This window comes from Sander vitreus, chromosome 24 (assembly GCF_031162955.1).
Source record: "Sander vitreus isolate 19-12246 chromosome 24, sanVit1, whole genome shotgun sequence".
NCBI lineage: Eukaryota > Metazoa > Chordata > Actinopteri > Perciformes > Percidae > Sander > Sander vitreus.
In genome coordinates, this window is record NC_135878.1 from 15,778,035 (window position 1) to 15,848,546 (window position 70,512).

A 70,512-nucleotide genomic window follows, 5' to 3' on the forward strand; every position below is an offset into this window, starting at 1 on the left:
TGACTGACACTAACAGGGGACTCAGGAAGATTCCTGAGTCCCCTGTTAGTGCTGTTGCACCTGTTAGGGCGGGACAAATGACAGCTGTATAATTCTTATTGGTAGAAAGAATTTGTGACCTAATAAGTTCCCATCAAAGCTGTGGCCCACCTTCAACCTGAGCAGAGTCTAATCAGCCAGAATAACTGAAAACACCTGTGTGGGTGTTCATAGGCTTTAAGTTACTGCTCCCCCAGAAAATAAACAGCAGGGCGCTGATTCTAGCTAGTCTTCATTTGCAAACGAAATTATTAACGACATAACTTCACTTCTTCATGCTTGTCTCCGGTTAAAATTGGTTAAAGTGGATCTGGCAAATTATGCGTTCATGAAGTATCGACTTGCTGGGAATTAATAGCGTTAGTTGATTCAATTTATTTGTAAAGCACGCTTTAAAAAACATTCTGTTTTTAATCTTTGTGTTTGGGGTGGTATCAAGTCTTTTCAAGTCAAAAGGCTCAAGCCCAAGTGAAGTCACGAGTCATTGGTGTTGAGGTCCAAGTCGAGTTGCAAGTCTTTCCTGAAATTCTCAAGTAGAGGCTAAAGTCATCAAATTTGTGACTCGAGTCTGACTCAAGTCCAAGTCATGTGACTCGAGTCCACACCTCTGATCGTTTTTACTCAGTTGACAGGTGTTTGACTATGAACTTCTAACAATCGTTTGCATATAGAGAAGGTAAGACGTGTCGAGTGTTGTAGAAACAGACTGAATGTTACCAGTAGAAGGTGTAGATTAACTGTCAGGCCGTTCATCAGCGCCACCTCTTCAGGTTTCGCTCCTGGAAGACATGTATTTATTGTTCAGCAGCATATTAAGCATCCATGTCCATGTGGGCTGTATCTATATACACACACACACAACATAACCAACTGTTCTGCCAGGCCCAAAACTTGTATTTTCTTGTTTTGAATCAATGAAGCGTTTTGTGATTACACTTCATAATGTATTGTATCCATAACATGAGGAATGGGCCAAGTCCGGATAGACTTGCCGTTTGATCCGGACTTTGAGAAGCGTTGAGATAAATGGGGATTTCTGTGTTGGTATCTGACGCTGTGAGCCACTAATCAAGCGTTAGGATATTACCAGTTGGGAGTGAGAACTGAGTCTGAGCTTTTTAGGCTGAGAGGAAAGCTAAGCGACTCAGAGAGTTTGTCTCTTACCAACAACATTGGCCATGAGTTCCTCTATGTTGTTCTCAGCCCACGCCCAGGGTCGGGAGCCTTCGGTGTGACCGTGGATGGCCCTAGAAAAAGAGTTTCTCACTTTAGTTTAGTCACTTTATTATCCCAAATGTCAGGAGTGCAAGATACAAAAACACAAGAAAACAATACAGCACTTCCTTAAAATCACCTCACCTGTGCCTCTAGAAATCTGGTTTTAAACTTCCAAACTTCTTCTTTACATACATGCATACGTACTTATCAAATCATTTTCCAGTTCAGTAAGTTTTAATGTCTTTCTATGTTTGTTATGATTGTATTTTCTGTTTTTGTCTTTGTAATTTGACTCAATGACATTGTAAATGAGGGCGATCTCTCGAGAGTAAGTAAATAAAGGTTGAATGAATGTCGAATATACGACTCGACCTACGCTTTGGCCCACTTGTCCAGCTCCTCTTCCACGTATTTCCGGGCCGTTTTGGGCTGAAGCCCCAGCGAGTTTCCCACCAGGTAGATGCATTCCTCGGCTCCGTCGACCAGCGAGAGATCAGCTGCAGAAACATCACAGGAAGTCATCCTACAACGGAGATACTCAACCCTTTAATGTTACACTCATTTTCTATTAATGGATTAGTTGTTTGGTCTCTGATTTACTGATTTATCAACGTTTTTTGATGCTTTTGACTGTTTTTGTGGCTTTTAGCTACCGATTATTTTCTGGATGAATAAACGGATTAGTTGTTTGGTCTCTAATCACACAAGTTTGACTTTTTTCATTAAAGAAAAGACTCAAACTGAGTTATTGACAAAAAAAGTTGTCTTTTTTTTAAATGTCAAAAAAGACACCAAAAAGTTGGAAAAAGTTGGCGACAATAACGTCGGAAAAAAAGGAAAGAGGGTTCAGTTTGCTGTCCCAGAGGAGAGAAGAAAGTATTCACATCACACAAGTTTACCTGTTTAACATCAAACATGTATATATAGTTAGGAGAGTTGACAACTAATCAGTTCATCTTTGCAGCTCGTCTTTCCTTCATCTTAACTTGTTGCAAAACAGTTTATCATGTGTAGACAAAGAAAGTGTCCAAAAAGTGTTTTTAAAAAAAGTGTCAAAAAAGCATTTTTGTTGGTGTTTTTTCTATGTTTTTGTCTTTTTTTTTCAGCGTTTCTGTTGCTTTCTCTTAGGGTTGCTTTCTGGATTAATAGATGGAACCATGGTGGAAGTTTAACTTTCTTTTCATAAAAAAAAGACTCAAATCAAAATAGTTGGAGATTCATTTAACACAGATGCACCTGTACTCACAGGGAGGCAGATCTTTTATTTTGGGCACCAGGAACTGGTCCCTGAGATGTCTGAGGGCGTCATGCTGGTCCAGATGTGCAGCCACCTCTGCATCGGTCGGACCGCAGCCCAGCGAAGCTGAAACTCGCTCCAAGGTTTCCCTCACCGTTGAGCCAACTAATGGGTCCATTACGGAGGGATCGGGAGGTCGAGCTGAAACTTTAAAATAAATAAAACCACAAACAGAAAAGTGTGTGTGTGTGTGTGTGTGTGTGTGCGCGTCTGTGTGACTGTGTGTGACTGTGTCTCTGTGTGTATGTGTGTGTCTGTGTGTGTGTGTGTGTCTGTGTGTGTGTGTGTCTGTGTGTGTGTGTGACTGTGTCTCTGTGTGTATGTGTGTGTCTGTCTGTGTGTGTGTGTGTCTCCGTCTAACTCCTCCCCCTCCAGTTTCTCAAATGTAAGGATTTACTTTTTTGCCCTTTTTATATTCATCACAAATCACTTCATTACAAATTGATTATTTGTTTTTTTTAGACCAAAAAGGTCGCCTTGGAACCTCCACAACACAGTACATAGTTTCCCCTTTTTTGTCATTCCCAGGAGGAATTACCTCAAATATAACGTTACCCTTTGTTTTTATATTTTGTTAAAATTAAAAAAAAAAGATAAATTACTATCCATGTATGTTATTACAACTATCAAGACATATCTCATCTCTGTTCATGCTGCACAAAATAATTATAACCAATGTTGCTTGTTTATTTTTCATAAAAACAATAATAAATATATAGTATTTAAAAACCTTTGTCCAGTATTAAGAGAGATCGCTGCAGATGGCAGCTGTGAAACAAGCTACAATGTTAGTTAATAGGACAGTTTTACCTTCGCAAAGTGTGGGGGAGGAATGCAAAGTTTCGCTTCTCTGGATCTTCATCAAGACTATAAACAATGTCCTCAAAGATATACAGGAACAAAAAAATAAGACGAAAAGAATTTAGGGGGGGAAAGGAAAAATGTAAGAAAAAAGGGAGGCAAAGAACAGAACAGAGAGGAAATATACCGCTTCATTAAAACTGTACATGTTGGGAATGTGCAGCTTTGAAACGGTGGGGAAGAAACAGACGGGAGGGGGGGGGGCAGGGACAACTTCCTCTTCACCGTTCTTCACACTTCCTCCCAACACTTCCTTGTTCCTGACTAACATGGGACTGAACTAACCAATCAGAAGCTAGGAGGACTTATAGTCTGAGGAAAATATAAATAAGAATAACTTTAAAAGAAAGTATATCTGCTCACGCTGTTAAAAAAGTAAATATCTTTAACTTTTACTTAAGTAGAATATTGTTGTACTCTTTCCACTTCTGGCTATAACACCAGTAACAGTTCAGTCATTTTACAATCCAATCCCAGTTACATCCCAGTTAAAAAGGATATATAGAATGTGCAGAGGCACATTCTATATATCCTTTTTAAACATTTTGCTTTTTGAACTTTTTCCTATTTGAACTTTGTGTGCATCCCTCTACATTTTTACGTGTGTGTGTGTGTGTGTGTGTGTGTGTGTGTGTGTGTGTGTGTGTGTGTGTGTCAAGCAAAGCAAATTCCTAGTAAGTGCATCTATTTCTATATCTTTTTCAGATTCGGATTTCAGATTACTCTCAAATGACTATAATATAATGTATAAAATGTTTGAAGTAACTTGCCCAGCACTGTGTATAAACCATAAACCATAAACCACTGAGAGATCTTTGTTCCATTAATGTGACGTTTCTATCTTGTGTAGACATGGGGTTTGTATTTATATTTCTAAAGACTGCAGTCATATTTAAACAAACAAATACACATTACATAATGTAGTTTTAGATCCTCGCAGTGTTTCCCCTCGGTTTGTGAAAGACTTAGGTGCAGAGGTCATTCCTGAATAAAATGTGATGTTTATGAATTATAATTAATAATAAAAAATGCAATTGCACATCATTTTGGAGCGTTATTATCACCATATCTGTGTCTGAAACGTTGGAAAAGCTAGAGCAGATCGTAAATACATAACACTCAAAAGGTCAAAGACTAAACTTGCTAAACTACAATCATTAGATCTGAGAAAAGACTAGTAGTTTCATTCAGCCAAGGTGCTGCCCCCATTGGCGTAATTTACAGTTACAAACCCCCCCGCCCCCCTTAATCAAAACTGGCCAGTGCAATCTACCCCAAAAAACTATTATAATGCCCTTTACATAAATAAATTCACCAGAAATTGTTGCAGAAAAATTCACAAAGAAATGCACAAAATGTTCAAAGTTTTGCCCCCATGTTGAACCCAAAGTAACACCCTAGGCTGCAGCTAAACCTTATAATGGCGGGAAAACCCGTGGATAGCTAGAACACCAACAACATTTCACTCAGTTACATTAAAAACCAACTGTATGACTCATTCTTTTAAAGAAAGAAAAGCCCCCGACTCACCGTTAGCAGAGACAGCAGTCAGACTGAGTGAACCTGGAGATGATCTTTGACCTCTCTGTGTTTAGCCTCCAGTTAATCATTGCTCTAACGAACCTGCGGTAACAGACACAAAACATGGAACTCTGGGATCAGACTAATTCCTGTTAGCAAACGTCCTTCTGTGCAACACGCGGGTTTCCCCTTTTCACAGTTTCACTTTCTCCACACAATGTGAAAAACAACACTGTCGATTTAACCCTTGTGTTGACTGTGCCTGTGTTTAACAGAGAGAAAACTCCCTAAATGAGAACTTTTCCTAGAATGAGCCAACATTACAAAAAGTGAAAGAGGTGTTCACAGGTCCTGGGGCAAGGCTGCGTCTAGTATTTGGGATGCAGAGATGCACAAGTACTATCTCTTGATAACAAATATTGTATACCACATATGCAGTACCTTAAAAAAATATATGTGGAATAAATGTCCACTTTAGTGAAGAAAAGCATTATGACAGCTGTGTTGTAATAAAAACGAGAGACACACACACACACACACACGCACGCACACACACAATCACACAGACGCACAGACACTGATGCATGCACACACACACAGACACGCACAGACACACACGCACACACATACACACACACACGCGTATCCAGATCCTTTACTTAAGTAAAAGTACTAATACCACACTGTCAAAAAGTAAAAAATTCTGCATTGAAAATGTTACTTAAAGTATATTTTAACAAAACTTCCATACGTTTACTTTAGAAAATTTTGAATGCAGGACTTTTACTACTACTGCAGTAAAAGATCTGAACTCCTTCTCCACGGCAGTTAAAGGCCTCTCTTTTAACTCTCTTTAGTTTGACACAATTGAATTAATGCTGCACAGTGGAAACGTTCCACTAGATGGCAGCAAAGCATATATAATATCCCCATATACACACGGCATATACTGGGAACATCCAGTAAAACTGATGCAGGGGTTTCCCACATTATAAGGTTTTGGGCAGCACCTAAAGACGAATGAATGAAACTAAAATACTTTCCTAATATCTAATGATTGTAGTTGGACTTCTTTAGCTTTAAGTTTAGTCTTTAAGCTTTTTCATTGTTATGTATTTATTTTCTGCTCTAGCTTTTCCAGATATGATACACAGATATGGTGATAATAACGCTCCAAAATGATGTGAAAAAGAGACGCACAACTACCACAAAGAGACGCAGAAACCCAGAGAAAAAAACCCACAAAGAGACACAAAATGTATGGCAAAAATTTCATTTTTGTTTTAAATTGAAAAATGTCACAAACCCCTCCGCCAACGCGCACCTAAGTCTTCCACAAACCGGGGGAGGACACTGCTTGTTATGTCTGAGAAGTTACGACAAGCTCATTTGCGTGATTGTCTCCAGCTCTTGTGAAAAACCAGACATTTCTAAAGTGCCACACATTTGTTTCAGGAAAAACAATCGTGACCTGAACATGATCCTCCAGCGTGTGTAAACTTAGAGGGCAAGCCGACTGGGGTCAAAGGTCAATCAGCTTGACCAAGCGGGCGCTTAAGTTTTCCTTAACGGTCATGTCTGAGAGAGATGTTGTATTTTTGAGGCTCCATTTATCACCAACATGTCTTTACATGGCAAGGCACATTATGGATGCAGGCAGCACACATAACATACCCTAATCCTAAATATGTTTTTACCCTGACTACACTCTTTAGTGAGAGTATTTATCACTTTTAATACTTTTATAACGTTGTACACAAGCTTGTGCAATGACAATAAAGTGTATTCTATTTTATTCTCTTTAAAAATAAAGTGTCATTTTAAAAGATATCTGCACGGCACATATTTCAACCACTTTCCACCACAACAGTTGTTAAGAAAACACACGAAACGTGCAGTTGAAAACACGCCATGTTTGGGAAGAAACACAAGTTGTGTGTTTTGCAAAGCTGAGCACCCAGACGTGTAAAAAATGACTCGTGGGTTTTTTAAGAGTGCAGAGGAGCCAATATGGCTGCAAGATGTTTGCATTTGCACTGTAATCACTGACATGCCTCTTGCACCTTCTTGTTTTCTTCACAGTAAAAGGAGGATGTGTGACATCTGGAAGCGCTCAGGAGGCAGGACTACAGTAACCCCCCCCCCACGCCCTCTGTCATTTCTCAGGGGCACAAACATCAAAAGGAGGGGGCAGGTAATGTTGTCTCTCCTATCTGAATGAAATCCTGAGAGTCTTGCTAGAGTCGGGACGCGCTCCCGTTATCTCAATCGTTTGGTTTCATAAAACTCAGACTACATTTACACCGCTATGTTTTGGTTTAAAAAGGAATATCTTCTGCTACGGTTTCCCCTCTCATTCCCCCTGCTCTGGTGTTTCCCCCCTTTCATTCCCCCTGCTCTGGTGTTTCCCCTCTCATTCCCCCTGCTCTGGTGTTTCCCCCCTTTCATTCCCCCTGCTCTGGTGTTTCCCCCCTCTCATTCCCCCTGCTCTGGTGTTTCCCCTCTCATTCCCCCTGCTCTGGTGTTTCCCCCTCTCATTCCCCCTGCTCTGGTGTTTCCCCCTCTCATTCCCCCTGCTCTGGTGTTTCCCCCCTCTCATTCCCCCCTGCTCTGGTGTTTCCCCCTCTCATTCCCCCTGCTCTGGTGTTTCCCCTCTCATTCCCCCTGCTCTGGTGTTCCCCCTCTCATTCCCCCTGCTCTGGTGTTTCCCCCTCTCATTCCCCCTGCTCTGGTGTTTCCCCCTCTCATTCCCCCTGCTCTGGTGTTTCCCCTCTCATTCCCCCTGCTCTGGTGTTTCCCCCTCTCATTCCCCCTGCTCTGGTGTTTCCCCCTCTCATTCCCCCTGCTCTGGTGTTTCCCCCTCTCATTCCCCCTGCTCTGGTGTTTCCCCCCTCTCATTCCCCCTGCTCTGGTGTTTCCCCCCTCTCATTCCCTCTGCTCTGGTGTTTCCCTCTCTCATTCCCCCTGCTCTGGTGTTTCCCCCTGCTATGCAAAAGGTAAACATCATGCTTTGGTTCAAACATGCAGAGTCTGAATTAACTGAAGGTCTGGGACTTTCTCACAGTTTTGAAGTGAAGTTTGAATGAGAAGGCGAGCGCAGAAACACCTGCCGCTGCTCTCAGCTCTTTTATTTAGTGGAAAGGTATGTCATTTGGTCTCTGTAGCCTCCAGCACCTGATATTTACTTCACTACACACTTGGGAGGACAACCCTCTCCGTTTACGCTCCGCTGGGTTCCCACTGAAACCAGGTCTGTGTTTACAGTCACATGAAGAGAAAACCAACCGAGTGTTTGGTGTTTAGGACATTTCCTACGTTATACACTCTAAGAAATGTGTGTGTCACCAATAAAGTGAATTAATTAAAAAGTGTTGTACTTTGGCTCGGCTACAGCTCTGTGTCTGTCCCTCTGTTTCAGTTCAGGGCTACTTACAGTGCGACTTACAATGACTTAAAAAGATACATAACTGCTTACAGGATTTACCCTATTATACTTTATCGTCAGGAATTGATAGGTCAAACAGCAAACAGCCAGCCACAAATAGTCTATAAACAAAGCATCAGGCAGTCTTTGAGATTTCACATGAACAATGGATAAAGGTACTCAGGCTACCTGTTCAATTAGGCCTAAGCGACGCACCCCAAGCTTCCATCCTGAACAAACTGCCATGTATATCGGCTCTTCCGGTCTCTCCACTGCTGGCTGTGGAGGAGCAGGAGAGGAGCAAGAGGGGTTAGGATGGTGACCGGCCTCCATCTTCAGTCAGAAGGATTAGGATGGTGACCGGCCTCTGACGAGCTGTTACCACCTCCATCTTCAGCCAGAGAGGACATTATTTCTTCAGCTTCTTCTTGCGTTGTCACCCCGGCAGGAGGTGTGCTAACAGGGCTTGCAGCAGGTGAATCGGTCATGTTATTAACGGCATCGCTACACAATGTCTTAGTAAAACCAAAATGAATTAAACTGCCTTGTTTTCTTTTTGCACTGGCTATACGATGCTAACTACAGAATGGATTTCAAGGACTTTGCGCGCTGAATAAACCAATATACTACTACTAATAATCGGTATCGGCCTTGAAAAACCAGCATCTGTCGATCCCTAGTTTTTGGACAAGACTGATTATAATATAATAATAGCTCAGAAGCAATATAAAGGGTCAACTACAGAGAATAACTTGTAATATTTGGGTTATGTATTTTGTGCAACTATTCGATCCTTAGTTGAGTTACACCGGATGGATTGTGGGTAACTTGAATATAATATAATAAAATGTATTCAAATTGAAATAAAAGCGACACAGAGTAATAATAATCCGTACATACACAGCAAATTAGATTTGTAGGTGATAAAGTAAATAAACACACCGGCGACCAGCAGGTCAGTCTGACATATGCCGATTTCATGCCGGTCAACGCTACAATTAACTGACAACATAAGTTATACGTGTTACAGTTCTCAAGGACGCACGCACACACGGACGCGACAGCACAGTCTCTTTTTCCTTTCTCTCAACTTTTCCGCCGTGTGTCGCGCGTACCCGCTCACGGTGTGAAGCGCGTGTCCGCGCTGTTCTCCCACATGTAGGAACCTCGTGAATCAACCTGCAACATGTCAGCTGTTTGGACATTCTTCAGCGTGTGTGCAGAAGATAACAAGTTTGCAATATGCAACACCTGCAAGGAGGAAGTAGGGCGTGGAGGGACGACACCAAAAACCAGAATCACATTTCTTTAGTTGATATCTGATGTGAAAAGAAGGAAATGGTTCCAACGTTGCTCTTTAGATGTGTGTGAATTTCCCCCACCACGAGTCATTTATATAGTTCTATTTTATAGTGATTCATTATCTGTTCAAAAAATGTTCTATGTTCTGTGCAAAATGTTCTATTAAAGAAAAGATAGAAAATAAATATTTGTGTGTGCTGTAAAGTGGTTAGAAAAAAATGAAATCGGAATCGGCTAAAATCAGTATCGGCTGGCCTAACTCAAAGAAAATCAGAAATCGGAATCGGCCTAGAAAATTGTAATCGGTGCATCTCTAGTAACAATATAAAAAAATAAAAATAAAGGACATCCATAGATGTACAAGTATGTAGGCTAATTAAATTATGCAATTCTAAATGTAAAAACTAATCTGCCTCCTCCTTCCCTCCCTCTCTCCCTCCCTGCCTCCTCCTTCCCTCCCTCTCTCTCCCTGCCTCCTCCTTCCCTCCCTCTCTCTCCCTGCCTCCTCCTTCCCTCCCTCTCTCCCTCCATGCCTCCTCCTTCCCTCCCTCTCTCCCTCCCTGCCTCCTCCTTCCCTCCCTCTCTCTCTCCATGCCTCCTCCCTTCCCTCCCCTCTCTCTCCCTCCCATGCCTCCCTCCTTCCCTCCCTCTCTCTCCCTCCCTGCCTCCTCCTTCCCTCCCTCTCTCCCTCCCTGCCTCCTCCTTCCCTCCCTCTCTCTCTCCATGCCTCCTCCTTCCCTCCCTCTTTCCCTCCCTGCCTCCTCCTTCCCTCCCTCTCTCTCTCCATGCCTCCTCCTTCCCTCCCTCTCTCTCTCCATGCCTCCTCCTTCCCTCCCTCTCTCCCTCCATGCCTCCTCCTTCCCTCCCTCTCTCTCTCCCTGCCTCCTCCTTCCCTCCCTCTCTCCCTCCATGCCTCCTCCTTCCCTCCCTCTCTCTCTCCCATGCCTCCTCCTTCCCTCCCTCTCTCTCTCCATGCCTCCTCCTTCCCTCCCTCTCTCTCCCTCCCTGCCTCCTCCTTCCCTCCCTCTCTCTCTCCCTCCATGCCTCCTCCTTCCCTCCCTCTCTCTCCCTCCCTGCCTCCTCCTTCCCTCCCTCTCTCTCTCCCTCCCTGCCTCCTCCTTCCCTCACTCTCTCTCTCCCAGCCTCCTCCTTTCCTTCCTCTCTCTCTCTCTCTCCCTCCCTGCCTCCTCCTTCCCTCTCTCTCTCCCTGCCTCCTCCTTCCCTTCCTCCCGCCCTCTCTCTCTCTCTCTCTCTCTCCCTCCTCTTCCTTCCTCTCTCTCTCTCCTCTCCCTCCCTCCCTCCCCCTCCCTCCTCTCCCTCCCTGCCTCCTCCTTCCCTCTCTCTCTCCCTGCCTCCTCCTTCCCTTCCTCCCGCTCTCTCTCTCTCTCTCTCTGACTCGTCCTTCCCTCCCTCTCTCTGCCAACCCTGCCTCATCCTTACCTCCCTCCCTCCATGCCTCCTCCTTCCCTCCCTCTCTCCCTATCTCCTCCTTCCCTCCCTCTCTCTCTCCCTCCATGCCTCCTCCTTCCCTCCCTCTCTCCCTGACTCCTCCTTCCCTCCCTCTCTCCCTGACTCCTCCTTCCCTCCCACTCTCTCTCCCTCCATGCCTCCTCCTTCCCTCCCTCCCTCCTTGCCTCTTCCTTCCCTCCCTCTCTCTCTCTCCCTGCCTCCTCTCTTTGGGTCATCTTTCCCTTTGCACAGGAGAAGCAGCAGTCTGCAGCGACAGAGCGCACACAGCCTCTTCTCTCTGATTATCAATCAGCTGGAAGAGGGATACGTCCAGTTTAGTTTGCACCACTTTTGCACCGTTTCTCCAAACTCTCAATGGGACCCGACGCCTGAAACCAGCAGCCTGCTCCATCTCTCTCACACCCCGGAGCCGCAGCCATGGACTGCTGCGCATTTGGATGTTTAATCATCGCGTTGCTGTGGCTCGTGCAATCAGGAGCACTCGCACAACACGGTAGGTGCAAGGCAAACATTTTATGGCAAGTTGAGACGATCCTAAATCCTTTTTGTGTCACCTATAAGCAGTGGTGGAATGCAACTAAGTACATTTACTCCAGTACTATACTTCAGTCCAAATGTTGAGGTACTTTACTTGAGTCTTTTCTTTTCATGCCACTTTCAACTTCTACTGCCTAGAAGTTCCAAATGAAGAAGATTTTACCCACAAAACGCAAAACTACTTTTTATCTTCATGATCAGGGACATACAATAAATAAAGGAGATGTCTAATGCAACACAGAGTCTCACAGGTACCGTTTAAATAATTCAATCATTATTTCTTTAAATACAATGCAGAAACAATAGGAACATCTTGCCTGTTAAAGCTGCAGAGAGTGCAGAGCTGCGTGTCTCGGCCTGTGAGGCCGCATTCCTATCACTCAGCAGAGTCCAGAGGTTAGATGGACCTTTAGAGACAGACGGGAGATCACAGACAAGAACATTACACAGATACATGAAACTCACGGTTAAAGGGTAGCTTCGGGTTTTTTTCCAACCTGGACCCTATTTTCCCATGTTTTTGTGTCTAAGTGTCTGATGGGAACAACAATCTTTTAACTGGTCCAGTGAACCGGGCTACAGGACTAATGTTCAGCAGTTAGCATCCACCAAAAGTTCTGTTTTTGCCGCTGACAGACTCAGATTATTATTCTAAGTGTCTGAAAACATTATGGGATGGATCCCTACAGAGATAGACCTTTTAGTTAAAGAGTAAGATCCTTTAGTTTAACATGAAACAGCCCCGAAATCCCCATCACCAAACCCACCAGACTCCATGTAAATAATCAGGACTTTTAGCGTGTATAGAGCCAGCATATCTCCACCAGACTCCATGTAAATAATCAGGACTTTTAGCGTGTATAGAGCCAGCATATTTCCACATGTAAATGGGTGAATTAAGGGTTTATTTCAACCAAACCAGAGTGGTGATTGTTGGAACAGTGGAAAGATGAACCAAGACGGCTTTTGGTAGTTTTGATTTTGTCTCTTTAACAAAAAGGTTGACCTCCTTAGAAATCCTTTCCATAATGTTGTCAGACACTTAGAATAATAATCTGAGTCTGTCAGCAGCAAAACGAGCACTTTTGTGGACGTAAATTGAAGGTGCGCAATTGCCAAATAATTTACATTGTAGCTTGTTTCTCCACTGCTGACTGCAGCGATCTCTCTTAATACTGGACCAATGTCAAAGATTGTTGTTCCCATCAGTCACTTAGACACAAAAACATAGATAAATGGGGTCCAGGTTGAATAAAACCCTAAGTTACCCTTTAAAATCTCTCACCGAGAGAATGTCTACTTTTGATCCAAATGCATTTTAACTTTTATAAAAGTTCATCAACAGATGCAGCAGTTATTATCTGCTATTATTAGCTTTTAGAGCTGATTTGCTAATTATCACTTTGACAGAGGAAGTCACTTCACTGAAATATTCTTCACACACTGAAAACAAAAAAACAACCAGGAATCACTGAAGAAAAAGTGCCATAAAAAAACAAAGAGAAATCAAAAACAGACTTATAATCAGGAGAGCAGTGCTCATGAACATGCAGCGGTAATTGGAACAAGATTACAAAACTGTAATGACTAATTATTACACAACATAATACACTTGTTGCTCAATATGATCCAGTAAACTGCATTGTCTTCCAGCATGCCTTTCTCTTTCGGATATAGACTCTTATTTGACATTTATTTTAACAAAACCATAGGCGTAGATTTTCGGGGGGGATGCAGCGGATATCCCCCCCAATATTTAGAAGAGGAAGATATGTCCGCCTTAAAAAAATATGAAAAACAACCCACTCTCAGGGGGCTGAAAATATGTACGGAAAACAATGACTGTGTCTACTTTGCTACATCTGGAGGTTAAAGACGCATAGTGTTTGGCGCTCAAAATTTTACAAAGGACGACCCCCTGGATATAATGTTGAAACAAAACCTCCGCCCCTGGACAAAGCTGCTGTCTCTGTCCCCTCGTCCTCCATCTCGCTCATATCTTTGTCTCCGGGGCGTCCGACAACACATCAATGCCTGCAGTCGTAAACTTTGAGGCAGGCCGTCGTAAAAATCAAACGCTGTGGGTCCTCGCAAAGCTTGTCGACATGAATACCAGGCACTTCTGTGTGCCAAAACAAAGTCTCATGCAAATCAGACAGTATTGGTTTAACTTGTTACATTATCCGCAATCCGCAAATTGTGCAACTATAACAGCTGACCAAGTATCCGTATTTTACGAATGTGGAGTGAGAACGTGTTGTAATAATTAGTGATAGTGAGTCTTGTATCATTGAAGCAGATCTCATCCAGACTTGTGACTGTGTGATTTGTTTTTCCTGGTGCGTGGCGGGTCCTCTGGGAACAAGACCCCTAGCCTCAGTTGTGTTAACACCACGCTCCCCCAAATTAATCTGCTTTCCTGAGAAAACTGGAGAATTCCCTGCATAGTCCTTGCACATCTGGGCTGCTAAGGGCCTCCCTCCCAGTGGGATCTCCTCCCCCTGGGGGTGGGGGGCCGCTTCATTAACTCACCACCCCCCTACACTCCTAAACTCCCCTCTGGTTATGTAAACTCATTAAGCCACCTATTGAAACAGTTTAGCCAGCAGCCAAAAGTCTCCCCCGATTGTCTTTCTTTGCCTGAAAACCCTGCTTGTTTGAACAACCTGTGACCTCAACTCTTGTTGTTTAGCTTCCAGACGAGGCGTACACGCAGACAGGCGGCCATGTAAACAAGAGCATTTGCTTTCAAGAGGCTGTCAACATGAAGACCAGCCTGTAAGGTTGTGTTTAGGCTTTGGGATCAGCCTCCGTGTCCATTCAAGGCTCTATCGTCCTCAGGACATCCTAAATATCCTGAGTTTGTTTTCCCTGACGTGGCTTTACTCGGCCGCCCCAATCAAACTCAAACATGGGTAAAAGGGAACAAGTAGTAAGCACAGCCTGATCTTTTTGTTCAGGCTTTGTTAAGAAAAGCCTCAGTTGACGACTTTGACCTATTTCACTGACAGTTGTAGACAAACAGCAGGACTCAGTCAAAGATAAAGACGCGACTCCTGGGTAAACCTGCTCATCTGATCGCAGCCACAGATTGTTCGGTTTTCATTTCCTCTTCATTAAGTTGACACATCTGGAACTCAAAAACACAAAGTGAGAAAAGGAGATTTTAGATTTGGAAAACATTGATTTTTTACCAACCTAAACACATAACATCTGCTAAATGAGTGTGTCATTTCCACCATGCTTGTTATCCTTCACATCCCAGCTCCAGAGTGTTACCCCGGAGGTCACCAGACTTTGCGTAACCCGTACCGCAGCATGGACTTTGACTCCACAGAGATCCAGAACACGGCCATCCAGGATCTAATCTGTGACCACTCGCTGCCGCCGGGCTGGTACCGGTTCAGGATCAACAACAAGCCGGCAGAGATGCCGACCGCCTGCGTTGAGGTAAGACGCCAAAAATAGCAGCTGAGCTCTGCCGAAAAACTGTTTGCACTACCTCCTGTGTCTCTACTCTGACTTCCCTGATTGTCAAAGTCAGTAAATAAAATCTCTGCCAAAAAATAGCATCAAACACCATCTGGCTGCGCAAACATCCAGCAGGTTGCTTTAATAAGCACCTTCAGTCCAAGTGGAGAGATTAATAACCCGCTGGCTGCAGGTAATAACTGTTTCTGTTGCAGATGAACCGCTGTGGGACCCAGGCTCCGGTGTGGCTGTCTCTGAAGGACAGCTCCCTGCCGCGGCCCGGTGAGGTCCGTCAGCTCTCCGCCTGCGCCACCTGGCAGTTCTTCCAAGGCAGCACTAAGGACTGCTGCCTCTTCCGCATCCCCATCACGGTGCGCAACTGCGGCGAGTTCCTGCTCTACCACCTGCAGCCAACGCAGGGGTGCATGGGATATTGCGCCAAAGGTGACCATGCTGGACGGGTCAATGCCCCAAACAGAATGGCAGCTGACCCTGACATGTTTTCAAGTGCTTTGAGCTATTAGTAAAAAGGTCAGAAACTCCAACCCGTTCTAGAGAGTAGTATGTACAGAGACAACAGAAGAGAGTAGTATGTAGAGAGACAACAGTAGAGAGTAGTATGTAGAGAGACAACAGTAGAGAGTAGTATGTAGAGAGACAACAGTAGAGAGTAGTATGTAGGCAAGGCAAGGCAGCTTTATCTGTAGAGCACATTTCAGCAACAGGGCAATTCAAAGTGCTTTACATGACAACAGATTAAAAAAATAAAAAACAGATAAAATACGAGAAAAAAAAAAAAGTAGTGCAGTATAAGAAATTAAACATTGAAGAGCAGTTAAAACAGTTAAATATATAAAAGCAGATAAAATAACTTTACTGGACTCAGTGATCCAGTTTTTTGGAAAGCCAAAGCTTTTTGACCAATATGACAGATATCTCAAGTAGTCCGGTCCATACTGTCTAACCATCTCACCCACTATGGGTCCAGATGCGTCGCACGGCTTTGAGGTTTCATTCCCCATAGTTACAGAAGCTTTTCCTTGAGTATACTCTTATCATTTTCGATGTGGTCGTCACCGCAAAGCTTAGTTCTTTTCTTCGGCAAACCTTGCAAAACCCGGTACAGCCCTGCAGACCTGCAGTCGGTCTCTAAATAGTCAAGAACTCGCTCATAGTGTTGATAGACTATTTTTTTCTTTTTAGGCCTTCTGCCTAAATTAGTTAGTTACTTCGACTAACTTTTGACCAGCCCAACGTCTGTCTCTTCTGTCAACTATTGTCATGCCTGCATCAGAGAAATAATCAGAGATATGTCCATTACTGCAAAAGAATGTCACCGGAATAATCATAAATTCAATTCTATTATTTGTTTTAGGAATTTCTCTTTATATATTTATATAGATTGTTATACAGTGTCAACAATGCTTATTTAAAGAAAGGCAACATCGAAAAGATAGGTCTTCAGCCTTGATTTAAAAGAACTGAGAGTTGCAGCAGACCTGCAGTTTTCTGGGAGTTTGTTCCAGATATGTGGAGCATAAAAACTAAACGCTGCTTCCCCCTGTTTAGTTCTGACTCTGGGGACAACAAGCAGGCCTGTCCCAGACCACCTGAGAGGTCTGGGTGGTTCATAGTGTAGTAGCAGATCAGAAATGTATTTTGGCTCTAAACCGTTTAGTGATTTATAAACCAGCAAAAGTATTTTGAAACCAATTCTTTGAGGCACTGGAAGCCAGTGTAGAGACTTCAGAACTGGAGTGATGTGATTCACTTTCTTGGTCTTAGTGAGGACTCGAGCAGCAGCGTTCTGAATCAGCTGCAGCTGTCTGACTGATTTTTTAGGGAGACCTGTGAAGACACCGTTACAGTAGTCAAGTCTACTGAAGATAAAAGCATGGACAAGTTTTTCCAGATCCTGCTGAGACATAACTCCTTTAACCATTGATATATTTTTAAGGTGGTAATAGGCTGACTTTGCAATTGTCTTAATGTGGCTGTTAAAATTCAGGTCTGAGTCCATGACGACAAGATTTCTGGCTTTGTCTGTTGTTTTTAACATTATCGTTTGAAGCTGAGTGCTGACTTTTAATCGTTCCTCCTTTGCTCCAAAAACAACCACCTCAGTTTTTTCATCATTTAATTTAAGAAAGTTCTGGCACATCCAGTCATTAATTTGTTCAATGCACTTAGTCAATTGTTGTATTGGACTATAGTCCCCTGGTGATAAGGTTATACAAATTTGTGTGTCATCCGCATAACTATGGTAACTTATTTTATTGTTTTCCATAATTTAAGCCAGTGGAAACATGTAGATGTTAAACAGGAGAGGCCCCAGAACGGAGCCTTGGGGAACTCCGCACGTCATATTTGTATGCTCAGATGTATAATTCCCTATAGACACAAAGTAGTCCCTATTCTTTAAATAAGACTCAAATCACTTTAGTACTGAGCCAGAAATGCCAACCCAGTTTTCCAATCGGTCTAGTAATATGTCATGGTCGACCGTATCAAATGCAGCACTGAGATCAAGTAATACCAAGACTGAAATTTTGCCACTATCTGTGTTTAAGTGGATGTCATTAAAGACTTTAACAAGAGCTGTCTCAGTGCTGTGGTGTGGTCGAAAACCCGACTGGAAGGCATCAAAACGGTTGTTTAGTGACAAGAAAAGGGTGAGTTGTTGAGAAACCGTTTTTTCAATGATTTTACTTAAAAATGGAAGGTTTGATATCGGCCTATAGTTGCTCATTAGTGACGTGTCTAGATTGTTCTTTTTTAAGAGTGGCTTAATGACTGCAGTTTTCAGGGCCTGTGGGAAGATACCTGAGAAAAGAGACGTGTTTACAATCTGTAGGAGATCAGTAGCCAAACAATTGGAAACATTTTTGAAAAGGCCCGTTGGTAGAATATCAAGGCAGCAGGAGGAGGTTTTCAGATGTTGTATAATGTCCTCCAGGTTTTTACGGTTGATCGTATGAAATTGGGTCATATTGGCATATGTTTTGCCTGTAGAGACAACAGTAGAGAGTAGTATGTAGAGAGACAACAGTAGAGAGTAGTATGTAGAGAGACAGCAGTAGAGAGTAGTATGTAGAGAGACAACAGTAGAGAGTAGTATGTAGAGAGACAACAGTAAAGAGTAGTATGTAGAGAGACAACAGAAGAGAGTAGTATGTAGAGGGACAACAGTAGAGAGTAGTATGTAGAGACAACAGTAGAGAGTAGTATGTAGAGAGACAACAGAAGAGAGTAGTATGTAGAGGGACAACAGTAGAGAGTAGTATGTAGAGACAACAGTAGAGAGTAGTATGTAGAGGGACAACAGTAGAGAGTAGTATGTAGAGACAACAGTAGAGAGTAGTATGTAGAGAGACAACAGTAGAGAGTAGTATGTAGAGAGACAGCAGTAGAGAGTAGTATGTAGAGAGACAACAGTAGAGAGTAGTATGTAGAGAGACAACAGAAGAGAGTAGTATGTAGAGGGACAACAGTAGAGAGTAGTATGTAGAGAGACAGCAGTAGAGAGTAGTATGTAGAGAGACAACAGAAGAGAGTAGTATGTAGAGAGACAACAGAAGAGAGTAGTATGTAGAGGGACAACAGTAGAGAGTAGTATGTAGAGAGACAACAGTAGAGAGTAGTATGTAGAGAGACAGCAGTAGAGAGTAGTATGTAGAGAGACAACAGTAGAGAGTAGTATGAAAGACTGAAAAGCCGATGGATCAAACAACTCAGGACTTTCACCCAGGAGACCAGGGTTCTTGTCCCGCATCTCACTGAAACATACATTATGTAACCCCACCCACCATCTTTTCCTAAACTTTCCCGTTCTTGTGCAGCATGTCAGTTAAACGTACGTCCCGACCCAGAGTGTCATAAAGTGACGCCAAGAGTCCCGACCGAGAGCATCTTAATATGACGCTAAAGGAGACTTTTTGCGTCCATAACAAACGCCAAAGATATCTGACCAAGCGTCGCTTTTTGACGCGATGGGAGTGAGAATGTGTTTTCTTTTAGGACAATACCTTTACTGATATTTTAGAGTTTAAATAAAATCTGATAAAAACATACCAGACAATATTTGTGCACCATAATAGTGTAATAAAGACAGAAATCTGATAAATGTCATGTTTCAGTTACTCCAGATGTGGGATCCAGACTCTGTCAAGCAGGTGAGGTAGAAGTCAACGGTCAATGCAAAGGTGAGACATTCTGTTGGCTTCTGAAACTACACGTGATCTTATTAAACATATCATTTATCATGTTTTAACAGCTGTATATTACTATCCCTGTGTGGATGTGATATGATTTCTATCTTTGTTGTTAAACTAGTTGTGAAACATGAAAACACACAGAACTTTCGTTTATTATCCAGTTTGACAGTCAGTAACGGATAATAAACTACTTTAAAGTAGATTTTCTTCTGGGCTAAATTACGTTATTACATTATCTTATCGTTGCATAAACTCGTTTTTGACTCAAAACTCTTCTTAAAAACCAAAACATAGCAATGTAAATGTAGCCTAAGATCAGTGCCGTCTGTGTTTTCAGCTGCCGTCCCATCACTGTTGTCCCGGCCACTGATCACCCCGGAGCTCATCGGCCACAGTGTCCACCTGAGGTGCTCCTTCGTTCCGCCGCCGTGGAACCAACCGCTGGGCTTCCAGGTGGTTTGGGCCAGACACATCGGCCACAGCATGAAGGCCGAGATCAGGCAGGAATCTACACTGAAGCCCTTCTCTGTGGTGGAAATGGATGGCGTTCATTTCAGGCTCGGAGAAACGGTAATTCCTGCCAGACCGTGAGGAAAGTTTCGCAGGGTTTGACCCCTCGAGTGGGCAAAGTAAGCCAGGGATCAAGCCGACCTCTCTTCGCCTGGGTTCAGACGTACAAAGCAAAGGCAGAGAGGCAAACGTGTGTCATGTCCCATTGAGAGAAGCCAAGAGGAGGGTGGGGAAGTTAAATCAGTTGCAGGTTGGGAAAGCCTTCAGCCACATGCTTCCCATTTAAACCTCTCCATTCAAATCTTCACAGTAAATTCTGGGGAAGTTGTTTTCACATGGGCCGACGCATGCGCACGGGAACAAAAACGTTACAGACTTTTACTTGGAGTTTCTTTCAGCCTAAACAAAACTGAAAACATTGATTTCTTTCCTGTATTGGGAGTATTATTTGTTATAATCACACTTCTTTGTAGCACAGCTTTTGCTGCACAGCCTCAGAAATTTCCTGGAGAAATGATCTCTCTCCAGGAAACATTAAGTCATTAGATTTTCTCGTACAGCTGCGGACTGTCCATATTTGGGCCCCAGGGTTGTATTAGTTGTATATGTTGCAGAGGGATGGGCTCACTCACCGAGCCGTTCTCTAACACATGTTGATTTGGCTGTTGAGTTGGGTCAAAGGTCATCTCCATTTCTAAGTGTAAGTTAAAAGTTCTGCTCTCTTAGGCTACATTTACACCGCTACGTTTTGGTTAAAAAAAGGAATATCTTCTTCTGCGTTTCCCCCTCTCATTCCCCCTGCTCTGGTGTTCCCCCCTCTCATTCCCCCTGCTCTGGTGTTTCCCCCTCTCATTCCCCCTGCTCTGGCATTTTCCCCCTCTCATTCCCCCTGCTCTGGCGTTTTCCCCCTCTCATTCCCCCTGCTCTGGCGTTTTCCCCCTCTCATTCCCCCTGCTCTGGCGTTTTCCCCTCTCATTCCCCCTGCTCTGCTCTGTGTTTCCGAGCCCCTAAACTAAATATTTTTCAGGTGATATTTAAAATTAGCTTTTGCTTGAAAGTCACTTTCAAGTTTAAGGGATAAAACCCTGATAGAGGGACTACAAGTTGTATTATACCTTTTGTCTTTAACTTATTTTATAGACATGTGATTTTAGGGTTTAAAGAAGGATGTTTTCTTTGCAGTTCTCCTGCAGTGTGTCGACTTTCAGAGCCAACTCCAGCCACAGCAGATCTCCTCCCAAAGAAAGTGAGGGTTTCTACGCTGGACTGAAGGTAAACAATCTTGTGTGTGTGTTGAGCATTTGAGGGAAGTGTTGTAATGTAACACTAATGTTGTTTATATCTCTGGAAACTTTGACTTTTACTCCAATACATTTCCGCTCAGCGTCTTCGTTACTTGCAAGAAATGTTTTCGTACATTGGAGTGAAAGATTCTTCCTGACAATAAAAAAGTAAAGTTCGGTTTCTGTTTTTCTCTTTGTTGGTGCCAGACTTTGTATTTGATGTTTAAGAAACGTTTCGTTTTTGTCGCTTTTTCCAAAGTTTTTGTCACTTTATTGGTGGACATCAAGTTCCTCAGCCTTCATAGTAAAAAAGCACCCAAAAACTTTGGAAAAACCTACAAAAAACTAGGCTGGCCAAAATGTATTGTGAACCAAAATCGATATGCAGGCCAGATTAAAGTCTGCGAGGGGCCAGATTTTGCCCGCGGGCCTTTGAGTTTGACACGAGTACTTGGTCTAAAAAACATTGAAGACCCCTCCCTTAGAGAACAAAAATGGACTGACCTGCATTCTACCTCTTTTTCTGACAGTGAAGGCTCTTTGCTCCCTCTGTCTCTCTTCAGTTTTCTCCAGACTCGCTCCACGTAGCGGAGAACGGTAAAGAGCACGAGGTGAGCGTGCACATCACAGTGCCTGTCCCCTGCTACGGCCCCGTTAACAGCCACCAGTGTGGACTCCATCTGGCTCTCAGCGTCCACGACCCAGGTCAGACCTGCAGGGAAACACCACACTGACATTCAATTCAATTCCATTTTATTATAGAGACACAATGTGCAGGCACACATGCAACGAAACGCACGTCAAACATTTCAGAAGTTGCAGCTTTGTATGAGAAAATGTTGAGTATTTTTATTGAGGCTACACAAAACATTTCTGTTTTTATTTACGGGACAAAGTCCGGGTAATGAGCTGCCAGAACTTATTCTGTAATTTTACGGATTTATTTCTTAGAGTGTAGCTCAAAGATTAAGACTTCACGTTGGACTTGAGAGTTATCAACATCAACATTATCTAGAGACTCAGGAAACAGGACAGCAGATGGGACTATAAACATGTTCAATGACATTAGGGGCCCTATCTTGCACAACGCGCCTGGCTTTTAAAGGGAATAGGAGATGACACTCTGATTGGTTTATTGCATGTTACGCCCAAAACACACCTCTGATTAATGAAGACACTAAGTACAACCCTTTTGAACCATGCGCCCAGCGCACGGACCCTTTTTTCCACGTTAAACTAGCAAAAGTGGATTTGGACACGCTCTAAACGCACCTGCGCCAGGCGCTTCACGCCGTGCGCTCAGATCGTTAAAATAGGGCCCTTTATAACATGTGCAAAGTTGTATATGTACTTGTGCAAAAGGCATAGTAAATGAAAGTATAAACATATGATATACATACTGCAAGAGTACAAGAGAACAACAGCTATTTCCCGCAGCTTGTTTTGGGTTCTTCTGTTATGCTCTGACCTGCCCTGTACATCATCACATCAAAGCTGGCTCAGGAAGACATTATTACAGCTCTGCAGGCAGCTGCGTGCCGTCCGTTAACACTAACTCACTGCTTTGTTGACATCCACAGACCGTCTGGGACACGAAGCCCCAAACGTGGCGCTGTCCGCCTGCCAGGTGGAGATCCAGCCTGCCGCCTGCAGCGGAGGCAGCTGCGGCCGGGCGACCTTTCTTCTAACCGCCGTCACTGACTTCACGCGAGATGGAAACAGGCCGAGTCTGATTGATGTTTTGCCCGGACCCAGCGCCCCACGACTCTGGAGAAGCTACGTCCCAACGTCTCTGAGAGTGAGTTGAAATGAAACCAAAGTTCTGCATGGAGTGATAGATTATTCATGTAGTTCACATTTATGGTGAAAAGATTGAAAAATGTCAGCAGCCTGACAAATTGTTTTGACAATAGCACCAAAAACGTTGGGAAAAAGCAACAAACACTGAAAATAATTAGTATGTTACAACTATCATGTTTTCCAAATGATGGACAGATTTTTAGGCATTTATATAGCTGCTGTAAATAGAGCATGCCTCCCGGACCCCCCCATAGGTTTGGCCCCGAATGTTTACAACGTCTGGCTCCGCCCCTGCCTCTGGGATTCCAGCAGTGTGATATAATCATCCAAGTGTTTTGGGGTGTTTTATAAAATTTCATAGCATTTGAAAAAAACTATGAAATGGTTTCTTAACAGTGTTCTGACTAAACTTTGACAGTCTGTGATTATCCACTCAATCGTAAACTTGTTAAAAGCCCTTCTAGGGACAGGTGTTGCGAATTAGCCATGGCTAGAAACACTGTGATACAGGCATCGGATTGTTCTTTGTGTAATAATCTATGTTTTTTGTATCTGTCCCTATTCAAATAAACAGAAATAATAATCTGAACTATTTGTATGAATTTTTTTTATATTTCATCTTTTTTCACTCAGAAATTAGGTGTAATTTCATATAAATGAGCTTGACTGATCATGATTTCAAATAACAAGTGTTAAGCAGTAGGTCGATGTTAGTGGTGAATCTGGTGGTAGTGAAAAAAAAGGCGACAAAACCCTCAAAAACACTCATTTCTTCAGCTGTCCTGTCAATAAAGGCCTAAAAATGCCCAAAAAATAATCTAAAAAAACAACAACTAATAAACCTAATAAAAAGCGTCAAAAACAGCTACACAACCCTCCAAAAAAACTTTTTCATGAATTTTTTTTACCTGGGAGGAAGTTGGTCGACAAGAGTTAAAGAGTGCTGCTCTACATAGTCATTAGTTGCATCCCAACAAGCTATTATTACATGTGTTAGACATGCTGTCAGCCCTCCAGATCATCTCTCTGATTGGCCTGTAGCAAACATCAAAGCCCGGGGTCACAGGGTGGAGGGCCCCTAATTCCTCTTCTTCTGACCTCTGCCCACAGGTCACTGTCCAGGACGTTCCTACTTCCATCTGCTACTCTCTGACTGACCCGCACATCATTACTCTGGATGGCAGGTAACTTTACCTCTTAAAGGGTAAGTTCGGGTTTTTTCAACCTGGACCCTATTTTCCAATGTTTTTGTGTGTAAGTGTCTGTGAACACTCTTTGAAAATGGTCCAGTATTAAGAGAGAAGGTTGTAACCAGCAGCCCTGACCTGGGCTGTAACGTAACCCTACAGGACTAATGTTCAGCATCAGTCAGCGTCCACTAAAAGTTCTGTTTTTGCCGCTGACATACTCAGATTATTATTCTAAGTGTCTGACAACATTATGAAAGGATCCCTACAGAGATAGACCTTTTAGTTAAAGAGTAAGATCCTTTTAGTTTAACATGAAACAGCCCCGAAATCACCATCACCAAACCCACCAGACTCCATGTAAATAATCAGGTTATGATGATAAAAGTGCGGATTATTTACATGGAGTCTGGTGGGTTTAGCGATAGCAATTTTGTAGATGTTTTTGTTTAAAAAAAGGATCTTCCTCTTTAACTAAAAGGTCTATCTCTGTAGGGATCCTTTCATAATGTTGTCAGACACTTAGAATATTAATCTGAGTCTGTCAGTGGCTAAACAAGCACTTTTGTGGACATAAATTGAAGGTGTACAATTGCCCAATAACTTACATTGTAGCTTGTTTCATCTTGCCTAATACTGGACCAATATCAAAGATTGTTGTTCACATCAGTCACTTAGACACAAAGACAGGAAAATAGGGTCCAGGCTGAAAAAACCCAAAGTAACCCTTTAAGTAATTTACCTCTTAAAATCAGTTATCAGCAGGCGTATAAAAGTTAGGCATTTTAAAACACCAGAGTAACTCAGATATTGACATATGTGTATGTCCTTCTGTCAATCTGCTGTGTGCAGGCGATATGAAAACCAGCAGACCGGCACCTTTGTTCTTTACCGGAGCATCGTCAGGGAGTTCGAGGTCCACTCTCGCCAGTGGGACTGCGGCAGCCGACACTACACGGTCGCCTGCAACTGCGGCGTTGCGGTGCGAGAGGGGAACGACATCGCTGTCTTTGACATGTGCAATGGGCGGCCGCAGGAAACCCGGCCACAGCTGACCCTGAAAAACCTCGGGGACAAGGAGGGCAGTCAGGTCAGGGTGCTGGAGTCCCACCAGGGGAAGAAGGTCACCGTAGGTATCCCAACCTTTTGAAATGGGTGCAGATTTGTTTGGGAAAATTACTATATGCTTCCCAGGAAGCATCATTGTAGGGCTGCACAATATATCGTTTTTTATCGTCATCGCAATATCAACTGGTGCAATAAACATATCGCGAAAGGCTGCGACATATCGCTGAAGACACACAGAGTTATTTGAAAGAAAATATCCGTAGAAAACTGTACAAATGTAATTGTAATTTTTTTTTGTGCCTTTAATATTCAATAAAATAAGGTTGGAAACGATTTCCTTTCATTTGTTTTAAACTCAACAAGCAGTTTGTTGTATTTTGGCAGAATAGCGAAAGCAGCAGAACTGAGAACACTTTAACATCTATTTATTGGGCGCGGGGGCATATTATAATTTCGTTTCCATAAATAAAGACATTTGCAATATAAATTGTTGCAGAAAAAGTCACCAGAATGCAGAAAATTAAGTGTTAGATGCTCAAAATGTCAATCTATCGCAAGCCCCCCTAATGTTGAACCCAAAGTTACACCCTTGGCCTGGGTGGCTCGTTTGGTGGAGCGCGCGCCCATATGGAGGGGTTTGTTCCTTGACGCAGAGGCCCAGGGTCCAGGTCCGACCTGCGGCGGTTTCCTGCATGTCTTCCCCCTCTCTCTCTGAATGAAGGTGGAAAAATGCCCAAAACATTATCTTCAATATCTATTTATTTATCGCAATATTCAACAACATTACTGCATATTTTCCTCATATTGTGCAGCCCTACATCATTGGCTGCGTTCATGCTTGAACAACACCCTGACAGTTGCATGAGGGATGTAATCAAATCTAAATCTTATACATTTCAAGAATGCACATCTCTTTCAGAATCTAAATGTTTCTGAGATAATGTAATGAGCTGCTGGATGTAACTCTCCCCTTGTAGTTGATCTTTCCCTCCGGGGCCTTTGTTAGGGCCGATGTTGGCGATTGGGGGATGAGCCTGTCCGTCCGGGCGCCCAGCAGCGACTACGGCAATACACGAGGCCTCTGCGGCACCTTCGACCACAATGGCAACAATGACTTCCACGGCTCCGACGGGGGCTCCGACGGGGGCTCCGACGGGGGCTCCGACGGCCTGCAGCGCTTCATAGAATACTGGAGGTCAGTCACAGAGCTTTTACTGCAAAACTGTAGCTTCATCATGACTTGGTTTGGCTTAAATTACTGAAAAAGGTTAGCAACTAGACCAACAGGTGACAAAACCACAGATTTTTATATGTATCATTGTAAATCAAAGCGTTTTTGAAGTTACAGAGCTGCCTTGGTTTCTGTCCGTTTCGAATGTTGTTGTTACTACCGCATTGCATTGTGGGATTCTTATGCCGGCATAGTGTCCAGTGGTTTGCTATATTAATATTTCACCGGAAATAGTATGCACTATTGGCTTCATACTAAGATTTCGGACGTACTAAAAAATCTCACACTGTCTTAGCTACTAAATAACATGTTAGTGGGAGACGCAACCTGAGCTAATTGTTTCTGTTTCTGTGTGTGTGTGTGTGTGTGTGTGTGTGTGTGTGTGTGTGTGTGTTTGTGTGTGTGGGTGTGTGTGTGTGTGTGTGTGTGTGTGTGTGTGTGTGTGTGTGTGTGTGTGTGTGTGTGTGTGTGTGTGTGTGTGTGTGTGTGTGTGTGGGTGTGTGCGTGCGTGTGTGCTTGTGTGTGCGTGTGCGTGTTAGGATAGCTCCCGGGGAGAGTTTATTTGACAGGACCCCTCCTGGGACGACGCAGGAGGTCCGGAGGCCTTTCTGCGCCTGCCAGAAAGGATACAGCACTTCTCACCACGCCGGCCAAGCGATGAGGAACTTGTACAATCCTTCCGCTCGCTCCGACTGCACATCATACGATAACGTGGATTACACATCTGTGTTCCCCTCGATGGACACAACGGTGGAATACATCAAGAGTCCAGAGAGAGAGGAAAGCATCCTGGATACGTCTGCCTTCAACAGCCATCCTCTGGAGCGGAGGCACCTTCGGTTTCACACCGAGAACTATCCAAACAGTGACGGAGATCTCGAACCAGACAGCGGGTTCCGGGAGGATCTTCTGCTCTCCAGGCCACAGAGACATGCGTCGTTTGATTTCCAGCCTGTCTTCGCCGCTCAGAGTCTCATTGCGGCCGATCTGGAGAACTTCGCCTACTTCTTCCCGGAGGACCACTCGGCAGAGGCCCGGCCGGCGGCGGGACCCCGCTGGCCCACGCCCAGTGGCCTGACCTCGGCCAAAGCTCTGGAAGTGTGCCAGATAGCCTTGGCCAGCTCCACCATCGGCATGGTGTGCAGCAGGCTGCTGGGACGGCGCCTGGACGAGGCGGTGGACCTCTGCATGCTGGACTTGCAGCTCAAAGACGACCTGGGCTGGGAGGAGGCGCTGCTGCCGTACCTGGAGAACGAGTGCGAGAAGAGGCTGTTGGAGAACCGGACCCGGAGAGCCTCGGAGGTGGCTGGTCCGCCGGGAACGTCCAAGGACGTGGTGACGGCGCTGCGCTGCCCCAACTTTTGCAACGGAAACGGAGAGTGTACGGAGTGGGGCTGCCAGTGCGATCCTGGCCACAGCTTCTACGACTGCAGCCTGGCCATCAGTGAGTATCTGCTGTTCCAACCCTTAACGGGTTCAGCAGGTCAATTATTATGTCTTTACTAGGGCTGCACGGTACGAGGAAAATATCAGATAATGTTGTTGAATATCGCGATAACTATATACCTTGCGATAAATAAACACATACTAAAGTCTGCTGCTTTCAGTGTTCTGCTAAAATACAACAAACTGCTTGTTGAGTTTAAAACAGATGAAAGAAAATCATTTCTGGAAATGTTACATGCAACATATATAATATACAACCTTTTACTATTCTCCTCGCAGAAGAGGAGTGCTCGCTTTCTTTACATGATGCCTCCATAACACAAATAACCGGAGCATCTACTGACGCTACGATGGTTAGAAATGATCAGTGAGTGTCTGAAATCTGGTTTGGTCAGTCCCTATATAGTTCACTATTTAATAAACACTATGTAGTTTGTAGTCAGTGAGGGAGGGAATGAGGGAACGGTTTCTAACACAGCTAATAATCTGTACTTTGATTATCTGCTGTAATGACTGCTCTCCTCTGATAGGCCAGCCAGTAGAGGTAACAGATCTGGAGAACGGCGGACTGTGTGACATCCGAGCCTTCAACTGTCGCAACGTTCGAGTCTTCGGCCTCGGCTTCATCGACTCTCCCGACCTCGGCTGCCACGCCAGCAGACTAAAGGTGAGGAAAGGTCAAAGGTCAAAGGTCGGGCCAGAGGCAAGATTTCAATTGTTTTTGACCCTTTGCCGGCATTTTCTTTGTGAAAAAGTTTTTTTGCTTTTCTGGCATTTTTGTCGGGAATTGGTTTGTTTTTGTTGCTTTCTTCACCGTTTGTGTTGCTTTTTACGACATTTCTCACTTTTCCGTCATTTCTGTCATTTGCTTGACGTTTTTGTCTTTATTCTTTCTTTTTTTTTGTAGTTTTTTGACACGTTCAACAGTTTTGTTGATGTTTTTTTCACTTTTTCTTCACCATTTTCGTCACTTTTTTAACCTTTTTGTCACATTTTACAACATTTCTGTTGTTTTCTTCACCATTTTTGACACTTCTTTCAACATTTTCTGCGTTTCTTTCCATCTATGAAGTTAGCTTTACTTATTGTGACTGCCGGCACCCGTAGCAGTAGCCTATCACCTACACACGGGCCTTAATTGTGTGGGTCTGCCTCCACAGTACATGAACGGAGTTTGGGTTCCAGGGGAGAAACAGAGAACCAAAGCCACCTTCCTGAGCTCCAAGGCTTTAGACTGCGCCGTGCCGTCTCTTAGCAACACCGCCGTCAACACGGAAGACTTTATGATGGACGACAAACCGTACGCACGCTGGGAGATCAAGGTAACGTCTCTGATCTTTTCATGTTTGTTGTTTGGTGGCTGTTTAGTCAGAAGCTTTTACATTTACACCGCTATGAGGGGGAAACGCCAGAGCAGGGAGAATGAGAGGGGGAAACACCAGAGCAGGGGGAATGAGAGGGGGAAACGCCAGAGCAGGGGGAATGAGAGGGGGAAACACCAGAGCAGGGGGGGAATGAGAGGGGGAAACGCCAGAGCAGGGAGAATGAGAGGGGGAAACGCCAGAGCAGGGGGAATGAGAGGGGGGAAACGCCAGAGCAGGGGGAATGAGAGGGGGGAAACGCCAGAGCAGGGGGAATGAGAGGGGGAAACGCCAGAGCAGGGGGAATGAGAGGGGGGAAACGCCAGAGCAGGGGGAACGAGAGGGGGGAAACGCCAGAGCAGGGGGAATGAGAGGGGTGTGGGAGCAACCTTCTGACAATGTTTTTGCTCCCTTTTTTGACCTTCGGTGCCGTGGTCGACGTGCTTAAACAAGACTCAATAACTCCACTGTTTTCCTTTTGTTTTCACGTTTATTTTCCTTATCATTCAAACTTCACTGTGATACGTGAATTGGTCTTTTCCACCGAAGAAATGAACTGTCCTTACCAGACGGTGTACAAGCAGTGACAGCAGAGCCAAAATAAAAGGGTGTAACAAAAAGCAACTTCAACTCAATCACGTTCTGTTCTGTGCAGTGCTTGAACCAGCGGTCAAAACACCGTGTGGCTCCAAACCAAAGGCCCCGAGCTCAATGACAGCTCCTGGCTCTTATACACCAGCTGAAGCAATCACTGCCTCAATCAGCTGATTGTCAAAAGGCCGTGACGACAGGCCACGCATCAGGATCAATTAACACTAATTATCAGTTTACATTGAGTCTAGTTTACTGCGAATGGCGCTGCATTTATGCACAATTTATCAAAATAAAAGTTAATATTGAAATCATACTTTTGGCTCCAACAAGGGAGGAACGCCAGAGTATATACAGTATATATAAATGTATACTACAAATCTACAGGAAATGTTGTTTGCCGAGCTACGAAGATGTTGTACTGTTAATCTTCATTCACTGTTTATTTGCTTATTTACGACAATTCTGATTAACACTACACGTCACACTGCCTGACTGTGGAGTTTTGAATGAAAGCGCTGTGTCATATGTGACTGCTTCGTTGAAACTATACTATGAAAGAAATGTTGTACCGGGGAGAATAAAGTTGCCACAAAAGCAGACAGTCTTTCTTTCCAAGGGTGCAACATGATATCCACCTCTCTTTCCTGTCCCAGGTCACCAACGATGGCTCCCAGTACAGCCAGGCCAAGGTGCTGACCATTTACGATGGCGTGTGCCAAGTCTGCGAGGCATCGCGCTCAGGACTCTGTAAGTTGAAGGTAACTCGCATACAAAAAAGAAGTGTTATTCTCCATGTTGTTCATCTCGTCACACAGATGACACCCAAACATTTACTGCCTTGGCTACTAGCAACTATAATACTGGACCAATGTCAAAGATTGTTGTTCCCATCAGTCACTTAGACACAAAAAACAAAGTTTCCCTACGAGAAAACGTGGACTCTCTAGTATTTATTTGTTTAAGCGTAACAGATTTAGGGGACAGATGTGTTTGACTGGGTGTTGAAGCATTTCATTTGCTCCGTTAGCAGAATCTACACTCTGAACAACTAGTAGCTGCTTGAATGACTAAACAGAAAGTGTGATTCTGTTCCATCCTCCATGATGAATATCCAGCGTTTTCCCCAGGTTCATCCAAGAGTTAGGTGCGCAAATTTGGCGTGGGGGTTAGGGGTCTTTACGCAAGAAAATGTGATGTTTTTCAATAAACAAAATATGCAATTCGACATAATTTTGGAGCGTTATTATCACCATATCTGTGTCTAAAACTTTAGAAAAGCTAGAGCAGATTATAGATAACACTCATGCCGCATTTCCCATTCATTCAGCTGACAAAAAGGGCTCGGCTGCTGCACCTAAAACTTATACCGGCAGGAAAAACCCTGAATATCTAGAGCTGATTTCTTGTTATGAACCTGATTCTCCAGAGAAAAACCACAAAAGGGGAACACAAGCTTGAAAAACGTGTGTTTTATAATGTTAAAGCGGTCAGTATTTTGAAACAACGTTGTGTAAATATGAAACCAACCTGTTGTTGCTGTCCGTCTGTGGTTGCCAGGAGAGGACGTGTAACATCGAGGGGATGTGTTTCGCAGACGGAGTCTCCAGCCCCAGCAGCCCCTGCCTCCTCTGTGACCCGGACACCTCCAAATTCACCTGGTCTGTCAATCAAGGTACATTTTTAATTTGGTTGGGTTTGCTGTAACATTGTACTTTGTCCTCATAAAAAGCATAAAAACCTGTCAAAAACCTGTTTTTTAACCAAAGCATTGTAGACAGTGTAGGAAAGTATTTATTTTGCTGCATCAGTGCAGTGGTAGGCTGTTACCATGCTAGGCTGTCACCGTGGTAGGCCGTTACTGTGGTAGCCGTCCAGCTGCGGTCCTGTTTGTCCCCATCAGAAGATCTGGGGGAGGGGGGCGCGACATAGACTTGACATTTATCCTGAGTTACACTTCACAAACCACAAGTCAAACCACAAGTCAATTGTAAAAGTGCTGCTGTAACAGCTGTAACTAACTTAAAGGGTACCTTAGTTTTTTTTCAACCTGGTCCCTATGTTCCCATGTCATTGTGTGGAAGTGTCTGATGGAAACAACAATCCTTTAATTAGTCCAGTATTGAGAGAGAACGCTGTAACCGTGAACCAAGCTGTAATGTTACCCTACAGGACTAATGTTCAGCAGCAGTTAGTAACAAGCTGTAATGTTACCCTACAGGACTAATGTTCAGCATCAGTTAGTAACAAGCTGTAATGTTACCCTACAGGACTAATGTTCAGCAGCAGTTAGTAACAAGCTGTAATGTTACCCTACAGGACTAATGTTCAGCAGCAGTTAGTAACAAGCTGTAATGTTACCCTACAGGACTAATGTTCAGCAGCAGTTAGTAACAAGCTGTAATGTTACCCTACAGGACTAATGTTCAGCAGCAGTTAGTAACAAGCTGTAATGTTACCCTACAGGACTAATGTTCAGCAGCAGTTAGTAACAAGCTGTAATGTTACCCTACAGGACTAATGTTCAGCAGCAGTTAGTAACAAGCTGTAATGTTACCCTACAGGACTAATGTTCAGCAGCAGTTAGTAACAAGCTGTAATGTTACCCTACAGGACTAATGTTCAGCAGCAGTTAGTAAATAAGCTGTAATGTTACCCTACAGGACTAATGTTCAGCAGCAGTTAGTAACAAGCTGTAATGTTACCCTACAGGACTAATGTTCAGCAGCAGTTAGTAACAAGCTGTAATGTTACCCTACAGGACTAATGTTCAGCAGCAGTTAGTAACAAGCTGTAATGTTACCCTACAGGACTAATGTCCAGCAGCAGTTAGTAACAAGCTGTAATGTTACCCTACAGGACTAATGTTCAGCAGCAGTTAGTAACAAGCTGTAATGTTACCCTACAGGACTAATGTTCAGCAGCAGTTAGTAACAAGCTGTAATGTTACCCTACAGGACTAATGTTCAGCAGCAGTTAGTAACAAGCTGTAATGTTACCCTACAGGACTAATGTTCAGCAGCAGTTAGTAACAAGCTGTAATGTTACCCTACAGGACTAATGTTCAGCAGCAGTTAGTAACAAGCTGTAATGTTACCCTACAGGACTAATGTCCAGCAGCAGTTAGTAACAAGCTGTAATGTTACCCTACAGGACTAATGTTCAGCAGCAGTTAGTAACAAGCTGTAATGTTACCCTACAGGACTAATGTTCAGCAGCAGTTAGTAACAAGCTGTAATGTTACCCTACAGGACTAATGTTCAAAAGCAGTTAGTAACAAGCTGTAATGTTACCCTACAGGACTAATGTTCAGCAGCAGTTAGTAACAAGCTGTAATGTTACCCTACAGGACTAATGTTCAAAAGCAGTTAGTAACAAGCTGTAATGTTACCCTACAGGACTAATGTTCAGCAGCAGTCAGCGTCCACTAAAAATTCTGTTGTTGCTGTAGACAGACTCAGATTAATATTCTAAGTGTCTGATAACATTATGAAAGGATCCCTACAGAGATAGACCTTTTAGTTAAAGAGTAAGATCCTTTTAGTTTAACATGAAACAGCCCCGAAATCACCATCATCAAACTACACCAGACTCCATGTAAATAATCAGGACTTTTAGCATGTATAGAGCCAGCATATCTCCACCAGACTCCATGTAAATAATCAGGACTTTTAGCATGTATAGAGCCAGCATATCTCCACATGTAAATGAGTGAATTAAGGGTTTATTTCAACCAAACCAGAGTGGTGATTGTTGGAACAGTGGAAAGATGAACCAAGACGGCTTTTGATAGTTTACTTTTGTGTCTTTTGACTTTGAAAGAAAAGAGATAAAAAGAATTGTGAAAAAAAAGAAGACAAAAACCTCGGAAAAACTTCAAAAGGCGACAAATTACTAAAAAAGCCAACAAAAAAACAACGTAAAAAAAATTGACAAAGTGACAGAAACAAAATCTGCGAGGGCCGAGGGCCGGATTTGGGCCTCGAGTTGGACGTGTGTGATCTAGAGTTACCTCACCATGTTGCCAGATCTTTCTAAAGAGTTCGGTTAGGAATTCAGTAATAGCAATAATCTTATTAATGAACATATGAGCGTCATGCTGAGCAGGTGTTTCCCGGCATTACCGTCACTTTCTTCCTATTTAACATCTGTGGGGGGGAAGCATGATCTCAGTTAGTGGACGCTACATGATCTTGTTTAAGTATCCGCTGTTGAGAGCTCCAGTCGGACAGAAAAGTTGGAACCCCCCTGTGTGTCGATTCTTCCAGGAACAGCCTGGAGGGATGTTCCTGCCAAACACTTGTCAAGAGTTTATTTCAGACAGGAAGTAGATTCTGTCATCAAAACACAACAAGACTTGTAGTTGTCATGGTAAAAACATAACATGACGCTTAATCAATGTTTTTGTCGCTTTTTTTTAAATGTTTTTTGGGATTTTTGTAGCTTTTTCCTATGTTTTAGTCGCTTTTTTGACAAGTTTTTGTAACTTAACTTAACTTAACGGTTTGGTCTTGTTTTTTTTTACATCTTGTTTTGTGTCTGCATTCTGCAACTGTCTTTAGATTCATCACAAAACAACAAGACCTTTAGATGGAAGGGTCAAAAAAAGGGAATAACTTTACTAAAGGAGCATGATGTTGTTGACGTGTGACACTTTGTTTTTGACGTTTTGTCACTTTTTCCAACATTTTTGTTGCATTTTTTGACGCTTTTAAAGGTTGTGTTTAACTTTTTTTTGACATTTTTGTCGCTTTTTGCGATGTTTTGTCCCTTTTGTGACTTTCTTGGATTTTTTTTTGTAGCTTTCATGATGTTTCTGTCGCATTTTTCGATGATTGTGTCTCCTTCTTTCAATGTTTTTTTGTAACTTTTTCCACCCTTCCACATTTTTGTTGCTTTCAGCATGTGCTTCTGTGTACTCTGGACTCACGTTTTGATCCTCTGTCTCCAGTCAACGAGCCGCCGGCGTTCCTCCGGCCCCAGAGCCGCCTGCGGACGTTCACCGGGGAGAACTTTGTCTTCCAGTTGGCAGCATCGGACCCCGAGGGCTCAGCGCTCCTCTTCCAGCTGGAGGAGGGGCCGCAAGGGGCCGTCCTGTCCCCCGCCGGCCTCCTCATCTGGAGGGTCCCATCGCTCCCTGGGGACGGGGGGGGACCCCAATCCTTTCGCTTTACGCTGTCGGACGAGTGCAACGCCCAGAGCAGCTTCACGGCAGAGGTAGGGCTGGAGAAGAAGAGCAGAGGGAAGATATAACGTAAAAAGTCGTAGAATAGTATGTCGAAAAAAAAAAAAAGATTCAAGTAAAGTACAAGTACATTAACATTTGGACTTAAGTACAGTACTGGAATAAATGTACTTAGTTACATTCCACCGCTGCGTTTCCCTCTGTAACAGATTGACGTGGTGCCGTGTGGCTGTCAGAACGGGGGTACATGCGTGACGGACGTCAGTTTCCCGGCCGGCAGCGGGACGTACCTGTGCGTGTGTCCCGAGGGTACGCAGGGTGATCTCTGCGGCGAGAAAGTGGACGGATGTCTCTCAGCGCCGTGCACGGTCGGCAGATGCATCAACGCAGCCGGCGGCGGGTACCGCTGCCAGTGTCCCGCGGGGCTGAGAGGTAAGAAGTTACACGTTGGTAGGTGTGGAGGATCAATCACAGCCAGTGGTGGAATGTAACTAAGTACTTGAGTCTTTTCTTTGTCTTCCAGCACATATGACAGGTAACGATTCCCTGTGTGCGTGTGTTCATTGTTGTTGCAGGTGTAACATGCCTGGAAGATATCAATGAGTGTGAAAGGAAGCCGTGTTTCCCAGGAGTCCAGTGCTTCAACAGCTTTGGCTCCTATGGCTGCGGCCCATGCCCCAAAGGCATGCTGGGAAATGGGACAGTATGTACAGGTAAGCATGAGCGTACTGTGCCAATGTTTAAGGTGTGATATGACACAACTGTGGCTTAACTTAAGTTGCGACAAAACCTCCACGTTGTTGTCGCTTTATTTAATGCTTTTGTCACTTTTGAAATACTTTGAAACGTTTTGTCTATTTTTTCAGCGCTCTTTTTATTCATGGTCCATAAACCTAATTTAAATGACATTATACCTACTTTTTGAGTTTAAAAACAGCAGAAATTATGAATTATTTGGACTATTAGTTAAGATGTGGGACTGTTGAGACTGGTTCGGGAGGATTTACAGCTGCAGCTATGTAAACTATCTTTCATGACGTTTGATAACCGAATGCCAAAAAATCTGAGCATCATTTGGGAAAAACATGATATTTTCAATGTCTGTTTTTTTTCGATGTTTTTGTTACTTTTTCCGACAAATGTTTCGCCTTTCTAACAGTCTCCAACTGTCTTCATCTTTCTGAAATCAGAACACAACAAATGTTGAGGATGACTCATTTTCTCTCCTGCCACCTAAAGAGAGACAGAAACTGTCCGCCCCTACCCCCTAAACCTGGATTTCATTAACAGCCATAACAGGAGTTTATGAGATACTGCTGTTCTTTGAAATGGTTCTAAGGTCTCGCGTGATAAAAAAAACCCAGCTTTTTTAATGTGATTATTTGCATGTGACTCCAAAAAACGTGAAGATTTCTCTGCCGTCGTTGTATAAGAGCGTCAGCTAACTGCCCGGAATGTGGAGGTGAAATAGTTTGTATCAGCCGTACTTGTACTTGTGTTGAATGGAAACCAGATGACACCGCTGCCTCCCTCCGTGTGCTCACTTTGAAATGCAGCGACTGCTAACTGGAGTTAATGCTTTGAAAACGCTGCTGCTGTGGGAGGAAAAACTGCTTCCAGCTTGAATCGCTCAATCATGTTTGAGTACATGGATGTGAATTCAGTAAACACAGCACTAAAAGTTGCAAATACTACATTAAACGTCTGATATTTATAAAGCTCCTGATGTTGCTGCTTCACGGTGAACAACTCCACTGAATGCTGCAAGGCAGCGGTTACTGAGAGGACTCTACTCTGTTACAGATGCACTCTGTTCTGGGTTAAAGCAGGTGTTGTGTTACTTCCTGCAATCTAAGTTCTGATCGGCCCCTCGGGTTGGTGACAGGTTAACAGAGAACAACGTTTGTGACTGGCTGCCGTCGCTGTGGTGCACAACACAACGTTCGACGGGGTCATTGTTTTTTGGTGCACGCCAAATAAATGCAGAACTTGTGTATTTAAAGTTAATGCATGGCTTTAACACAAACCTGGGGCTGATGCTCTCCAGTGTTTGCGTTTGTATTGGGACTATCTAGATCACATGTGTCAAACCTGAGGCCCGGGGGCCAAACCCAGCACCTCGCAGACTTTGAACCACTTTTTTCCGACGTTTTTTTGCACTTTTCTACGATTTTTGGCACTTTTTTGACATTATTATTGCTTTTTTCAATGTTTTTTGACACTTTTTCCAGCTTTTTTTGGTGCTTTTTCCAACGGCGTTGTCCATTTTTTCTATGATGGCTAAGTAACTTTTTTGCCGACTTTTTCGGGGCTTTATGAGGCCCAAACTGTACGTGAGAAAGCTATATGAGACATGCAAATATTTGACATTTTCTCTTAAATAAAAGCATTTCAGTAAACTATTCATGCCCTTGATATGATTGTTGTTTTCCAGTCTGGCCCGTAGTGAAGTAGAGTCTGACAGCCCTGAGCTAGATGAAGTGAGTTGTGGCTAAAAAAAATAATCACACCGAGGTGTACGTTTCAAGACATTATCGTCCCTAATGGAACATTTGGCTCACAACAAAGCACACAGCATAAATTACTGTCAGTAATGTATAATTTTGTTGTCATTTTGTTAAAACACACTCATGGCGGACCGGTCCTTGGATTCCCTCATGCTCTTTTGGTTTGTCCTCTGATCTTCAGCAAAGGGGGTGGGGGGGGGGGGTGACCGACCGAATCAAAAACTGAATACAGAAAGGCAAGAAAACCAAACTAGATTCGGGGTAAAAACAGACAAACGCAGCGCCGTTTAAGACGATTAGAACAAGTTAATAAACAGCACAGGTCTCTTTAAAACTGCAAATGCTGCTGAGGTAGTTTTCTAAAGATCAGAAGAAATAAGCTCTGTTTTAGAACTCTTCGAGAATTACTTTGTGACGATGTAATCTGCCTCTGTTGTATTCGATTTAGGCGAGACATGTTTGCCGAGCTAACGCAGGATAAATCAGAGTCAGGTTTGTTTGACCTGCTGTCAGTGTTTCCTGCTACGCACGTGGCTCGTAAAATGTGTTGATAGGCTGCAACTGGTAGTCATGCCTCGTTGAGATCTTTACACAAACTCGTCCCAAAAGTCTCGTCTCATGCTGAGCGTCCGTCTTGTTATTTAAAAACACAACCTTTTGACCCTTCCAGGAGACAAGTGATTCCAGAGCGTCAGATAAAAGGCAAACTAAATAATAATCTGTGTTTTTTCTTCATACAGCAGTTGCCAGGTCAGTCCCTGTCCCCCCCACATCTGCTTCTCGTACGATGGTCTACAAGATACCAGATGTTCTACAGCAGCCACCCCTAGGAAAGACAGACACTTTCCGGAAGACCTCAAGTGGTAGCTCCCTGCAAACGAAGGCTGAGAAGACTATTCCAAGGATTGACCCGAACCGATCACAAACTAAGACCACTACTTGGAGACGGATTCCAGGAATGAGTCTGAACCCGGGGCTCACTCAGGCAGAAACTAACAAGAGCATCACAGCAGTTACACCAATCCTGTACCAAACAAACACTAATGCTTTGAGAAGAAGCCCAGGAATTAAACTTCACCCATCCACGTCTAACATGGACACTTTCAACAACGTCTCAGGAATGACACCGGACCGAGTCAAGCCTGATCAGCCCAAAATCAGAAACACTAATGCCAAGACATCCACTGTAGCCCCACCTTCGGGAAGTGGCGGATCAGCTTCAGGTAAACCCAACGTTTCCAACAATGTCTACCAACTGGATTTTCAGAAGCATGGGTAACTTTATGATAAGGGTACATTAATTATCATGAATTCATGCATTAAAAAGCATGATACCCTTCATGTAGTACTTCATCAACTATCAGATATGTACAAGTATTAAAAGTTTCTCATGCAGGAACAATACGTTAATTAATGCATCGATTAAGGTATTTCAATACTTCATGTAACATAAGGTGTTACCAAAACATGTTTAGAGGAAAATATGATAACAAGAAACTTCCTAATGGACACTTAGAAGGCCCTACTTTGCTTGGCTGCTACAATGATGACATATAGAGCACTGATCACAGTTTGTGTCTCTCAGGATCTGGTCAGTCTCCGGTTGTGAATGTGTCCGCTACGTGTGCTAGCAGGCCCTGCTTCCCCGGGGTTCAATGCATCAACCGCAGGCCGCCACATGTGGGCTACGTCTGCGGCCGTTGCCCGCCGGGCCTTTACGGCAACGGACGGGTCTGCATGAAGAACGCCAAGGCAGGTAAGCGATTCTTTTCTGGGTATTTTATTTCACAGTTTTGTAAGCAACAGCTCTGACACCTACTTGTGACATCTGCAAAAGAAAATATGAATAAAAATAAAACTGTGACAAAATGAGTTTGATGAAAACAGTCAGTCAGTGATGTGAAATCTCTCCAAACATTGTGGTCTACTTTATAGATTTTGTTCTTATTATGTTCTGGTTTCTCTGATGTCGTTTTATATATTTTTCGTGGTTGGAAGGAATGCCATTTATTGCAGCAGATAAATCAAGTTAAATGGCTGGAGACTGCCTTTGGTACTTAGTTTTTTGAGTAGACGTCCGGCCGCAGAGTTACAACAGAAGTTTGCTAAATGCTATTTTCTCACGAGGGGAGCGGAGGGGTTTCTAATTACTCAGAGGAGACACTTTGATTCCAACTGAAATCCCTTTACTGTGGATCGTGTTGGTCTGGAAAGTCACAAGACGGAACAAAATGTTAATGCGGATGAGTCAGTCAGCCTCAAATATGACATGGATTGCTTAAATCAGTTTGCAAAAGGGTTCTGAAGAGCTCTACTAAAAGCAGTACCTGTAAGAACTATTGTCCAACATGCCAGCATTTAAACAGCTTTCTCTTCTTTTCCACTTTTGGCTTTATTATACTATTCTTGCACAACATGTAAGCAGTTTACAACATTAAAGGGTAACGTCGTTTTTTTTTCAACCTGGACCCCATTTTCCTATGTTACTGATGGGAACAAACATCTTTGACATTGGTCCAGTATTAAGCGAGATCGCTGCAGTCTGCAAAACAAGCTACAATGTAAGTTACTGGGCATTATAAAACAGTAAAAAAAACATTGTTATTTTGTTTTCATAAAAGCCACTAGACTCTATGTAAAGAAACAGTAATTTTATCATGATTAAACACACTTCGACAGTCAACAGAAACTAAATAAAACTATGAAAAGCCGTTTTGGTTCGTCTTTCCGCTTTTCCAACAATCACAACTCTAGTTTTGGTTGAAATAAACAAATAATTTACCGATTTACATGTGAAAATGTTCTGGCTCTATAGACGTTAAAAGTATTGTTTATTTAGTGATAGCGATCTTGGGGCCGTTTCTGGTTAAACAAAAAGGAATATACTGTTTGAAAAAAGGTCTATCTCTGTAGGGATCCTATCCATAATGTTGTCAGTCATTTAGAATAATAATCTGAATCTGTCAGCAGCAACAACAGAACTTTTAGTGGATGCTAACTGATGTTGAACATGTGTCCTATAAGGTAACATTACAGCCGGGTTCGCGGCTGCTGCTCACGTTCTCTCTCAATACTGGACCAGTTTCATAGATTTTTGTTCCCATCAGTCACTTAGACACCAAAATATAGGGAAATAGGGTTTGGAAAAAACGTGGTTACCCTTTAACTATGATTAACTATGATACAGATTTACCACTCACTTGCCATTATTCTTAATTCTTGAGCTGACAAACGTTGATTTGCTGGCTTTAATGGCACGTGTTCCTTGCAAATATCAGCTGTAGATTGCTACCTAATGAAGCTACATGTTAGCTCCATGAGTTGACAGAAAACACTGTCTTTCGCTGACTTTTTAATGTTTCTAGCTGACTTGTATTTTAATGGTGAACCTTGAAAATTTTAAAACTCCAAACTAGTTAATTTGCCTGAGTCACTGATGTCACTTCTCGTCTTTCCTCAGCATCCAATCACCTTCCTCAGCAGCAAACTGTTGGCAAGACCGGCCGCTCCCCGCAAGGAAGCAGTGGCAAAGTCTCACAGCTGCACCTGCCCAACCTGCCCACCAGGCACGGCATCAAACACCTGTCCTGGTCCGTCACCAGAGCCAACCAAGAGAATGCTCCACGCCAGGTTCCCGCTTCAGGGAGGGGAGGCGGGACAGAGAGGAGAGAGGCGGTTACTGTTGCTTCAAGAGATGTTTCCAGAACATCAGTCGGCGCCCTCCACAGTGGCGGCCTCAGATCAGACGCCAGGACGTACACCATATCTAGCACAACTATCTCAGAGAAGGTTCTGGTGTCCAGTGCGATGGTCTCCAAGGTAACTTGGCCATTTTTCTACCGTTTTTGATGTATAGGTGACATGAATCAGAGCTAAAGTCCAAGTTAAGTGTCAAGTCTCTGAGCTAGAATCCAAGTTGAGTCTCTGAGTTAGAGTCTAACGTTAATAATTATTGCAGCGGCAACCAGTGGGACGTAAATGATTACGTAAATCGACTACCACAAGTTTGACATAGCCTACAAACAAACGCTCAATTATCTTTTTTACTAACATCTAGCAAACGAACGATGGATGGCCAATGCTGAGGTAAACATGTTTGCTAACCAATCAGTGTGTGTTTTCAGGTTGATCCAGAATCCTTTATCTTGATTCCACATATTTTGCATTCTTTTGTTAGGGTCTAGTTGTCTGAAGTTTTTAAAGCCAAAGCTTCTGATGAACAGCACAGCAGCTGTCAGTGCGTTGACATGTTTGTTGTCCTCTCTCACGTGTGGCCGCGTACATTACGTGTTCCGTAGGAAGGTTATAGTTTACGAAGCAAGGGGAATAACAGTCAGCTCATCAGACGTTTCCTAAAAAATAAAGATTTGTTCACAAGTCCCGCATCTCGAGTCCGAGTCTGAAGTCTTAAGTCAAGTCTGACGTCGCTGTGTGTGAGACTCAAGTCCGAGTCCCAAACTCAGAATCTCTGACATGAACGTCTAACCACCTTCATTCTATGATTGTCTCCCATCAGTCTGAAGCAGCATCGACTGGTGCCACATCTGCGAAGGTAACACCGCGCGCTCCTCACCTATCTACTCAGTCTGGTAAGGTAACGCGGTCCAAACAGCCAACCCAGCCCCAGCCGCAGCTCAAACATCTGGCATCCACCCAAACTAAACCCTGGACCCCTGCCAGACCTGCCTCCCCCCTGACAGCGGGCCTCACCGCTCTGTCGTACTCGCTGTCTGAGTCAGAGTTCTCTGCAGATGGAGATGAGGCGGAGCCTGGATCTGAAGGCCCAGAGGTGCTGGCGTTCACAATGCCTGGCAAGACGGTGAACAGCTCCCCACTACAAAGAGCCCCCTCCATCCAGCCAGGGGTTAGGAGTGGAGCGACGGCCGACAACCATGTGAAGACCTGCGCCGACCGGCCATGTTTCCCCGGCGTCCCGTGTGAACCAGCCTGGGATGAGGGGTTCCGCTGTGGCAGGTGTCCCGTAGGATACACCGGAGACGGACGAGCCTGTCGAGGTAATGCTCGTGTAATGGTCATCATTCACAACTGGTGAAGCTGAGGAGGAGCTGGGCTCGATGTCCTGGACTGACCCCGGACACTTACTAAGGGTCATCTGGGTTTTTCATTCCCAACGTTTTTTATTGATGTTTTTCCGATTTTACTGGCGTTTTTTCACCTTTGGCGTTTTATCCATTTGTCCATTCGTTGTTGCCTTTCTTTGACATTTGTATCCCCTTTTTAACGTTTTTGTCGCCTTTATTAATACTTGGTTGATTTTTCAAAGTTGTTATGTTTTGTTTCGAACATTTTCTTCTTTTGTCCAAGCATATGTCGCCTTATTTCCGACATTTTTGTCACCTTTTTTATAGTTTTTGTGGCTTTTATCTAAGTTTTTGTCACCTTTGTCAACGTTTTTGTTGCTTTTTGCATTCAAACAGGTTAAACGTCTCCACTGTTTGTCTTTCAAGCTGTTTGCAGGCATACGTGTGGTCGGAACATGGAGTGTGCCGCGCCCAACACGTGCCGCTGCAGACCAGGCTACACTGGAGTTGAATGCCAGACAGGTAAACAAATAAAAGACTGGTGTAATCATATTAGATATTATTTCTCTGTATTTATTTATTTATTTGTTTTTGTATTGTTATTGTTTGTTGATCTGTATTTTCTTAGCAATCTGTGAGCCGGATTGTATGAACGGAGGTGTTTGCGTTGCGCCCGCCGTGTGTCGCTGTCTCGGAGGGTTTCACGGAGAAACCTGTCAGAAAGGTAACGCTCGCCTCCTTTTTATTTATTTATAGTGTCAAATCAAAACAGAAGTTAGCTCAGTACACTTGACCACACTCTATAATTTACAGAGACCCAACAACTCACCCCCAAGAGCAAACATTTGGTGCGACAGAGGCAAAGAGAAAAACTTACTTTAAACAGATAGAACCCTCGGACAGAACCTGGCTGGTGGTGGGCGGCCATCTGACGCGACTGTTAAGGGAGAGATACAGAAATATGATTCATTATTAAGATAGCAATTGGTTCCCAGTTAATCCAGTCACAGATGTCTTTAGCACACTGGTTTTTACCATCAGTAACGTCTATAAACGTCTGTATCTTCCCATAGTAATAGAAATACACAGGGAAGAAACTTCTTCAATCTGTCACGGTAGAAACTAAATCAAGTAAAGATTATAAACAATTACATTTCACAAAGATATAAGTATTGAATAGCTATGGAGCATTTAGAAATGATAGAACTAATGAAATGCATCTGTGCAGCTCTGTGCAGGTTCCCATGTGAAAACGGAGGCACCTGTGTGGGACTGCACACCTGTTCGTGTCCGTACGGGTTTGTTGGCCCTCGATGTGAGACCAGTGAGTTCAGTTACTGGCATCTACTGTTTTTTTTTATAATCACTTCCATTTTCTTTGCTCTTAACTATCATGTTTGTGATGATTGTTTGTTATTGTTGTTGATCGTAGTGGTGTGCGGCCGCCACTGTCACAACGGAGGCCAGTGTGTCTCTCCAGACGAGTGCCGGTGTCCGACAGGCTGGACCGGGCCGTCCTGTGAGACTGGTGAGTGGGTTTCAGTGTGTGTGTGTGTGTGTGTGTGTGTGTGTGTGTGTGTGTATATAGGTGTAGATTTCTGGGGGGATGCAGGGTATATGTCCCTCCCTAAATTTAGAAGAGGTAGATTTGTCCCCCTAACAAATATGACAGACAACTCACTCCCTGCTCACAGGGCTCAAAACATGTACCCCTCTTACCTCTAAATGTGTTTCCCAACGATTTCAGACACCCCTGTGCTGGACCGACCATCCTTACCTTGCAGCGTACTGAAAATGCAGAAAGTTTGAAACAGTACAGGAGAATAATAATAATAATTTCCTTTTATATTTAGACATTTGCGCCATACATTGATGCAGAAAAGGCAGAAATTGTTGCAGAAGAATTCACCAGAATGCCGGAAAATGACGTGTTTGACACTCAAATGTTTCTGGGTGCCCCCCCCCCAATGTGGAAACAAAACCTACGCCCTGTGTGTGTGTGTATGCATGTGCGTGTGCGTGCGCGTGTGTGTGTGAGCTTGCCTGTGTGCGGACGTGTGTGCATGTGCGTGCGTGTGGTATGCATGCATGTGTGTGGTATGTGTGTGTGCGAGCTTGCCTATGCGTGTGTGCGTGTGTGTGAGCTTGCCTGTGTGCCTGCTTGCGTGTGTGAACTGACCTCTCAATGCTGATGCTCTCGTCTCTCTCTCCAGCTCTCTGCTCGCCCGTGTGTCTCAACGGAGGTTGGTGTGTTCGGCCCAATACTTGCGAGTGTCCTCACGGTTTCTACGGCCCGCAGTGTCAGAACGGTACACTTACATCGATCAATCAACAAGTCAATCAGTAGTTCCACCATTCTTTGAGTTGTTCTCAAGTCACATTACCAAGGTGTAGTTTAAAAGAAGTTGGGATCACTAACTTGTTCTTGATTGTTTGTCCTCCAGCTTTCTGCAGTCCTCCCTGTAAGAACGGCGGCCTGTGTATAAGAAACAACGTGTGCTCCTGTCTGCAAGGATACATCGGGAGGCGATGCGAGAGAAGTCAGTTTTTCTTCCTCATCATCTTTCTCCTCGTCACTTGTTTGTCAAATGTATTTCCATCACTAATGACCGTTTAATCCTCTTATTTCTCCTTCCTCCGTCTGTCCACAAACATACACAAACATACATTGACTACAAAGACGCAAAACCATCACAAAGAGACGCTATATGATGTACATATGTGTGCCCAGGGGCCCATTGTCTCATAATGTGTCCATGATCAAATCAATACATGAATGAGACCATTCTTAGAAATAGTAGCTGTTGGCACACACTTCCCTGGGTCAAAGTTCACTCACATCCAACTGAGATCAACTCACAACAGGAAGTGAATGCGTCTGATGGTTGGTTATTTCGTCCTGTGATGTTGTTCTTCATCCCTTCTCTGTGTCTGCAGGCGTGTGTGAGCCCGTGTGTATGAACGGCGGCAGGTGTGTTGCTCCAGATGTTTGCGATTGTCCGTCAGGTTGGCGAGGAAAGAGCTGCGATAAACGTGAGTGCTACAAGAATCAGATCCGTAACAGACAGAGGTTCTCGTCCCCCTCTGGGCCAACCGCTTGGATCCCATGATGCATCAGTGTCAGTACCTGAAAACCTCAGATTACCTGTCTCTACCTCTCTGTGCTATCCCAAATCGACATCAAAACTTGCTTTTGAATCATGAAGTCTGTCTGTCCAGAATCAAACGATATAATGCAAAACAATACATGTTGGCCCCCCTAGTTTGTTTTTTTAAACCCTTTTTGGCGCTTTTTTCTATGATGGCTGAGGAACTTTTTGCAGACTTTTTGGCGGCTCTATGTCGACCAAACTGTAAGTGAGAAGACTTAATGAGACATGCAGTAATACAGTCAGAGATATTTTGACTTTTTCCCTTCAAATGAAAGCATGTCAACAAACGAAACATGTCTGGCCCTTAGAGAAGTTGAGTTTGACACCCCAAAACTACAAACAATTATACACAAAACAGGATGTAGAAAAGCTGCAAAAACGAGTGGCAAAAAAGCGGCAAAAACATTGAAAACAATTAGATAAAAATAAAAAGTCAAAAGCGCCTTGTTTTTTAGCGCCGTATACTTTTTCTTGGCTGTGACGGTGTCCTGACGCGTTGCGTGTTGTGTCGCCTCCCAGCCAGCTGTCTGCAGACGTGTCTGAACGGAGGCGAGTGTGTGGGAGCCAACGCCTGCCGCTGCGCCGCAGGATGGCGTGGCACGCTGTGTCACATCCGTGAGTATCGGATTGGATTGTATTACTCTTCCTGGTGTCCACACAAAACATTAAACATGAAACACTTTCAGACAAAACAGCCACGTGAAAAGTAGAACTAACAATGTTCTTTCTCGCAAACATAACTATACATATTCCTCTTCATATACACTTATATATGAATAACTGTACCTTCCAGGAGTTTAGTTTCTGTGTTTGTGTCTCAGCTCACTGTGAACAGAAGTGTCTCTACGGCAGCCGGTGCGTCCGGCCCAACGTCTGCGCCTGCCGGAGCGGATCCTCCGCCGATCTCTGCTCCAGGAGGGTGAGAACAACTGAAACACGGAGCTCAACATTTAGGAAGGAATGCATTTTTACATTTATTTCCCCATTTGTTGAAAACGGCGAAAACAAAAACATCGACAAAAATGTATACGTTGACAAAAACGGCGGGACAAAACGGTCAAAATCAACAAAAATGTCGGGAAAACGAGTTCAAAAAGCAATAAAAACGTCAAATAAATCCATAAAAACGTTGACATTTTTCCTTGTTGCTTCTCGGTGTGCTTCTGTGTCAGTCATCCTAAAAGCTTGTTGTTTTTCAGCTCCCTATCCCCCGAGGCTGAGACCTGACCAACAGCCGGAGTTCAATCCGCGCCGATAATAAAACCATCCGATGAAACGGAGCGTCGTCAGAAGAAAAGCCCAAAATGTCTCTCCACTGGGAAATAAAAGTCTCTCTGAGACTATCTCGCCTTGAACTTGACAGAGATAAAGACGTCCACAATGCTGCTTTCTCCAGACTCCTACATAACGTTATCAGAGTCTGTGGCAGCATTTTCTCTTCTTCCAAACACCTGGGTCATGATCAGGACGTTACAAGCAGCTATTCCATGCAGTGGTCAGGCTAATCATTTCAAAACTGCAGTTGGGGAGAGTTTTTAACTGGAAATGCCATCATGTTCAGGTTCAAACTACAAACCTTTGTATAACTATTTATTTATTTGGTTGTTTTATATTGTCGCATATTTCTTGTTGTATACTGTGTCTTAAAGGGTAACTTCAGGTTGTTGTTTTTTTCAACCTGGACCCTATGTTCCCATATTGTTGTGTGTAAGTGACTGATCTTTAGAGCAACAATCTTTGAAATTGGTCCAGTATTAAGTGAGAACGCTGTAAACGGCAGCTGTAATGTAAACCTACAGGACTAATGTTCAGCAGCAGTTAGTAACAAGCTGTAATGTTACCCTACAGGACTAATGTTCAGCATCAGTCAGAGTCCACTAAAAGTTCTGTTGTTGCTGCTGACAGTCTCAGATTATTATTCTAAGTGTCTGACAACATTATGAAAGGATCCCTACAGAGCTAGACCTTTTAGTTAAAGAGTAAGATCCTTTTAGTTTAACATGAAACAGCCCCGAAATCACCATCATCAAACTACACCAGACTCCATGTAAATAATCAGGACTTTTAGCGTGTATAGAGCCAGCATATCTCCACCAGACTCCATGTAAATAATCAGGACTTTTAGCGTGTATAGAGCCAGCATATTTCCACCAGACTCCATGTAAATAATCAGTACTTTTAGCGTGTATAGAGCCAGCATATTTCCACATGTAAATGGGTGAATTTCGGGTTTATTTCAACCAAACCAGAGTGTTGATTGTTGGAACAGTGGAAAGATGAACCAAGACGGCTTTTGATAGTTTGATTTAGTTTCTGTCCACTTTGAATTAAGTGTGTTTTACGATGATAAAAGTGCTGATTATTTACATGGAGTCTGGTGGGTTTAGGGATCACAATTTCGCGGATGTTTTTATGTTTAAAAAAAGGATCTTACTCTTTAACTAAAAGGTCTATCTCTGTAGGGATCCATAACGTTGTCAGACACTTAGAATAATAATCGGAGTCTAATGTACGCACGGATGTAAATTGAAGATGTGCAGTTGCCCAATAAGTTACAGTGTAGCTTGTTTTGTCTCGTTTAATACTGGACCAATGTCAAAGATTGTTGTTCCCATCAGTCAGAAGACATAGGGTCCAGGTTGAAAAAAAAACAAAGTTACCCTTTAACCACTGTATAACCAATGTTATTTCCTAATAAAGAATTGCTATTTGGTTATTTTGTAAGAAAACAAATAAAGATCCTTTAAAAAGAAAAGGTATTCATTTCGTCAGATGTTTTCTATGACCATTAACCAGCTAGGTTTGTTGTTTATGAAGCTTTGCAGTATTTGTGTTTTTTTTGCTGCCTCGCCAACCAGGACTCTGAAAAAGTTCCCCGTTTGAGACTATATCATGTTTTTGTCTTCTAAATTGCTCACTGTGTCAGATTTTATGTTTCACCATTTTTTGACATTTTAGAGACCAAGCAACTAATCCATTCATCCAAAACATAATCCAGACATTAATCTACAATGAAAATAATTGGTAGTTGCAGCACTAGGTTTGGGCTGAGCCCCAGATGTTTACAACACCTGGCTCCGCCCCTGTTTATGAAATGCTTTTAGTTGACTGAGTTTCTAGAGAACTAAAGAAGCATTTGACTTTGCTACAGGGGCAAGACAAGTTCACGGCCGACGGGTCAGGGCCACAGGGGCGCAGAGGAAATGCGGATTAAAAGATTAGTGAGGCTGCATTAGCTCCAGACCAATTAGGATTCCTCTCCGCCAGCCTCTCCCTGACTCCTGGCTCTGCACGGCCCAACACCAGAGAGCCGGCTGACTTTTTACAACAGATTAGGATGAAGCTGACCCTTGATAACATAACTGTTATAGGCAACAAAAACACACACACACACACACACACACTGACTAGTTATTAGTAAGACACAGTGTGTCACTAGACTGGTTTGTAACATTAACTTAATCAGCTGAGTGTGAGAGGGAAAAATTATTTAAATCTGTGCGAAATCTTTAATTGAAGTTAGAATGTTCCGAGTTGTTGGGAATTTTCTTATCGTTCTTTATTTTTCTACTTTTATTTTTACATTTCAATGATCTTTTTTATACCACACCTTTGGTCAGCTTAAGCTGTTTAAATGTGCTCTAGAAATAAACTTTACTTACTTACTTAAAAGTCATCCTTACAAATTTGAAAGCTACCCTGGCTGTGAGCCAATCAGGTTCTCTCCTGTGTCTGGCTGTGGCTGGGAGCCAATCAGGTTCTCTCCTGTGTCTGGCTGTGGCTGGGAGCCAATCAGGTTCTCTCCTGTGTCTGGCTGTGGCTGGGAGCCAATCAGGTTCTCTCCTGTGTCTGGCTATGTCGTTTTGAATGAGCTCAAGTTAATTGAGGTTTTGTTGTGAGACGCTTGAGATGAAATGATGTATGACTGTTTCTACATTTTTGGCTGATAAAAATGACCTAATTTATGAAACTAAGTAGCCCAATGACTTTATATAGTAGTATCTTATCTGAAATAATAAATCATAATGTATTTGTTGATCATAGTTTGTATTATTAATCTTAATGTGTAAAGTAACTAGTAACTAAAGCTGGAACAGATGAATGTAGTGGAGTAAAAAGTACAATATTTCTCTCTGAAATGTAGCGGAGTAGAAGTAGAAAGTGGCATGAAAAGAAAAGACTCACGTACCTCAACATTTGGACTGAAGTACAGCATGGAGTACATGTACTTACATTCCACCACTGTGAAAACATCTCATGTCTTCAATACCTTGGAAGAACACAAACCTTTTTAGAAATGATCATTAGTTTACTGCCCTCTGGTGGCAACAATAATAACAACAATAATAACAACAATAATACCGACAATAATACCAACAATAATAACGACAATAATACCGACAATAATACCAACAATAATAACGACAATAATACCGACAATAATACCGACAATAATACCAACAATAATAACAATAATACCAACAATAATAACAACAATAATAACAACAATAATAACAACAATAATACCAACAATAATAACAACAATAATAACAACAATAATACCAACAATAATAACAATAATACCAACAATAATACCAACAATAATACCAACAATAATACCAACAATAATAACAACAATAATACCAACAATAATAACAATAATAACAACAATAATAACAATAATAACAACAATAATACCAACAATAATACCAACAATAATACCAACAATAATAACAACAATAATACCAACAATAATAACAATGTGAAGAATAAAGAATACAAATCAACAGGTTTTATTTGACATCAAGGTCGCTCCGAGCTTTTACTCCCCAGAGGTGGAAAGAGTACAAACATATTCTCCGCAACAGTACCATTAAAAGTACTATTACTTTGATGAACTTTTAATGAAGTACAGGTAAAATTACCGGTATAAAAACATACTCAACTGAAGGTAAAAGGTAGCTCATTTAAAATGTACTCAGAGTAAAAGTCCCTAAGTAACTGTTTGTGATTTGATAAGGGCACCGATGATCGACTGACAGACAGACAGAGTAACGCGAGTAATTGTAATTTGTTACTTTCCACCTCTGTTGCCCACCCTCACACGGCATCCACGTTCATAGATATTTTTACCCCCCCCCCAAAGATGGCGTCCATCCTGGCAGACAGAGTCAGGACGGGACATATGAGGTGCCGTTTAGGCCATATATCAAGAATGCATGCACATACTCTTTTTAACACACGCACACACACACACACACACACACACACACACACACACACACACACACACACACACACACAGTCACACAAAGCACGCACGCAAACACCCAAACACACAGAAAGCAGCAGGCACGCAGGCACACACACACACACACACACACACACACACACACACACAGAAAGCACACGCGCGTGCACGCACACACACACACACACACACACACAGTCACACAAAAAAAAAACTTAAAAAAACGCTGGTTGTTACCCCTCCATCCCCTCCCCCGTAAATTACACCTGTGGTGCAGCCTAATTTAAACCTGTATCCTGCAGACCACAACAGGTGCGCCCCCCCTCCCCCTCCCTTTAGGCTCCACCTGTCTCCCCTCCTCCGCGAGGGTTATTGACCCAGAAAGCAGCCGTCATCCAGTAGCAGTGGTATGCCGGCCAGCACTCACCCCCCCCGGTCACCGGATCGGCGGCAGCTGCTCGGTCCCGGAGCTATTTTCACCCCCTGGACAGAGTGATGCAGAGCAGCCCCAGTCAGACCCGCGGAGAGCAGCATGAAGTCCGCAGGCACCGACGGCTTCTTCCCCTCTGATCCGGACGACCTGGACAGCGGCGGCGGCAGCGACAGCTCCTACGGGAAGTCCACCGGCGACGGCAGCCCGCGCGGAGAACCAGAGGCGGGGGGAGGCGGCGGCGGTGGTTCCCGCGCCGCAGCGCTCCGGCGGAGGAAACGGCGGAGACGCAGCAGCGACGGAGACGCAGGCGTGAGCAAACAGAGGCAGGCGGCGAACGCGCGGGAGCGGGACCGGACGCACAGCGTTAACACGGCGTTCACGGCGCTGCGCACGCTCATCCCCACCGAGCCCGCGGACCGGAAGCTCTCCAAGATAGAGACGCTGCGCCTGGCCTCCAGCTACATCTCGCACCTGGCCAACGTGCTGCTGCTGGGGGAGGCGTGCCGGGACGGACAGCCCTGCCTCGGGTACCAGAGCGAGCGGCGCGGCGCCCCGGCGCACGCGCTGCGGCCCATCTGCACCTTCTGTCTCAGCAATCAGAGGAAATTGGTAAGCCGGTACAAACCGTAAAATGCACTTTTCCACTTGCCAAACTTTCCACTCAGCCTCAAAATGACTAGATTGTATTAAAAAGTCTTATATCTGACAGATTATAGCCCACCTAGAACTTACTACCTGCTGAAATACCACTGTAAAGGAGCAGTACAACTTATAAAATGCACTTTTCCACTTGCCAAGTGTCTTAGTCCCTTAAAGGCTATTTTTGCCTCAACATTACTTTGATTTCAGTAATAAGTCTAAGTCTTATATCTGACAGAGTATAGCTAGAACCACTTTCTTAATGTTGAAATACCTTTTTAAAGGCCCAAAGCATCCAGTAACAGAGTTTTCCGAGTGCTAATGTGTGATTCAGATATATAAAGAGCTTTAACAATCTGATTTTGGCGGATGGTTTAAAGATGATTGGGGTTGCCCACAGTGGCACCTGTTTCTCTAGTGATTGACAACACAACATGAAAACAGGCTGTGGCACCTTCAAAAGGTTTAAAATAAGTGCTTGACTCAGTTACAGCGACTCCTCTTCTGCACATCGGATCTAAACTCAGGGTTTGTTTAAAACTACTAAAAGCCCATTGTTCCCTAAAATTAAACTACTAAAAGTTCATTTCTTTTGTTTATTCAGATCGAAAGAGTTTGGGTTTTAGAGTTCCAAAATATTACAAAATCAGACTTTAAATAACTGAAATCAGGGGCTGAAGTAGAAGCCCGTAAGTGTTGTTTGATGCTTTTCACCAAGTCGAGACTTTTAAATACCGTTGAAGATCATTAGGAATGAAATGTAAGACCTATATCGAAACATATCACACATGTAGGCCATCGAAACAACAACAACAAAGATGTCGGAGTCCGGAAACAATTGTCTGAAACTATTTCCCTGATATCATTTACATTATAGGACTGGTTTTAGATTCTATTTGGACTACAAAAGAAAGAACTACAACAAATAAAATAAAAACAAAGCGCTGCAGAAACATTTAAACTAGAGGTAGCGTTTCAGACCTAGAACACAATACTTTTTATTTACATATTTGAGACTTTTTTAGACTCTCCAGACAAGCAGAGCCCCAGTTTGACTCATGTGTGTTTGCCTCTGCAGCTCCGAGACGGGGGGAAACACTCGGCCGCTGTGTGAAGCAGCCAGGAAGTCCACCTTCACCTTGTTTACATGTACACCTGTAGGACTTTGTACATATATAAATATATATTTATTTTTGGATTAGACAGAACAACAGATTAACACTGGAAAGCACTTTGTGTCCGCGCCGCTGTGCTTCTGAACCGCTGTGTTTTGGTTGAGCTGTAACCGGAGCCCATGTGTAAAGTTGCACCTGACGGGGGCTATTTCGGTCCCCCCCCTCCATGCCCAACGCCCAAAAAAAAAAGCCTTGTCACCCTCACATGCTGTCAGTTGAGTTTAAGGGTAACTGCAGGTTTATTTTGAAGATGAAAAAGGTCTGGATATTTGCAGTGTGTGTTGAAATGTTTACTTTTGCATCGTTGCACAATCTATCACTTTAAAAAACTAAATGTAAAAAATGTTGAAGTTTTTGTGTGCACACGGCATGCAAAGAGCATTAGGTTCTGGAGGATATATACATGTAATCCTTTTACTGTACAACACGTGTGTCAAACTCAGAAGACCCCCGGGACAAACCCCCCCCCCCCCCACACTCTGATCTAGAGCAACTTAAGTTCTCAATCAATTTTGACCCGTTTAGTTTTTGTCACTTTTTACAAACGTTTTACGGTTTTTCATCGCTCTCCATCTTGTAGACCAAACTGTAAGGTACAAGACTATATGAGACATACTATTAATACAGCCTAAAGCTATTTGATATTTTGATATGATATATTTTTTTTGGATTATTTTTTGGGCATTTTTAGGCCTTTATTTTGAGAGGACAGCTGAAGACATGAAAGGGGACAGACTGGGGGAATGACATGTAGCAAAGGGCTGCAGGTTGGAGTCAAACCTGGGCCGCTGCGTCGAGGCGTAAACCTCTATATATGGGCGCACGCTCTACCAACTGAGCTTGCGTCATTTTACATTTTCATGAGCAATAAACTCTACATGTCTGGCCCTCGATGTGATTCTCATTTTCCAGTTTGGCCCTTGGGGAAACTGAGTTGGACACACTCCTGTTTTACAATCAACCGCATAGGGTTGGGTATCAAAAGCTGGAGCTCAAACAGCACAGGTGCGTAAAACGAACGGTATCTACCGGGCAGAATATTGCTGCCAAACATCTCTTCCTGGGTTAAACACAGTTAAAATGCTGACAGCTAAACGGTGTAAAAGTGTGACTGGATCTCGCTTTAGAGGATTCCAACAGTGTGCAGACGCCGCTGTCAGAAAAACAGCACAGACGGGTCAATGGTGCGTTCACTTGAAACTGGTAAGCCTCCTGCTGCATTCAAAGTTATGCAGGGATTGTTTTTACCGTCAGGGAGACTTCACAACATACACAACTAGGCTATGTCAACGTGATTTAGACATTTTTCCAAAAAAAACGTCAAATATGTTGGAAAAAGCACCGAAAAACGGTTTAAAAAAAAACATTGTAAAAGCAGAAAAAAACGTCGTGAAAAAATGTCGAAAAATAAGTCAACAAACGTCGAAAAAAATATTAAAAATCCCCGAAATAGCGTCAACATTGAAATCAACGACAGAAATTTTAGAAAAAAAGTGACAAAAATGAGACAAAAACGTCTCAAGCTAAGTTATCGTGTAACACCCTTTTCTATTCTAGTTGTTTTTGTCGTTTAACAGCAATTTACTGGTGACATAAGTCATTAGGTATTATAAGTTATTTACATTTTTAATAAATCATTCATTTTGAGCCTAAGGGCTTAGATAAACAAGCCGTTCTTTAACGTTTTCGGTAGCGTTTTGAAAGTATTATTTTAGCACCAGCATGGGAGAAAACCCAAACGATACCCGACCCTTTAACTGGATATTTATTCTACATCACGTGGATAAAAGGTTGCACACTACCTCAGACCCATGTTGAGAACATGAAGGCCTACCTCTGAATCTAACGTGTAACATGACTGTATACAAACGTACTTGAATACCTGACAATTGTGTCCTTTTTTGCACAAAATGGCAAATTCTGAGAAGCTGCTTGAAGATAAATGTATTTTTGTAACAAAACGAATAAAAAATGAGAATAATCATCGAACCGTCTTCTTTTTGTTTGTCTGCAAATGCTCAAGATGTATTCTACTAAGAATTGTGTCTCAGAGAGATTTCTGTGAGCTTCTCCCACCAATAAGATACACTTGGTTCTACCTGATGCTGACTTGTAAGCACCATATATATTTTGTAAATGTATACATAAAACCTGCAACGTATAACCAAAAATGCTGGAAACAAAAAATATATTTCAACATTTTTATTTAGAAAAATAAAACTAAACTAAAATGGTAAAAAAAAAAAACACACACACACCTAAAAGATATGAAAACATGGAGTCTCCTGAGCCAAACCAGTCACTCCACTCTAATATTTGCAGGAGATTTTGTATTTTTCCATGTGGTTTATTCGCAGCACCGCCCAGTGTGTAACGGCCCAAAGTAAAGGATGTAATGGCGCTTACCCACTGCTGGTACCAGCTCTACTCGACTATACACTGTCTATGATGCCCCGTCCTCTTTTACATTTTTTTTTCAGATTTAGTACCGCCTCATGCGTGAGGCGAGCGTGGCTGGTCGTCATAGCGACGCCGCAGGAAGCTGCCATGACCCAACACAACACACACACCCAGAATGTGGAAGGTGTGTTGTTTTTGACTCTCAGCATGTGGCTGTTTGCCAGAAGACATTTAGTTTCAGAAGAAGCTGGAGGCAGCAAAAAGAACACCGCTGGCTAAACTATTTAAAAATGGCGGGTTTGTTCAGGACACCCCCCGTCTGTCGCTAGCAATGATGACGTAGTGATGAGTGACGATTCTCTCTGACCAATCAGGAGAAGGTTTTCACGTCACCTTTTGGTATCGCCTCAGCTCGCTTGGAACCTGGACGCAGGTGGTACTAATATAAAGTACCTGTTGGCACTGCAGGTACCTCTGTGTGTGTGTGTGTGTGTCTGTGTGTGTGTACACCAGGGACTTTTTAAATCAGAATGGAAAACCTAAAAAGACGAGGAGAGTCTGTAATGTAAGTAGAGATGGTCCGATACCATTTTTTGCTTCCCGATACCGATTCCGATACCTAAACTTGCGTATCGGCCGATACAGAGTACCGATCCGATACCAGTGTGTCATAGATTTCATTATGTTTTAAGAACTGTATACTACTATCCCTGTATGGATGTGATGTTATTTCTGTTATTTCTATCTTTGTTGTCGGTCTGGCTCAGGTTAAACTCTTGTCACGTGAAACATGAATGCCCCAGAACGTTCTTTTATTCTGCAGTTTGACAGTCAGTTCTAACGGAAAAAGAACATGAACTACTTTAACGTATTTTTTCTTTAGGGCTTTATTACATGGTATCGGATCGGTGCATAAACTCCAGTACTTCCCGATACCAGCGTTTTAGGGAGTATCGGAGGAACATCTCTAAATGTAAGATGTAATTAATCGACATTGAATCATAATAGGTTTGGGGAAACTAAACTGCAGAAAGAACTTAAATAATGTATACAAAGTAAAGGGAATGTTAGGTTAAAAAAGGGGAATTAAATGTAAAAGAAGCAAAACTAAAAACAGAAATATCTATTTGTTACATTGTATCAATGAATCATTTGAAGGCAAATTTATTTTTTTCTTCCTTTGCAGAAGTAAAGGGGGGGTTAACTTCTATTTAATGTTTAAATGCACTTTATCCGGACATAAGGTCAGGGTTAATTATAGCTTAAGAAATAAGATTTTTCAAGTTTTGCATCACAATAAGAGGGCAGTTCTGTAGCTCTTTTCCCATCGAAATACAATCACTTTGGAGAAAAAGCCAAAAGAACACAGATGAACCATTTGAATAATCTTTTATTTTCATAAAAAAGTCAATCGGTTTATATCAGATTAAAGAAAGTAGAAACCAATAATAATCAGGCATCTGACGGGGGAGCGTGTCTTCTGACAGACCGATCTAGAAACGTGGTTACGGGTTTACCCAAAAGTCAAGAAAAAGGAGGCGGAGTTTAGGACCAGACAGGAAGCCAAAAACATGAGCTGGGGGCGAAGTAAAAGTCAAAAAGGGGAGAAGAGAAACGTTGGCAAAAACTGCATTTTCGTCGGCTTCATAGTCTCAAAAACGCAAACTTGAATATCAAATCCTGTTTGTGATTGGTACGAGCAGCGGCCATCAAGATCACTGGAATGTTTTCTATCCAAATTACAGACGAACAATAAGAATACTACCCCCAACAACAAAAAAGGAGGGGGGAGTATTCATCGTTTTCCGCTTCCACTGTGAGCCGTGACAAACACCTTACGTTTTTTATTTTGTTTAAATGTTTGAGAGTGCGTGTCTCCATTAGGGGGAGAAATAAAAAGGTAACAGGAGGTGAAAGGAGGAAGAAGAAAAAAAGAAAACATTCTACTGCTCCTGCTATATATATGTATATATATATATATATATATATATATATATATATATATATATATATATATATAAAGAAAAAAGGGCAGAAAAACAGCTCATCTGGCGGTGGAGGTTTTAGTCAGTCTCTTCTTCCTCCGACTCCGACTCTGCAGAAAAAAAAATGTGATCAATACTTCATCGTTCATCAGCCTCTTACAGGCCGGCTACATTTCACGCTAACGTATGCAGAGCTGACATTCCAACACTACTCTTCCTCTATAATCAATGAAACAGAGCAGCGTAGCGGTGCGTCTGCTCCAGAGAGTAAAAACAGGACAGTCTTCTATTTCTATATTTTGGAGGATCTTACTCTTTAACTAAAAGGTTGGGATCCTTTCCATAATGTTGTCAGACACTTGGAATAATAATCTGAGTCTGTCAGCAGCAACAACAGAACTTTTAGTGACTAACTGCTGCTGAACATCAGTCCTGTAGGGTAACATTACAGCTTGTTACTAACTGCTGCTGAACATTAGTCCTGTAGGGTAACATTACAGCTTGTTACTAACTGCTGCTGAACATTAGTCCTGTAGGGTAACATTACAGCTTGTTACTAACTGCTGCTGAACATTAGTCCTGTAGGGTAACATTACAGCTTGTTACTAACTGCTGCTGAACATTAGTCCTGTAGGGTAACATTACAGCTTCTTACTAACACGCATATACACATAGCCACAAGACCTATTCATTTAACAATTTCTGAAATGAATGCACCTTATTACAGTTAAACCAAGAGGTCAGAAAGAACTGAAACCTTTGACTAGAGTACTGGCCATTTTAAAAAAGAAGATAATGTGGTATATTAATTGATCAGGCTATATTATTAGCCTAGTGTTAAAGATTGTGTGTGATTTTTGTTTGTTTACCTTCCTCAGCATTCTTCAGCCACTCCACGAATTTTTTCATCTGCTCGAGGAAAACGCTCTTCCCCTTGGCAACGTGGGCGTCTGTGTACCACTTCAGTATGGCCTCTTCACTCAGAACATCCGCTGTTACCAGAGAAAGGACAGCGTCAAAGCTTAAACACTCAAAAGTGCCCCGAGATATTTGCAAAGATGGATCACTTCAAGAAAAAGACAGACCGCTTGTGGCTCGGATTACATGCACATAATATTCCAGTTTTTGCCCTTATCACAAAAAAAAGACAATATTCCAACTACGCCATTTCCCATTTATATGCAGCCCTGCAAAATAAGATTTTTTCAAAGTGGAGGACTTGTTTGAGCGTGTGAACAAAGTGCCCCTCTTTCATTCCTTCAATAAGGTTCTTGAAAACGTCGGCTCATTTCCAAAAACCTGTAGAAAGGAGCCACAGAAAGTAGAATGAAGCAACAAAACAGAAAAACCTGTTGATATCAGAGTCTTTGATCATGCGTTTCTCCTTTTCTTTTGGGCCATCTCTACCGCAGCCCTGCAAACTGTCAGCTGGTTGGTTTGTGTACAGTAACCATAGCAACGCACAGAGCTGACCGTAAGCCGTAAACAGGTGAGAGGCTGTAAACTGTCAAACTGAAGTAAAACCCCGATGGAGACACAAGCCGTTTCTCAATGTCAAGGATCCTTCAGAGGCTAGGCCAGGCTCCTCCTTAGCGTTCAGAGAACACGTACAATGGAACAGGCTAGCAAGTGCACGTCATTACGTCAGTGAAAAGGTCCGCCTTCAGTGCTGCAATTCAACAGCGGACAATAATGGATGTGCTGGTAATTTGTTTGCTGTTCAGCATTTTTGCCGAGATGGAGCTGGTGAGGGAGCATCGGGGTCAGGCTGCCCGCAGGAGGTGGTCGATTTGTCGCCACCTCTGCTGTCGAAGACGTAGGATGGTAAGTGACGTTAAAACACGAGTGAAGGGTGAATAAGTAATGTTAGCTCCTACTGTACGATTTGTTTTTTTAAAGTCGCTACGTTATGTCAATACATTTTAAACTCGAGGGAGTTAACGTTATTTGTCGTCACCGGGATGGAGAAAAATCTTAAATGCCATAGTAGCGTGTGCTTAGCTATACTTTACTATTACTACCTTACTTAACGTTATTATACTTTGCTGTTTTACGGTTGCAACGCAACGTTAAGTTTGACCAGTAATGTTCTAGCTTTTAAAACAAATGCGGTGGTAAAATGTGAAAAAAAAAAAAGAAAAAGGCTATATGAAGTAAAAATGATAAGGTGAACCGATGCTATTTATAAACCAGGAAAAAAGGAAACGGGTTTAAATCCCCCCTCTACAAATCAGTTTTGAGCCGATCTGTTTAATAGTTTAACAAAAAAACTGAACTCATACATACACCTTCCTCTATGCATGTTGCACAGGCGCGGCATTGCTGTGCCATAAATGCCAGTGCCATAATTTTTTGTAACCAAGATGAAATTAATGTTTTTTTGTATAGCTTGGACTACCTAACCACAATACATTGTTCCAGGCTTCACATGCTGGTTATTTGTTATTTACTATTTTTTTTTTTCTATTGCAGTCTAAAGAACAATAAAGTTTAAAAAAAAATGGACTTAGACAGTTTATATTAAATAATTTAAAAAAAAGGGGCAAAGACAAAACCAGTTAAAATTTATTTTATTTTTCTGCCAACATCTCAAACAGCAAAAACACGGTTTGACCTCTCTCTGGCCTCTGCTTCCCTCTGATATTTAATATCATCCTTCAGTAGCTGAAGGAATGGATCCTCTCGCTCTCTTCTCTCCTCTGTGCCCTGCTCTCTTTGCTGCCGTCTTTCACTCTCTCCTCTTCATCTCTCCCTTCCTCTACCTCTTGTGCAGTGCTTGGCCCTGGTTTGTCCTCTTGGATCCAGGCAATAAGGCAGGGGGGACGAGACTGCCGCAGACTGCCCTAATGCCTCGTCCATGAGGGCAAACCAGGGCCAAGTTGCTGCCGTCGCCTTCCCATCTTGTCCCCTGACCTGTGGCGGGACACTTGCATTCCTAAACAGTGAAGATCAAAAAGGTTGTTGTGATGATGTATTACTACTATAGTACACAACACTGCATCTAAACTTACTGTCAACATGCCTAAGTCTGTCAGGTTTACATTCAAGGCTTACTTCAACAATCACAAGTTACATTAAGATGTGCATAATGGGCTTTTTTTGGCCTGGGCGTGGCCCCTCCCTCCAATCCCCATCTTCTCCAACATAAGCCTATGTGAATGGAAGGGGGGGGGAAATAAAAAGCAGATTACACAGCTATTACTTCTGAACATTAAACAATAGTGTAGCTTCTCACCGATATCTGTTCGCCGCGGTGTCTCCCCCCCCCGGTAAACAGCTGCCTTTTATCTACACGGAGACTTATGAATGCCTCCGTTTGTTCCTTAGTCCCTGTTAAAAAAGAGAACGCTATCAGTATAACGCTGTGGATTGTATAATGTTAAAGTTGTACAAACTATGTAACGTATCTAGTTCTTTTAAAATATTTATAAAAGAAATGCTGGTGATGGCAACCAAGCTAATAACTGTTAGCTAAATGACAAGTCCGGTTCAGTTAGCCTACCGTTAGCTCGTGAGGTATCTAGCTAATTATCAATAGCAATTTGTACTAGCATTTAAACATTACACTTTACTTACATGTACTACCGTTTTAACATATGTACGGCAACGTCAAACACTAAAGATACTTACATTTGAAAGCATATTGCGCTGTCACTCCACCGCTTACGTCCGCCATCGTTTGTTTTTTTACGAGCCGGCAAAGCTGCGCGCATAGGATTGTGGGCGATTTGGGACCGCGAAGGATACACATGTGCATCCTTTGCTGTCTATGGGAAATTCTCTGAACGAAGGACTCAGTCCTTGGTGGAATTCGGAGGATCCTCGACATTGGAACAGTCCTTCGGACGTCGATGACGTAGCATCCTCGAAATTCTGGCTTCAGAGGATCCTTCCTTGACTTTGAGAAAATCCTGCAGATTCTGAATGCGCTGTATACATGTCCAAAGAATGTCTCTAAAACCTGAATAATACAGACATCACACACGTCTTAATCTGAGAAATGATGTATTCGGAAACAGGCCTTAATCTGAATATCCAAACTAAATATGCTGTTTACATGACCTGAATGAAATTGGGAATATTGTCATATTCGGAATAATACTGAAATTGGGAATATCGTCATATTTGGAATAATACGTGTGCATGTAAACGTACTCATTGATGTTGCTTCTCAATCACTCAATAGATTTTTCAGAGAAATCCTGGGTAAGAAAAGGGCCTTTGGGAGGACATTAGGGCTGCACGGTACGAGGAAAATATGCCACAACGTTATTGAATATCGCGATAACTATAACACTCAAATAAACATTTGTTAAAGTTCTTCTTTCAGTATTCTGCTAAATTCAACAAACTGCTTGTTGGACTTGGAAAACAAATGAAAGGAAATAAATTCCAACTTGTATGTCGCAGCCTTTTGAGATTTGTTTATTGCGCCAGTTGATATCAAGATGAAGATAAAATGATATATTGTGCAGCCCTAATTTTTTACCTTTTTATAAATATAAAACTAAACAAGCAACGTGTAAAGTTTAGATTGTTGGGCATGGAACTGTAGCTGAATGTGACGAGACACCAACCTTTGTAGAGGAGCACCACGATCTTCTGGAAGGCCTTCATGAAGTGGATGTTGTCGTAGCAGTACTCCTGGATCTTCAGCAGCAGGCTGAGCTCGGACAGACCCTGGGAGGTGAAGGCTTTCAGCAGGAGGCTGTATTGCTGCGGAAACGTGAAGCCATGTCAGAGGAAAGAGATGGACATCAGCACACAGATAGCTCTCTTTTAGGAGTTATGTGTGTAGTAAAAAGCTTGTTGGTGCATTAAAAGTATAGATTAACAACTCGAGTAAGCAGACAAAGCACAATTGTCTATTTTTTTTTTTTTTTTTTACATAAAAACATCTGTGAAACTGCGATTGCTTAACCCAGCAGACTCCATGTAAATAATCAGTAATTTTAGCATCATAAAACACACTTCATTCAAAGTGGACAGAAACTAAATCAAACTATGAAAAGCCGTCTTGGTTCATCTTTCCACTGTTCCAACAATCACCACTCTGGTTTGGTTGAAATAAACCCTTAATTCACCCATTTACATGTGGAGATATGCTGGCTCTATACACGCCAAAAGTATTGTTCTTTAAATGGAGTCTGGTGGATTTAGTGATAGCGACCTCAGAGCCGTTTCTTCTTCAGCTAAAAAGGTCTTTCTGTAGGGATCCTTTCCATAATGTTGTCAGACACTTAGAATAATAATCTGAGTCAGTCAGCGGCAATAACAGAACTTTAAACTGATGCTAAACATTTCTCCTGTAGGGTTATATTACAGCCCGGTTCGTTCCCCTTTAACAGTGTTGCATACCTTCAAGTGTTTGATGGCTTGTTCGGTCACCAGCTCTTCCTTCTTGTTCCACTCCACGCAGCTCATCACGCTGGTCCAGATGATGTTGATCATGGCCTGCTCCGACAGGTTGGACTTCTTCATCTCCTCTTTGGTGAAGGCGATAATCTGATCCAAGCGGGAGGAGAACACCGCTAGGTTAGAGTTTCCTTATCGGCCGCTAAACATTACAGTAGGGGTCGGCCGATACATGTATAGGGCCGTTACTGATAGATTAGTAGAAAGCCAAAATCACCATAAATCTGGGCGTTTTATTTTAAAACGCGTTTTATTTTGTAAATTATCTGGCTGCACTCTGGCCTTCCTGTATGCGATTACCTGTCTAGCTTGACACATTCACTTGCGGAGCGGCTGATTGCAGCCAGAGTGGATTGGATAACATGGGCACGGAAATGAAAACGGCTTAGTTTCAGTTACGATCTCTGAGAAAAGAGAAGTAGTTAACCCAGACACTGCAGCAACCTCACCTCCTTCTGAGGGTCGCCGCGGGCCATCTGCTCCTGCAGCTCCTTCTGCAGCTCCTTGCGCGCGCCGATGGATTGCTGGTTGCGGGCGAAGTCGGACAACTCCTTGAGCCCGGCATCGGTGAAGTACTTAGAAAAATGCTCGCAGCTCCGTTTGTTGGCAGGAAAGAGTTCCTGAGGGGCGGAGATGGTTTCAGGGTTAGAGTTGCTGCAGCAGACAAAATCATATGACACTGAAAATAAATCTGGAATAACTACGTAGGAAAAAAAAAACAAAAAAACGCTTGGGAGGAGGAGAAAAAAAAAAAAAAAAAAACTCAAAAAGCGTAAACAAAACGTTGGTAAAAATGGGCAAACGGTGTCAAAGTTTAGATAAATGCCAAGCTTTGGGGGGGGGAGGGGAGGGGGGGCATCAAAATCCCAGAAAAAAAAAAGAGAAGAAATACAAAAAACAATGCCAAAAGCACCAACTCAGTTTCTGATTGGCCGTCGGCACATTCAAATCAACAAGCGTTCTCCGACAGCTAAAGAGAACAGTGACATCATTGATGACACGACGATGCTGAACGGGTGACCATCGGGCGTTACTGTTGAACCCTGAAATCTTAGATTGAGATAGTTATCTACCATAAGCCTGTTGTCCATGCCGACTTTGCGGAGACTGCCAGCAACAGAGTTGATGTCCTTTTCATTGATCCATGACTTGAACAGCTTGACAGCGAAGGCTGCAGATACTCCTGAATAAAATCAAACCGAAAGACAAGTTGGGTTTCTGTTGTCTCCCACGCTGAGGCTACAACTGCATTGCTACGTTTTGGTTTTAAAAAGGATTATCTTCTGCTACGTTTCCCCCTCTCATTCCCCCTGCTAGTGATAACAGTCCAAAATGATGAGAAAAAAAAAGACACAAAACTACCACAAAGTAAACACAAATGACCTAAAAGAGACAACACGACTACAAAAAGGAATATCTTCTGCTACGTTTCCCCCTCTTATTCCCCCTGCCCGCGGGTTGTTTCGTTTTTTTAAGTTGAAAAACTTATCTTGAGAAAGGACGCCTAAACCCCTCGCCATACACACACACACACACACACACACACACACCTAAGTCTTCAACAAACAAACACTGCCTAAACAGACCCTGAATTAACATGTTTTGGGAGGACCTAGAGAGTTTCTCCTCACCCTCTTTGACGAGGTTCTCGTTGTAGAGGCTGTTAAGGATGGAGGCTGATATGTTGCCGTTGGCCAGAAGGATGCCGGTCAGCATGGCCAGTTTGTTGCGCTCAGACTCAGTGAACCCTTTAAGAAACAGCAGCAACTGCAGAGGACAGGAAGAGAAAACAAGTTAGTTATTACCCTGTGGCATTGCTACTTTGGTTTCATTAACTACTAATAATCGGTATCGGCTCTGAAAAAACAGTATCGGACAATCCCTAATGTGTTGGGTGTGCGTCCGTTTGTCTGCAAGCTAGAAACACTGAGGTTCCCTTTGTGTCACTACACCCTGAGAAAAAGTCACGCCAACACGCGTTGGTGTATATTTAATGTCTTGCCCGAGGACATCGCTGTTTAACACATGCTGAGTTATTGTAAACCTGTGGATGCTCTCAGTCCGAGTTAATAATCAACAGCACATTTAAATGACAACCTGCATCTCAGAGACAGGTCAAACCAGCACAACACGTTGTGAGCTCAGTTTAAAGACAGACACACACGTTATCCATCTACACACACACCGTTTAAAAACACTCACCTTCTTGATCTCCTCTTCGAAACCCTTCTCCAGGTACTTGTAACGCCTGATCAGCTTGTTAAAAACCTTATTTTTTGGGGTGAAAAAGACATTTAAAAAGTTAACTCAGTGCTTAAACACCTGCACGAAAATCAAATGGCTGTAGGTTGTATGTAAAGGATTTCGGGTTGCTTTCACCAAGATCTGAAGTGAAAGAGGATGTGGATCAATAAGTACGTTTACATGCACACTAATACTCCGAATGACAACATCACATGAGCGCTCAAACAAATGCAGCGAGACCGACTCAACCCCACGTCAGGCTGCGGTGGCCAATCATGTAACCGGTGATCAGCCTTGAGGCGGAGAGAGTCCTGTACAGGAAACATCGCTGCCTCTATTGCTACCACAAAAAAGTTTGAAAACACAAGCAGTGAACTGGCTGGGAACAGCTGACTGTTTCCTCAGTCCCTCCATCTCTTTTCTCTCTCTGGGAAAGAAAGCTGCCTTTATGTGCGTCGGAAAATGAGCTCTATAAACGATCTGACAGAACAGTAGGCCTGTAGCGACGCGTCGATGAATTTTTGCGTCGATACTTCGCCATACACACGTGGGAGACCAAAATATTGCAGGCTGGAGGAAGAAACAGCAACCTCCTCACATAATTCCCAACAGAGCCCTGCTAAAAGCCCCAATAAAAGAAAAAGTCCTAAAAAAAAAACCAGCTCGCCCTTAATCATTGAAGGTATGGGAATACTTCAAATATAGTCCCAAACGTAAAGGTGTCGTTATTTGCGCTCTTTGCCAAACGGAGTTGGCATACCACACCAGCAACGTGGGAGCATCTGAAACGGAGGCACCCCACTGTCACTCGTGAAGGAGACAATAACTAAGTACTAACGTTATAGATAAATTTCATGTTTGTGTAGCCTGAGCTCTGCACACTTCGGTGGTGCTAGCTAACTATCTTAGCTCTCCGTGCAGTTTGTTCGTGCTAGGTTAGTAGCTAACGTTAACGTTAGCTAGCTACTGGTGCCTAGACAGCTGTGTTTAGCTAACGTTAGTTGTCATCTAATGTTGGCTTGAATCATAGCTAGCTTACGTTAACGTTAGCTAACGTGACCGTTAGCTACTAACCTAGCACGAACAAACTGCACAGAGAGCTAAGATGCGTTGGTTAGCCTAGCACCACCAAAGGGCACAGCTGCATTAGCATCTAAACTTACAGAATAGCAGTTAAGAGAATCAGTTTGATTATGCATCAGGTTTTATGTTGGGACTGTTATATTGTGTTAAACACTCTCAGGAATGTCTATACTGTGCACTGCACAGTGTTTGTTTTTGCACTACAACTTGAGTTATGTTGGTACTGTAAAAGAGTAAACAGGCTAGCCTTTCATTTTGTATAACAGTAAAATAATTATTTTATTTTGTGTAAAGCAGAAGATTTTTTGCTGTGCAAAATTGTTTGTTTAATAAAGTATATTAAGAATGTTTTGGTATTTATTTGAGATACATAGTTTTTATCAATCGAGCAACAGAAAATTAATCGTTATATTAATTGTCCAATTAGTCGACTAATCGATAAAATTGCCCGTTTAATAAATAATCGTTTACCCCCAGCTCTACAGAACAGTAACTGAAATATAAAGTCTACTTGTGCTACATTTGGGGGGGGTTAAAGAACAACAGGACGTCACACAAATGGGTCATTTCATTGACACCCCCCACCCTGCGGAGAATCACTTCTTTTTTGGTGTAAATGCCCCGTAACCGTGCGTTATTTGCTGTATTATTCCGGTTTTAGAGGCCTTCTACGGACATGTATACAGCGCATATTGGAATATGCGTCTCAATCGGGGGTTTCACTGTAGTTTGCGTTTTGCTGTGGCTGTTTTACACAAACCAAGCAGCCAACAGTTCAAGTGAGTCCGGCTGCGGTCCAAAAGAAACAACATGTTTTTGTTTATGAGTTGACCTTTTCTAGAAGCTGGTTGAAAGAATGAAAAAGAATATATGTGTGTGTGCGTGTGTGTGTGTGAGAAAGTGAGAGAGAGACGCTGTGTTCACACGCTCCAACAAGTCCTCCACCGACTTGTTGGAGCAGTTTTCCACCCATGGAAAACTTTGAAAGAATCCTGTTTTGCACAGCTACATGTAAACGGGAATATTAGTGGAATATATTCTGTCAATAGCCATGGAAACAGCTTCCTAGGAATGTCGTCTTTTTGGTTTAAGGGCAAAAAACGGATTATTATGTGCATGTAAACGTAGTCACTGATGGCTGATATTTCATATCTACCTGAGCGTATGCTTGCATTGTTTCCAGGTCTTCTTGTGCCGTGAAGAGGCAGAACTCTGTGCGGGTCAAGTCGTCGGATAGAGTCCCGCCCGGGGCTGTAGGAGAGAAAATAAAAATACCAACAGATGAGTCAAAACTGGAGCTACTGGCTTGAATAACACTGATGGTCTACTTCCTGTCCCCAGCACAGTTTTATGAATGACTTTCATACATTGAGGCAGCCATGCAAGGCGCCACCTGCCCATCAGATGAACATTCACATATTCAGGGTGAGTGCTTCCGTTCCTTTGACCTGTAGACTGCAGGGGGCCAGGGATCGAACCATCGACCTTACGATTGGTAGACCACCGCTCTACCCTCCTGAGCCACAGCCCGCCACGTTAACACCTACTACACATGCCAGATCAAAACATTTCTGCATCAGACACCAACGCATAAGCAAAGGGGTATTAATAATTATGTCCTTACATTCACGTTGTGGCGCACAAGTAAAATAATGCACAATCATTCAAAATGAATGTGTGTTTATCTCATAATGCCCTTTAAAGTGTCTGTTTGATCGGTTTTTCAAAAAGCGATGGCTTTAGTGAAAAATAAGCACAAACAACTCACCCAGCATCCCGCCAGCCACCAGGATGTCAAAGAGAGTCTCTGCATAGCGACGGTAGTCAAGCTTGGCGCCAGAGGCATCAAGGAATTTCGCGACCGCTTCCAAATCAGAGCCAGTTTGATTCAAGCCTTGTACGATACTTTCTTGAAACTGAGTAGGGTCAAATCTCTCCTTTTCATCTGTGCAACAAAAAAAGGGATTAGACACATTGGATTCAGAATAACCACTTCATGGAATAAAGAAAGATTTGTACATGTAGACGTGCAGAGCAGAAAACACGTAAAGGCACCGATACTTATACAGATCATCTACAGTCTGTTATTAACATCAGTAACAAATCGCACGTAGAGCATTTTAACAGCTTCTCAGTCATAATAAAAACTGGATACTGCATACAAGCTGATATCTGGGTCTGATAACATCTTCCTCTTACGACTTCCTCTTCAGACTGAAGGCTGCTGGAAACTGACTTGACCGCTTCCTCCCTTCCACTTTACAGGTGAGGCGAACAGCCGCTGACCTGCCTGTCAGATGATATACTGCCCCTATGTTCATGTGCTGAATTGCATCTTGCAGACTCGTAGCGTTTTGATTTCTGAAGACTCCAAAAGGAACGCAGGATACGTATGACGGCCGTCTTATGTGCGCGAATGCGTAGTTAAAAGCAAGTATAGCTCCTCATCCTGTCGCTTATTTTGAAAGTTCGTCGGCTGAACCGGAAGTTGTTCTGTCCCTCCTCGGTGAGGGCCGCCTCTAATTTTTGCTCCGAGGAGCGATCTCCGAGGGCTGAGCATCGAGGAGCTATAAGCGAGGAAACAGAGCAGCCTTCCTGGAAGCCGTGCAGTTGAAAAAGTTGCTAACTCCACCCAAACAGCTGCCGAATTCGCGCTACGCTTCAGAGGAAGGGACACCTCATATCTCTAAAACACATTTCCTCTTTCCTCTCTCCTCCTGTGCTTCCTCGGTGGGAGGGACTAAGACACGAGAAAGGGAGGCAAGTTGAGGAGTCGAGGAGGCAATTTAAGCGACACAAGAAGCACCCTAATTCTGCGCCTTTAAGCAGCGACCGTGAACACAAACCTCTTTTCCTCGTTTTGAACCGCTGGCCAGTTAGCGTCGGCTTTTGCTGCTTTTGATTACTCATAAAAGACACCCTGAAAAAGGACAGAACAGACAGTTAATGGTTACTCAAAGCTGTGCAGGCTACACGTTAACGTGAGTCAACACAAATGGTAACTCCAGGGACTTTTTCAAACCTTTCAACTCTATTTACCCATTGTTTGGTGTCTAAGTGACTTTGACTTTGGTCCAGTATCAAGCAAGAAACAAGCTGCAGGAAATGTATGCCAATTAGCACATATTGTTCTAGAAATAACATCTTGTTTTTGGCCATTTTTGTTCTTCAAATGTGTGTACATTTAGCACTCAACACAATAGCACATTTCCAAATTCAAGCTTAACATTTCAGAAAACATTGTAATACAAAAAATTGCAAGTAATTAACTCGGGAAGTTCCACGGTGATATGTTTAAGTTAAAATGTTTTCCCTATTCACCTGTAATGTCTTCTTTTCATAAACAACGTTAGCGTACAAAAGCAAAGGAAGACACACCGGACAAAGGACAAAAAGAGGAGGTACAATGGAGCTGGTGGCTGTAATTAATCAGATGGATTGCAGTGTACATTCTTCATAAGTGTGACCCTGAAGCGGTAATGTTGTGGTGACTGTTTGGGGGGGTAAAGGATAAATCATAGGCTCGGATATTATGAGGGATTCTTCTAACTACCGCTGGTTAGCGTTTGGCTAATGCTGCATTCAGGTTGTTTTGGAATAATACCAAAAAGTAATTAAGTTTCCGACTTGGAAAATTCACGTCAATTGTTTTGCTCACATTTATAATATGGTTATAGGTTGAAACATAGTTGCTGTCCACACATAGTGACATACATTAGACAATGTATTATTAGCATTACAACTGATAAAGTGTGACAAAGCAATATTTCAGTTAATTTAGAGAAAATCACAAATATAAAAAGGTTCACACTGGGAATAAATCCTGGAATCAGCTGTTGATTAAACGCTCTCAATTAAAAGACACCACATCTTCTTTATAGCGTCCATGCTGTTTCCACATTACGATTTAAAGCTGATGAACACGCCACAACGGGAAAATCAGAGGAGCGCTTGAATGCAGCGTAACTCTGGGCCTTACCATGCGCTGAGCCTGCGCTGGTTAGCCGGGCCCGCTAGGTGGCTAGCCATGTACGTTACTTAACCACTGCTTACGTTACATTATACATAACCCACTAAAAACAAACATGATGCTCAGAGCTGCCATTAAACTCAATTGCCTGTTAAAGTGTCATCACGGAATTTGAATTAATATAGAGACAAGCTTGAGGC

At 43.0% G+C, this 70,512-nt stretch overlaps 4 protein-coding genes and 1 long non-coding RNA gene across 8 annotated transcripts in view; 2 read left to right on the forward strand and 3 right to left on the reverse strand.

Moving 5' to 3' along the window:
- Window positions 1-5,112, reverse strand: part of kynu (kynureninase) — an 11,882-nt gene extending 6,770 nt beyond the window's left edge. Inside the window, exons 1-5 of one of the 4 annotated variants that reach the window (XM_078243656.1) lie at window positions 4,946-5,112; window positions 2,504-2,695; window positions 1,634-1,754; window positions 1,204-1,286; window positions 757-818 (exon numbers count right to left, since the gene is read on the reverse strand). In XM_078243656.1, coding sequence (XP_078099782.1) covers window positions 757-818; window positions 1,204-1,286; window positions 1,634-1,754; window positions 2,504-2,672 — 435 coding nt within the window. In that variant the 5' untranslated portion in view covers window positions 2,673-2,695; window positions 4,946-5,112. Of the gene's footprint in view, window positions 1-756; window positions 819-1,203; window positions 1,287-1,633; window positions 1,755-2,503; window positions 2,702-3,364; window positions 3,624-4,945 lie in introns of those variants that run through there. The other 3 variants (XM_078243657.1, XM_078243655.1, XM_078243654.1) reach the window with 3 other exon arrangements.
- Window positions 5,113-11,254: 6,142 nt separating this feature from the next.
- Window positions 11,255-48,138, forward strand: LOC144512754 (von Willebrand factor D and EGF domain-containing protein). Its single transcript, XM_078243658.1, has 33 exons — window positions 11,255-11,625; window positions 14,935-15,119; window positions 15,356-15,584; window positions 19,277-19,342; window positions 19,692-19,924; window positions 21,047-21,136; window positions 21,711-21,852; window positions 22,728-22,945; window positions 24,058-24,131; window positions 24,987-25,263; window positions 26,180-26,397; window positions 26,973-27,877; window positions 28,410-28,546; window positions 29,040-29,201; window positions 30,488-30,592; window positions 31,392-31,506; window positions 34,783-35,048; window positions 35,226-35,448; window positions 35,592-35,729; window positions 38,264-38,746; window positions 39,109-39,279; window positions 40,984-41,342; window positions 42,040-42,538; window positions 42,992-43,087; window positions 43,194-43,289; window positions 43,794-43,889; window positions 43,998-44,093; window positions 44,779-44,874; window positions 45,010-45,105; window positions 45,503-45,598; window positions 46,237-46,332; window positions 46,539-46,636; window positions 46,917-48,138. The coding sequence occupies exons 1-33, from the start codon at window positions 11,550-11,552 to the stop codon at window positions 46,935-46,937; spliced, it is 6,258 nt and encodes a 2,085-aa protein (XP_078099784.1). The 5' UTR covers window positions 11,255-11,549; the 3' UTR covers window positions 46,938-48,138.
- A 3,331-nt stretch (window positions 48,139-51,469) lies between these two features.
- LOC144512959 (transcription factor 15) lies at window positions 51,470-53,154 on the forward strand. The gene is made up of 2 exons (XM_078243983.1): window positions 51,470-52,010; window positions 53,119-53,154. Exons 1-2 carry the CDS (start codon window positions 51,501-51,503, stop codon window positions 53,152-53,154), a joined length of 546 nt encoding a protein of 181 aa, XP_078100109.1. The 5' UTR covers window positions 51,470-51,500.
- A 4,319-nt stretch (window positions 53,155-57,473) lies between these two features.
- bzw1a (basic leucine zipper and W2 domains 1a) overlaps window positions 57,474-70,512 on the reverse strand; it is a 13,339-nt gene continuing 300 nt past the window's right edge. Inside the window, exons 2-12 of the mRNA XM_078243460.1 lie at window positions 69,189-69,262; window positions 68,111-68,287; window positions 67,499-67,593; window positions 65,218-65,283; window positions 64,647-64,782; window positions 64,089-64,198; window positions 63,465-63,635; window positions 62,959-63,105; window positions 62,178-62,316; window positions 58,470-58,592; window positions 57,474-57,710 (exon numbers count right to left, since the gene is read on the reverse strand). Coding sequence (XP_078099586.1) covers window positions 57,679-57,710; window positions 58,470-58,592; window positions 62,178-62,316; window positions 62,959-63,105; window positions 63,465-63,635; window positions 64,089-64,198; window positions 64,647-64,782; window positions 65,218-65,283; window positions 67,499-67,593; window positions 68,111-68,287; window positions 69,189-69,252 — 1,260 coding nt within the window. The 5' untranslated portion in view covers window positions 69,253-69,262 and the 3' untranslated portion in view covers window positions 57,474-57,678. The remainder of the gene's footprint in view (window positions 57,711-58,469; window positions 58,593-62,177; window positions 62,317-62,958; window positions 63,106-63,464; window positions 63,636-64,088; window positions 64,199-64,646; window positions 64,783-65,217; window positions 65,284-67,498; window positions 67,594-68,110; window positions 68,288-69,188; window positions 69,263-70,512) is intronic.
- On the reverse strand, window positions 60,154-62,171 carry LOC144512635 (uncharacterized). The gene is made up of 2 exons (XR_013501023.1): window positions 60,836-62,171; window positions 60,154-60,535 (listed from the first exon to the last, which is right to left on the reverse strand). It is a non-coding gene; the product is annotated as an uncharacterized LOC144512635 (long non-coding RNA).

Coding starts and splice junctions, on each gene's coding strand:
- LOC144512959 (XM_078243983.1), top strand. CDS start 51,501: ATGAAGTCCGCAGGCACCGACGGCTTCTTCCCCTCTGATCCGGACGAC. Junction 52,011..53,118: donor TCAGCAATCAGAGGAAATTG/GTAAGCCGGTAC, acceptor TTGCCTCTGCAG/CTCCGAGACGGGGGGAAACA.
- LOC144512754 (XM_078243658.1), top strand. CDS start 11,550: ATGGACTGCTGCGCATTTGGATGTTTAATCATCGCGTTGCTGTGGCTC. Junction 26,398..26,972: donor CGCTTCATAGAATACTGGAG/GTCAGTCACAGA, acceptor TGTGCGTGTTAG/GATAGCTCCCGGGGAGAGTT. Junction 35,730..38,263: donor AAATGGGACAGTATGTACAG/GTAAGCATGAGC, acceptor TTCTTCATACAG/CAGTTGCCAGGTCAGTCCCT.